The sequence below is a fragment of the Gigantopelta aegis genome, chromosome 15 (assembly GCF_016097555.1).
Source record: "Gigantopelta aegis isolate Gae_Host chromosome 15, Gae_host_genome, whole genome shotgun sequence".
NCBI lineage: Eukaryota > Metazoa > Mollusca > Gastropoda > Neomphalida > Peltospiridae > Gigantopelta > Gigantopelta aegis.
In genome coordinates, this window is record NC_054713.1 from 12900807 (window position 1) to 12971387 (window position 70581).

The window sequence follows — 70581 nt, forward strand, 5'->3', positions numbered from 1 at the left end:
TGGTGAGCGAAAATGCATTTTTAAAAATAGAAAATTCGCTTGGAGCAGTTTTGTGTCAACTTCCAACCCCAACCCCAATCGCAACCCCAATCGCAAACCCCAACCCCAACCCCAACCCCATCTGCAAAGACGCCTGACTAATTTTCTCTTTTCTTTTCTTTTCTTTTTAGTTATTTGCACACCAAACTTGGCTCTACACAAAACTGGAAAACAAAATTCACTGTGGATTCCGATATTGGACATGAGCTTGGCACTCGATGGACGTCACGGAACTTCTTTCGGCGCAGGGGACTGTATGGTAACCATTGGTAACCAACGAAATAAATACGACCAAGTGGGCCCAGGTTGACCTTGAGATGTCCTACTCTATAAAACACCGTCAGGATCCTAAACAGAGGCGATGGTTTGTTTTATTGCGCCGCGCTACCATTTATTGTGTCGTGACTTCTTAATATAGTCCTGTGGGCGAGACGTAGCCCAGCCGTAAAGCGCTCGCTAGATGCGCGGTCAGTTCTCACAATTTTCTATCAAATATCCATCGTGCAAAAACCATTACATGTGTACATATTTAACTGATGGTACTTGAAGTAATAATAAACTTTTGATTTTTAAGATTTTTAAGTTTAGGATCAGTAGCAGAAAACTAAAACAATCTGTTCTGTTATGCCTAAAGTATTTAATTAAATCTTACACTGCAAAACAAACTTTGCAGTCTCTTTAGAATAATCAACAATGAAAAGAAAACGAATATTTGTATAACACACATTTTAAATTGGGTGTTAAACATCTACGTTGTAACAAAATAAAACAGCCTTCATAATTTGACTTTAATAATTTGACGTCAATAATTTCATATATGCTTAGTATAAACAGAAAATGCGTCCTACATACATATTACATCTTATAAAACAGTTAACCCACTAGTATAAACAGAAGAAGAAGAAGTTTTTTGTTTAATGACACCACTAGAACACATTGATTAATTAATCATCAACTATTGGATGTCAAACATTTGGTAATTCTAACAGAGGAAACCCGCTATATTTGTTCTAATGCAGCAAGGGATCTGTTATATGCACCATCCCACAGACAGGATAGCACATACCACGGCATTTGATATACCAGTGGTGGTGCAGTGGCTGTATTAATATAAGCAGATTAATAAAGAAATAATCAAATATAAAGTCTAATAGGATAAATCAATGAAGAAAATACAATTTTATTCTGCCATGGTCCTAAAAACAATGTGTTTTTCCGGAAACATGGAGAATAACACTATGTTCGACCGGTGTCACGGGGATTCTATAATTCCCGTAACTGAATAAAACACGATTATCAAAATATCTCTCCTAACTGTATATCTATTAGATCTCTCTGTAACAGGCGGTTAAACCCTAGTATGGCTCGTCTCTAGGTATGATCAGAGATACGATCTTATATAAAGTATATATTATTATAGCACGTTTAGCTCACTAGAAACACAACAAAACACAATACACTTTGGAATCTGTATTATCCTACGCTGACAAATGTTCAGCCGTAGTAGTTAATTAATAACAGCAATAATAACAACCCAGAACTGATCACTTAATTAGTTAATCTCTAGATGTCTAGTTACACAATATGCGAATCACTTCACCGTTACACAACACCCACGCGTGTGATAATTGAGAAACGCTTCCAGGAGAAGTTAATTAATAAAGGAATTACAACACCATTCCTAACTGGTTAATTTTTAATTAACCCTTACTACTCGTTCAGTAACGTGTGATAATTTAGGAACGCTTCCAGGGGAACTTAATTAATAAAGGAATTACAGCTCTATTCCTAACGGGTTGATTTTTAATTAACCCTTATTTACTCTTTCAGTAATCTTGTAACACAGAATTAATACTGGTACCTATCACAATAAAGACAATAACCTACAGTTTACCTAGGTCCGCTAGGATGACTGGCAACGCTTTATATTACCAAATACTCATATAATGTTAGCACAAAAAGTCTACGATTTACTTCGTCAGATGACCGAAGACACTGTCTAAAGAATATTGGTATAATACAGTATCAAAATATTTAAAGTCACATCAATCACATCAAGGTTATACACAGAGCAGAAATAAAAATATTTACCAAAGTCCAACGGACTACGTTCCCTGGGAGCCTTCCTATTCTGGTTCTCCTCGATATCTCTAAAACTAGCTATTTATTATAAAAGTCAGAATTCGCCTGGGGGTACAAGGCGGTACCTCCCCCTATCATCTGATATTTCACCTCTCCCAGAGTCGGTATAATTTCTCTGATCGTCAGACTTACTGACGCCATCGTCGCCAAATCACGGTTGTAAAAACCGCACTCGCAGAGGTATTACGTAACTACTCGCCACATGGCCTCCACAGCTGGACTAAGTGCATATTGGAATGCCCGATCGCGCGAAGTATTACGTAACAAGTTGCCCATCTGGGCTTAAGTGCAATTAAACTGCACACGGCCCTCTAACACAATTAAAATCGCCACAGGCGAAAACAAATTAAGAGCATGTACCGTCACACACCCCCACCTCAAAAAGGATATTTCCTCTACTCTAGGAATAGGGAAATATACTACATTAAAACAAAAAGGTGCGTTAACCGACGCATACGGGCATTTATAACACATGTAATAATAAGGTGACTACCAGTAATCACACTGAGTCTCTGAGTCCCTGGTATACAAATAAAATATATAAAAACAAAACAGAAATCAAGAATGTCAACACATTATCATAACGTTCAACTTCGGGACAGGGCATTGGATGTGCCCTTGATATGTTCAATGGTAATTGGGTATTCTTGCAGAAGACGACTCCATCTCAAAACTCTCTGGTTGGAGGCTTTCATTAGGATGGTCCAGTCCGTCTTCGTCTTCTTGGAACAGCACAGCTCCAGCACCCACGTCACTGGCACCCACAGCTAGCTTGAACGGCATTCGGTAGTCTGGTGCTGCCATCACGGGAGACGAGTAGCGCCTCTGCTTGAGACGGTTGAATGACTTCTCGCATTCACCTGACCAATGGAACTTCGTTTCCTTCTTTTTCAGCGTCGCACGCTTTCCCGGTTTTCTCCGATAGGCATGCGGTCGAATCGGTGTAGCGTTGGGTTCCAAGCGCACATCTTGGCTTAAGGTATTGGTAACCGTTGGAAGGTTCTGACAAATGGAAACATTGTCTTGTTTCAACGTAGTCAACTTTGCTCGCTGAGGGTTCAAGTCTGCTAGAATCTGGCTGTTGGCCAATTTCCTCTCTGCAGTCTTGACGTCATCACAGGAAATTGAGTGTCTCTCAATTTGGACCGGTCTCTCTGGAACTATCGGCAGTCTGTCAAAATAACCTTTTAGCAAATCGATGTGACAATACCTACTTTTCCTAACCCTATCAGGAGTGTTTATTACATACCCTGTCTCATTAACCCGTTTGTGCACAACATAGGGACCGAAATACCTGTTCTGTAATGAGCCCCGTTTAATGGGAAGGTACAGCAGCACTTTATCCCCTGGTTTAAATTCCCGACTCTTAGCCTTCCTATCAAACTCTGATTTTATTTTGCTCTGAGCATGGCTCAGTTGGTTCCTAGCCTTCCTATCAAATACTGATTTTATTTTGCTCTCAGCCGGCTCAACCTCCTAGCCTTCCTATCTCTAACTCTCTTATTCATTAATACTCCCTTGTCCACAGTTAACAAGGTAGTGCGAGCTGCCAACAAATTTGGATCAGCCCCCTGCTCTTGAACTAACTCTTGTCTATTACAAGGTGAATCCCCTCTATCAAACACAACTGGTTCAATTCCCCTCTGCGGGAGATTAACAGGTTCCACCACATTTAATTCGTCAGTTGACTTATCTACCAAGTTACTGATAACCTCATCCATTCCAATTTCATGGCTCACACACGTATCAGACAAATCACAAATATCCTCTGGGTCTCGTGCTAACCTACTGGCCATATCCCTAGTCATTACACACGCAGGATATTTAATCTCATCAACCTCACACTCTTCTATTGGTAAAGGGCTGTCTTTAATTAACAATTGGTCACATGTCGGCTGACAACACTGACTAGTCAAATCATTTCCCAACAAAACTCCTATGTTTTCAACGGGAAAGTCCTTCACAACCCCCATAATGACTGGTCCCGTCACAAACTTCGAACACAAGAAAACCTTATGTAACCTGACAACCATTTTTTCTCCAGTAACCGAGCTTAAAGCCAAACTATGTCCTGTATCTGAATTTTCAATACCAGCTAAACACTTTTGCGTTATCAGACTCTGACTACACCCGGTATCTCTATAGATTGATATTGCCTTAGGACACAACTCTTGTTTCACATCACAAACCATACCAGTGGACACATACGGGTTTACTTTCTCTGCCATGGGACTAACCATTAACTCTCTCGCTAACGGAGCTGACCTCACTAAACCGACCACTTGCGCATTATCGCGTTTCCTTTTAAAACAGTCCCCGATAAGATGGTTATCCTTTTTACAGTAACTGCAATGTGGACGAAAAGTTCGTGCATTGGCTGATAATGCAGGTCTATCCTTACTTTGCCCACCAGGTGCATTCCTTGCCTGACTAGCTGACCAACTAGATGACTCTCCCCGATAGTTACTTTCCCGGGAAAAACCTGGCTGAAATTTCTTCTTATCACCCTGTTGTAAAGAGCTACCCGGTACTGCCTGAGCTTTGTGTATTAACACGTAATCATCTGCCACTATACCTGCCTCCTCTATCTTTTTGACATCACGATCCTCTAAATGAATACGTAAGCTATCTGGTAATCCATTTTAAATGTCCTGTAAGATCAACAACTCCCGTAACTCGGTATATGACTCTACCTGATGAGAAACAACCCATTTATCAAACATCCCTGCCTTCTTAGCCACAAACTCACTATAAGACTGACCCTGCGTTTTTCTCAACTCGCTATACCCTAAACGATAATCCTCAGGACGTAATTCATACGCCCTCAACACTGCCGCCTTAACTAGGTCGTACTGACTTGCTCGCTCATCACTCATTGAATTATAAGCTACACTAGCCTTCATCTTAAACTTAGACACGGCTAACAATGTCCACTTAGACTGCGGCCAATTTAGCTGCTTAGCGGCCCGTTCAAAAAGTTGGAAAAACATATCTACCTCCTGGTCATCAAATACAGGCACTGATCTATAAGCCTCCGACATGTTAAACCCATTTCCGGCTTCTCGTCTGACTTCTTCAGTATTCAACTTTAACTCATGTTCCACTTTTAATTTTTCTAACTGGAATTCTCTATCCCTATCTCTCTCTTCTCTCTCTCTCTCTCTCTCTCTCTCTCTCTCTATCCCTCTCTCTATCTTCTCTATCCCTCTCTCTATCTTCTCTATCCCTCTCTCTATCTAATGCACGTTCTTCTCTTTCGTACTCAAGCTTTTTAAAAGCTAATTGTTGTTCCACACTTAACTCATTTATTTCTATCTCTGGAACAATCTCACTGTCTTCCATAACAGGACTATCACCAAAAACTTCCTGGATAATAATTGTCCTTATATCTCCTAAGGTTTTAGCTGATGTTAAATCAATTTCTCGCTCACCCGCGATTTCAACTAACTCGGCCTTACGTGCTCGCTTAATCTCCACTACACTGAGCGTAGGCCTATCCAGCAAATTCTTATCCATGTTTAGATATGACGCACTTATTATTAATTAATTTTCTAGTGAACAACGTGCTACTTCGAGTAAATTTGTAAAAATAATTTATAAAGCCCCCATTTACAAACAATACTTTTTTAAATATGCATGTCCCGTTTCAGATCCCGGACGAGCGCCCAATTTTCTACTCCTGTCACGGGGATTCTATAATTCCCGTAACTGAATAAAACACGATTATCAAAATATCTCTCCTAACTGTATATCTATTAGATCTCTCTGTAACAGGCGGTTAAACCCTAGTATGGCTCGTCTCTAGGTATGATCAGAGATACGATCTTATATAAAGTATATATTATTATAGCACGTTTAGCTCACTAGAAACACAACAAAACACAATACACTTTGGAATCTGTATTATCCTACGCTGACAAATGTTCAGCCGTAGTAGTTAATTAATAACAGCAATAATAACAACCCAGAACTGATCACTTAATTAGTTAATCTCTAGATGTCTAGTTACACAATATGCGAATTACTTCACCGTTACACAACACCCACGCGTGTGATAATTGAGAAACGCTTCCAGGAGAAGTTAATTAATAAAGGAATTACAACACCATTCCTAACTGGTTAATTTTTAATTAACCCTTACTACTCGTTCAGTAACGTGTGATAATTTAGGAACGCTTCCAGGGGAACTTAATTAATAAAGGAATTACAGCTCTATTCCTAACGGGTTAATTTTTAATTAACCCTTAACTACTCTTTCAATAATCTTGTAACACAGAATTAATACTGGTACCTATCACAATAAAGACAATAACCTACAGTTTACCTAGGTCCGCTAGGATGACTGGCAACGCTTTATATTACCAAATACTCATATAATGTTAGCACAAAAAGTCTACGATTTACTTCGTCAGATGACCGAAGACACTGTCTAAAGAATATTGGTATAATACAGTATCAAAATATTTAAAGTCACATCAATCACATCAAGGTTATACACAGAGCAGAAATAAAAATATTTACCAAAGTCCAACGGACTACGTTCCCTGGGAGGCTTCCTATTCTGGTTCTCCTCGATATCTCTAAAACTAGCTATTTATTATAAAATCAGAATTCGCCTGGGGGTACAAGGCGGTACCTCCCCCTATCATCTGATATTTCACCTCTCCCAGAGTCGGTATAATTTCTCTGATCGTCAGACTTACTGACGCCATCGTCGCCAAATCACGGTTGTAAAAACCGCACTCGCAGAGGTATTACGTAACTACTCGCCACATGGCCTCCACAGCTGGACTAAGTGCATATTGGAATGCCCGATCGCGCGAAGTATTACGTAACAAGTTGCCCATCTGGGCTTAAGTGCAATTAAACTGCACACGGCCCTCTAACACAATTAAAATCGCCACAGGCGAAAACAAATTAAGAGCATGTACCGTCACAACCGGTCTACTTTACTATTTTTAACTTCATGTTTACTCTTTTAACTTACATATTAACAAAATAAATTGGGGAAAAAAATTACGGTCAGCCCTTCTTTGTAGATAGGATCGGTTTCCTGAAACACATTTGTCTTATGCCTTAATGGGCACACCACATTCTTCGCTATCAACAGGTTATTTGTATGTCTCGAAAAACATTTCTTCTTCAAATTGTATATTAGGGGCCGCGGAACAGGTGAGGGCCGATAGGGCTATGTTCCTCCTCCGCCTTTTCCTGTTGCTGCCCTGAAAAGGCTGGTGATGCCATAGACCCTATTTTGACATCTGAAATTTAAAATTATCCTGGGTGAGCATGCCAATGAACCCCCCACTAACAGGTTCGGGCCCTCATATATATATATATATACGGGCCCTATACATAATAAAACACAGTTTGTTCTTTCTAAAACACTTTCTCTAGTTTTGTCAAATTATTGATTAAAGAAAGAAACAAACAAATAAAGAAAGAAAGAAAGAAAGAAAAAACAAGATTAAAAAAAAATCTATAACAAACCTGATCAGTGAGGGATATGACGAGGTACTCTGCAAACCCACCAAAACCCCCTCCCTCACCAAAAAACAACAACAAAAAAACGGTGAACAAAGCACACAAATAAACAAATGTCCACATAACACACCGAGAATGGATGTTTCATATAGCTAGAGAAAAAAAAAGAAGTGTTTTCGCTAAACTAGCTGAATAACAGCAAACACTTTTTTATATATGTATCTGACTTAACAGTCGTTCCTGCTGGCGCACTACGACTGGTATGCTAAAGGCCGTGGTATGTGTTATTCCGTCTGTGGGATGGTGCATGTCACGGGGATCCTATAATACCCGTAACTGAATAAAACACGATTATCCAAATATCTCTTCTATCTGTATATCTATTAGATCTCTCTGTATCTGGCACTCCAATACCCGAGTGGCTCGGCTCTAGGTCTATTCATAGATAAAATCTGATATAAATAAATAAAATATATATATATATATATATATATATATATATATATATATATATATATATATATATATATATATATATATATATATATATATATATAGCACGTTTAGTTCACTAGAAAACACAACAAAACACAATACACTTTGGAATCTGTATTAACACTACGCTGACAAATGTACTTGCCGCAGTACAACAAATATAAAACAACCCAGAACTAATCACTTAATTAGTTAATTTCTAGGTGTCTAGTTTACACAATATTCTAATAACTTCACCGTGACACAACACCCACACGTGTTATAATTGAAAAACGCTTCCAGGGGAACTTAATTAATAAAGGAATTACAACTCTATTCCTAACAGGTTAATTTTTAATTAACCCTTAACTACTCATTCAGTAACCTTGTAATACAGAATTAATACTGGTACATATCCCAATAAAGACAATAACATACAGTTTACCTAGGTCCTCTAGGATGACTGGCTAAGCTTTAATAATTTTAGAACAGTGAAGCCTACAATTTACTTCGTCAGATTACCGGAAACACTGTCTAAATAATATTGGTATAATACAGTATTAAAATATTTAAAGTCACATCAATCACATCAAGGTTATGCAACAGAGCAGAAAAATATATTTACCAGTCCAGACGGACAAACGTTCCCCGGGAGCCTTCCTATGTTTCTCCCCGATATCTCTAAAATCCTATCTATTTATTCAAAAAATCTGAGAGACAGCGAATATCGCCTGGGGGAAAATCGCGGTACTACCCCTATCATGTGATATTTCCACAGCGACCAAGACGGCATATTTCCTTAGTTGGTCAGACTAGCTGTCGCCAAGTTCGCCAGAAACCATGGTCGTAAAACCGCACTATCGGAGGTATTACGTAACTACTGGCCACATGGCCTCCACATCTGGTCTAAGTGTGTATTAGGGGGTACGGTCGCGCGGAGGTATTACGTAACCAAGTGCCCACCTGGTCTAAGTGCATACTGGAAACGCAGCTCTACCATCGTCGCGCGGGGGTATTACCTAACCAAGCTGCACATGGCCCTCTAAAACAATTAACATCGCCACAGGCGAAAAGATAAGAGCATGTTCCGTCACAGTGCATATAAAAGATCCCGATAATTAATAAATCAGTGTGCTCTAGTGGTGTCATTAAACTTTACTAATGCTCCAGTGCATCATCATTAATCGTATTTGCATCTTATATCTGTGCGTTGTCGGTGTTGTTAGGTGACTTGTCAATGGAAACGTAGCGGGTTTCTTCTCTATAACTACTAGTATATGTCAAAATTACAAATTGTTTGACATCCAATAGCTGATGATTAATAAACTTTGTTGAAGTAAGATTAGCTCTGAAACTACATATAGTTCCGACTGATCAACACTGAAAGGTAGTGTATTCCAAAATATGTGATTGCTGCTTGTCTCACAATGCAACCATTTTGCGGCAGTCTGCCACGATATTTGTTTAGCCATTACACATTGGCAAACTTTTGTTAATGTATATTGATTTGACACGTGCAAGCTTTTGCGTCTCGTAGGCTATTTAAATTGGTAACGTAATGCAGTGGAAACCATTCAAAGATAAATGGCTTTTTCAAAAGATGAATAATAAAGTTACTTTCAACAAAACGTGTTCAATTTATGCTTTGAATAACATTTTTATTTAGCAAAAATTAGTTGGTTTTTATATATATTTTTTATATTTAGGTACGACTGTTGATACTTTTATGCATTCCACTTTAGTAGTAGTTTTGAAAGTAAATTATTGTATGTGTTTTTATTTACCTGTATATAACAACCACCTGTCCATAACAGCCACTTTCTCCAGACATATAGACAGATAAATATATAGATAAAGTCTGTTTTGTTTCACGATACCACTAGAACACATTGATTTATTAATTATCGACTATTAGATGTGAAATAACTTGGTAATTTGACATATAATCTTAGAGAGAAAACTCGCTAAATTTGTCCATTAATAGAAAAGGATCTGTTATATGCACCGTCCCACAGAGAGAACATACCACGACCTTTGATGTACCAGTCGTGGAAAGAGAATTAACCCAATGGGTCCACTGGCGAGGGTTGATCTTAGACCTACCGCACATCAGGCGAGCGCTTTATCACTGGGCTATGTACCGCGCAGATAGATAGATGGATGGATGGAAGGATGGATGGATGGATGCATGGATGGATGGATGGATGGATGGATGGATGGATGGATGGATGGATGGATGGATGGATGGATGTATGGATGGATGTATGGATGGATGCATGGATAGATAGATGGATGGAAGGATGGATGTATGGATGGATGCATGGATGGATGGATGGATGGATGTATGGATGGATGCATGGCTGGATACATTTATACATATACACATACACAGCACACAATACACAAACACACACAATCATATTTACACACACACACACACACACACACACACACACACACACCAGGGACACACGCGCATCCACGCATGCACACACACACGCACACACAAACCACACACACACACGCAAATATACACAAACCACACACACATACACAATCGCATGCAATACGCGCGCACACACACACATACACACACACATACACACACGAAAACAATCACAGCAACAGTTAACAACAACATCATTCTTCTTGTTGACTGCCAAATTAAGGTGACGACTACCACAGCAGCTTTAGACAGATCCACTTTCAGACGACACCTAATCACCAGCTATTTGTCACAAACAAAATTCTAGGCCTAATAAAATGTCCGTTATTCCAGAACGAACCGAAATCTGTTTTCCAGGTACGTTAAGTCAGCTTTAAGATTTGTTTTACTGCATTAACCCCTACGCGTCCAGATAAAATGCTATCTATGTATGTACTATTTTTCACCTACACATTAATATAAAATATCGAAACTGGGCCATGTACCGCGCAGATAGATGGATGGATGGAAGGATGGATGTATGGATGGATGCATAGCTGGATACATTTATACATATGCACATACACAGCACACAATACACAAACACACACAATCATATTTACACACACACACACACACAAAATATCGAAATGCATTTTACTACATTAACCTCTACACGTCCAGATAAAATGCTATCTATGTATGTACTATTGTTCACCTACACATTAATATAAAATATGGAAATGCATTTTACTACATTAACCTCTACACGTCCAGATAAAATGCTATCTATGTATGTACTATTTTTCACCTACACATTAATATAAAATATCGAAATGCATTTTACTACATTAACCTCTACACGTCCAAATAAAATGCTATGTATGTACTCTTTTCACCAATAACGTAGTATGTTAATACAAAATATCGAAATAATAATAATATATTGAAAACATAGAACTTATTGACGGCCTTTCTGTTTGTATGACGAATGATTTGTTTTCCGTAAACACATTTTTCTTCCATCCCGACTGGTCTTTTATTCTATTTTTTCTTCTCTTTTTTTTTCAGCTAGACCATAAAAAATAAACTATTAATAGCTACTTAGTTTCTAATGACAGTTATGTTAATGTGGTCTTTTCGAAAGTATTAACCTTTTATCTGTTATTCACTACAGATCAACAGAAGAAATCTGATTATTAAGTACTTTGATATAAAATTACAGTCGTATGGAAACCAATGTCTGACAATAGCAATACGACATATTATGTGAAAGATGGCAGCTCCGTGTACTTTAGTATTAAAGGGACATTCCTGAGTTTGCTGCGATTTTTAAGATTTTATCGACATAGGCTACTCTTCTTTACGACAGGCAGCAAGGGATCTTTTATTTGCGCTTCCCACAGGCAGGATAGCACAAACCATGGCCTTTGTTGAACCAGTTATGGATCACTGGTCGGTACAAGTGGTTTACACCTACCCATTGAGCCTTGCGGAGCACTCACTCAGGGTTTGGAGTCGGTATCTGGATTAAAAATCCCATGCCTCGACTGGGATCCGAACCCAGTACCTACCAGCCTGTAGACCGATGGCCTGCCACGACGCCACCGAGGCCGGTATATTGAAACTATTTCACAGTTGTCTGTGTCACACGTGCAAATGCAATTTGATGCAGTTTTATCCGTGTGTGTTAGGGCTGTACTGGTATCGAAATGTACTAAAACTCAGTGACATAGTTGTATTTTTTTAGGGATGGAAAGAAAGAAAGAAATGTTTTATTTAACGACGCACTCAACACATTTTATTTACGGTTATATGGCGTCAGACATATGGAAAAAAGAAATGTTTTATTTAACGACGCACTCAACACATTTTATTTACGGTTATATGGCGTCAGACATATGGTTAAGGACCACACAGATTTTGAGAGGAAACCCGTTGTCGCCACTACATGGGCTACTCTTTCCGATTAGCAGCAAGGGATCTTTTATTTGCGCTTCCCACAAGCAGGACAGCACAAACCAAGGCCTTTGTTGAACCAGTTATGGATCACTGGTCGGTGCAAGTGGTTTACACCTACCCATTGAGCCTTGCGGAGCACTCACTCAGGGTTTGGAGTCGGTATCTGGATTAAACATTTCATGCCTCGACTGGGATCCGAACCCAGTACCTACCAGCCTGTAGACCTCAGACATATGGTTAAGGACCACGCAGAGTTTGAGAGGAAACCCGCTGTCGCCACTACATGGGCTACTCTTTCCGATTAGCAGCAAGATATATTTTAACTTTGAAGACCAGAATGGAATTGTTTTGTTTGTTTCGTTAAACTGAATACATTTTCTGTGCGTTTTAATTTGGACAATCAAGAAGATGTTAACTGCAGGAAAAATATTGTTGGAGAGGCAGTTACGCTATTGATTACCGTGAACACGGCTTAGAACACGTGTTGATGCAAAATACAGGTATACAACAGCTGGACAGGTGCACCACAACGGGGGAAAATTCGTCTACATTCCCCCAATATGGATACCTAAAGACTTTAGTCAAGCGTTGGAAGGATTTTAAAGACAATGCGTTGGAACCGAACATCGCAAGTGTGAACGTGACGAAATGTGTTAGCAACAGTCGCGCCGTCATACGCTTCTCCGAATGAACACGTGCTCATCAAATATAAGAGAAACAATGGACATACCTTCCGGATTTCAATGTAAGATATGACAATAAAAGTTGATTGTATTATTCATCATTTTTGTTTATTTTTTGTTTTGTTTTAAATAAGGGTGTAGTTAAATGAAAAGTGTAGATGTAGCATGATACACCTACACTTTTAACAAAAGAAACCATGACGAGACCGGAAGTGGGGTATAAATATGTCTGTGTGAGTGTGTGTCTGTCTCTGTCTCATGTGTGTGTGTGTGTGTGTGTGTGTGTGTGTGTGTGTGTGTGTGTGTGTGTCGCTGTGCGCGCGCTTTAAACAAGCCAGGGGTAAAATATCCGCCAGCACCCCTAACAATATTTGTTAGAATTAATGTAAGTTCAGGGTTAGGGTTAGGGTTAGTTATTTACAATACCTTTTTAAACATTTTGTTCTATAAAAGCAAAATAATTTTTATATTTCGTAATCCAGTATTACTACATTTTGCCTTGAAAAAATGTGACATTTTGACTATTCTGTGTAAAATCTCCTCCACAAGGGTGCACTTGTTGGTGCTTTTGGTAGAAATATAGCACAGAAGACACAATGAGGTATTATGGAACTAAAGGTTCGTTTTATTCCTTAGACGCTTGGTTCATTCCGCCAAAATACAACCTATGAGATTTATAAGTATTAAAATGCAGTCTCACTTGTTGATCCACTGCGTGGCCGAGTGGTTACAGTGCTCGGTTACAGTACAATGAAGATGACTGATGGAGAATGGATTTTCTTGCAATATCAAAGAGGGGAGAGCAAAATGTACTGTGATAATTTCGAAGATAGAAAATGGAATACAACTATGGAGCGGAGGACACATGATTTGGAGTCTCTGGAGAGGATAGGAAATTTAAAGGGACATTCCTGAGTTTGCTGCATTGTAAGATGTTTCAGACTAATAAAATATGATTAAACTTACATATTAAATATATTTTCTTGTTTAGAATATCGGTGTATGTGTATTCAATGTGCACCTGGTCGTTTTAATATTTGTAAGAAGTCCAAACTGGATTTTGTCTGCAAATAATTTCGCACGTACGAAAACAAATATTTTAGGAAATAAAATGAAATTTAGAACGATTTTATGCAGAAAAATATATTTGATATATAATTACAATCGTTAAAACGTCTCTGTTAGTCGATAACATCTTAAATATTGCAACAAACTCAGGAATCTACAATTGAAGCGGTCTCCACTTTTGAGGACAGTGAGCATGAGCAATATTCTGAAGATAATAACATGAATGCGAACCAGTCTAGTGATGAGCATAGTGAAAACCATTCTGATGAGACATCTACGTCGGAGGATAAAAGCGACGTAAGTTGGATTCTAAATAGCTTTCCTATCTTGAAGATAACATGTCAAAGCCATATCAGCATATCCGTACGAGCATTAGACAAGTCACGCCTGAAGTATATGAAATTGCAATCTAATTAAAATTAGCTCCACTATTACATGTGGATCTAACAGCAGCCCGTTTGAGTTCATGTCCAGTTGACCTTTTATTCGACCAATCAAAACCTTACTTGCAAAATAATACCAGTGATTTGAAAATAATTTGAAAACATTCGGGATTATGCCGAGGGTAATACGAAATGATTCGGGTGAATTACGAAGTATGCCGGAAACTAATTGCAATGTAAAATTTTATATAAAATTCGCTTCAAGACGAAAGATTCCCAGTCTGGAGCTCCACGCGGTAAGACGTGTTTGTTTCGCTTGTGCACACTGCACGTGCTTTCGTGTGCTTGACTTGGGGTCCTTCATTTCGTTGTTTTTGTCAGCGAAATGAAGTTTTCTTCTGGGACGTATGCGGCCATTGGAACTGATTGAACGCTGGAACGCTTCTCGTTTCGACAGCCTGCACCACCAGGTTGGATTCTTTTTTAGCGAGATTCCTTGCCTCCACGTCACTTCTCCGTCTGACTGTCGACTTGGGTTTTTTTCGTGACTCGTATGACGGCCATTCTGCAGAACGCCACGGTTGTTTGCGTTTAGTCTCTACATGTCCGAACCTGTCCTAGCAGCACTGGAAGATTGACCGCCCCACTCTAAGAAGAAATAGGAAGCGGGGTCAGCCCCTACTACTCTTTTTCTAGACTTTACCTTGCTTTATAGTGATACCATCTCGTATCCTCCGGAGTCGGGCCCGTCCGCACCACTATACCAACCCATGACGACTGGACTATACCCTAGTCTAATACTCTCTCTCGTCCGGCTTCTGAAGATCTGTATTTCAGCACAGCACTACACCTTCAACGTCTATCGACTGTCAATCTAGGGGTTTTCTTGACGGGATGCAACCCATCTCGTCCCTTTATGCTGTGCACCCAAACGGCCTTAACGAGACCACTCGCGTGGAAATATCGATCGGACTTTAAACTTTTAGATCTGCGTTCAAAATTTTATGTCGAAGTTACTTCTTTCTTTTTTTTAAATATTATTAAATAGTCCGATCCTCTCTTCTTTCTCTTATTTAATTTTGGACTGTCCTTCTAAAATGCTCCAAATTATATAAATATTCGGCCGAGCAGTCAATTCTTTTTTATTTTTGGCTTGTAACCTTTTTATTTTTTTAATTTATTCTATTAACTTTTTACTAATTGCTATTTTCAAAATTCTGCCCATTTTCAACTCCTCAACCCCTCCATCCCGAGTCAGGCCACCGATCTTATCGGAGGTCGGACTCGGGATGGGCATGTTCGAAACCCTAGTGGTATATGGGCACGTTAAACTAGTTATCATCATCAAGACGAAAAAAAAATCGTGATGGTATAGCCATGATATCTGTTTATTCTAGTATACAATCCAGCGTTTATTACTGCACTTTTCCACCTGTTTTTTCAATGTTGAAATAGACCAACAAGTTCGCCTATTGCATAAATAGTCTCGGCCGATATTTTTAGAATGTGTATGCTCCCGAATAACACTATAATAGGCGAAGTGTTTTTGGTCGATATTTATAGATGAAATGTCACATGGACATGAGAGTCCACGCAATGCTGTTAGATCTACTGGATGGACCCAGTAGCGCTAATTTTAATCAGATTGTGTTTAAAGAAGTCAACGTTATCCTGATCATCCTTTGCAGGGTAAATCCGATACACTCCTTCAAAAGTTATTGAAGAGGAAAGACATATTTTGGGAACGCTCATGCACTCCATTCTATTGCTTTGCAATTGTGAAACGTTTATTTGGCTGATTTAAGTTGAGTCTTTTTAAAGACTTAACATATAACTAATCGCTGTTGTAGGGTTTGGTATCACTAGGCTTGTTGTATTTATTTGTGTGGTGGTTTGTGAATCACCATTGTTTTCGATTTCGCATTCGTGTTGTCGATGGGCGGGACGTAGCGCAGTGGTTAAAGCGCCCGCCTGATGCGCGGTCGGTTTGGGATCGATCCCCGTTGGTGGGCTCATTGGGCTATTTTTAATTCTAGCCAGTGCACCACAACTGGTATATCAATGGCCGTGATATGTACTACCCTGTCTGTGGGATGGTGCATATAAAAAATCCCTTGCTGCTAATCGAAAAGAGTAGCCCATGAAGTGGCGACAGCGGGTTTCCTCTCTCATATATGTGTGATCCAAAACCATATGTCTGACGCCATATAACTGTAAATAAAATGTGTTGAGTGTGTCGTTAAATAACACATTTCTTTCTTTCTTTCTTTCGTGTTGTCGAACCAGGAGACCTGTTATGGGATCGCCCAAGCAGTCAGCTAATTTGCTGTAACCTGTGTTTTTTGTTGTTCTGTGTGGAAATTCTACATAGTATATTTTTGTTTACAGAATTGTTATATTGTTATGTAAAACTAAACCATATCACAAAAGAACGCCAAACCGACCCTCAGTCCTACCCCATCCCAAAGAAACGATAGTCTCGCGGAACTTTATTCTGCCCACGAAAGCTCAATGAGCTCAGTGAATATGCGCATTCAGACACATATATACAGACAATGTATTCACTTTAAAGGTCATATGCCCATACTACAGTCAGAAACTGATATATAGTTTTGCGCATATGTGTAGCTAACAGTCAAGTACTGTCAAGTATATTATTAAATAAACTTAGCAATACATGAAGAATAAGGTTTTGTGAGGCCATTAAAAAATCTGAAGCAATATCATCTGGCCCTGGTGATTTGTTATTTGCTAAACCTTGTACATAACTTAGTATTATTTACAGTATATCCATTGTAAATATTTGTATTAATGGACAATTCATTCCTAAAAAGAAAGGAAGAGAAGTGCTCAATTCTTTCTTTAGAATTATATTGTGATATATTGGAATAATGTTTTCCTTGTTTAATCAATTTCCAAAAGAGTTTGGGGTTGGTTTTTTACATTTGTAAAAGTTGTTGTTTGTTTAATAAAATAGGCACTTCTTTTTCTATTAAAAGTATTTTAAAATTCTGTTCTCAGTATTAAAAAACACAGACATCTAAACCATGATCTCTATAAGCGCGTAATGCTTCATATTTTCTAAAAACAACAACAAAAAACTCAACAACAACAAAACAACAACAACAACAACACAACAAAACAACAACAAAAAACAAAACAAAAAACAAATAGAATAAGAAACTCGGTATCAGTTATTTTCAAATGTATGTTCCTCGGGACATAAATGTGATAATAAATTCTAACTCATTTATTATGCTCTATATATACATTTACCTGGATACATGGCATATTTATTTCTTCACAAATAGTCAAATAATTGTTTTAGTAACTTTACATACATTATATATAATCAGCTGCCCCAACCCACAAAAAAGAAAGTCAATTCTACTGAATATGGAATTGGCTAAAAGATATGGGGACTAATTGTAATATATCACTCTCATTCTATACGGATATTTGCAATATTCAGTGTAAATTGTAGGCATGCAGGTCAAATATTGTTAAAAGAGCAACAGATTCAAAAAGTGAAATGTTATCAGGATAAAGTTTATAATGGGAAAACATCTACTACAACAGGCAATGTTTATAAGAAATAAAAGAAGGTATAAAGTTTATAAGGAACCCCCCCCCCCCCCACCAAAACCGTGCAGTGTTCATAAAAAGGTAAAATAACGTAACACAATTAAATGAGGTAATGTTATAACGTAATGCTGTTAAGAAATAACATGATTAGAAACAACATGGTTTATAAAACAACGTATTTCTGATAAAGAATAAAATAGTAAAATAACGTTTAGCCTATAAGAAATAATATACTCATGATATTAATGTGCTGATGACGGGTGCCACCAGAGTGGCAATATATGCTCAATTTCCATGAACACCTGATATCATCACTGGTTTTACAGTGATTCACGAGTCCATGTCATTACAGCTATATATATATTATATTCCATTGAGCTCTATCCTGTGCAATATTGGTTTTCTAAGTTAGTCTGTGAGTTACAGTCCTCATACAGATCGTGCAGGAAGGATTGGAGCTGTCTGTCGCGGATTTGGTGGGGAGTGGCTGTCCTCCTAGGAACACGAACTTGACAGTAGATCATGGAAGCAATCATGACTTTGCCTAGAATGTCCTTACGACAATTTTGATCACGGAATATGGTTGTGTCATTCGGATACTAGTAAAATAATGTAATGTTTATTTAAAAAATACAATTTACCCCTCGACAACAGCATCATCATCATCATCAGCCACACCTGTCTAGATCTGCCAATTGATTCCATGCTTGTGACCACAACAGTGCAGGTTCCAACTGATACAACTATCACCAACTTCTTTTTATACTAGATATGGCCACATGTAACACTTCTAAAAAAATAACTATAATATATTACTATATATATTATTATTATATATGACGTAATATACAGCTTGTGCGTGTTTATACAGTCGAACCTGGTCTAACGGTCACCTGTACATAACAGTCACCTGCCTATAACGGCCACTATAAATCCCCCCAATGCATTTCCTTCACTATTTTCCACCCAAAATCACAGGTTGAACTTGCTATAGCGGTCACAAGATGATCGTCGTAAAGACGTTTTCTGCTTTATGTTTTGACCCTGGTTATGTCTTTACTTTTTCAATCATCTTAAAAATTATAAATTAAATGTGTTTATATGGCCATGTCATGTAAAAGCTTTGGGTTTATTTCCTGTCAAAGTAAAGTTCTATTGTAATTCTCTGATCGTAGCTGAAAAACAAACGGACACTCAGTAACTTCCGTGACAGGCAGTTACTGGTGTGGTAATTCGATTGGTTCTCACTGAATAGTAGACGACTTCCCATTGGCGGTACATAATGTAATCTGTATGTATGGTCACTCTATTGAGTCTCGAGAAACTAAACAAATGAGGTATTATGTTAGGTGTTTCATTGTTTCTAGCCAGTCATGATTGGTAAATAAACATGAATTGCTGAAGGCGGCGGTCATTGCAGATGTCCCGTGTTAGTGATTATTTAAGCGACTCCTGACCTTATTCAGCTGTAATTAACGGGCACTGAAGGATTAGCGGTGACATAAAACAAACAAATGAGTCAAACATGCCACATGGGTAATAACCTTCAATTACACAACATATCTTCTGCAAGTCAATGTTAGCGTTTGCGAAATATATCAATGAATACGTTTGCATGCAAAATACCACCGAAAAATCGTACTGCTTTAACGTTAGAACAGAGAATTGACGTTATTAACACATCTGAGAAAGGCAATTTAAGTGCGCGAAAGATTGCCGATCATTTTGGTGTAGGACGTTTTCAGATTAAGTCTATTTTAAAAAGGAAAGCTGATGTTCTGGCCGATTTTGACAATAATGTTTCAGCCGAAAGAAAAAGGCAGAAGAAAGCAACAGGCAAGGATGATATAAATAAGCTAGTGTGGGAATGGTTTAAAAATGCGACATCTTTGTTTATGACAGTTGTGATATTTTTTAATATATGGGTTCTAATTTTGAACTTGTATATAAGGGTCACCTCTCTATAACGGCCACTTTTGTCAGGTCCCTTGGGTGGCCGTTACATACAGGTTTGACTGTATATATATATATATATATATATATATATATATATATATATATATATATATATATATATATATATATATACCGTTACACCTTTTGTTACTACTTAAACGTTTCACGCTATGATCGATCATCAGGTAACGTGTAACTGCTCTGTCGTTACGCCATGAAGCAGTGACGTCACAACAGGTGCAGTGGGTACGGGATATTCTTTTTCGGCTTAGCTTAGGTGGCTGTGTTAATCCATGTGGGTGGGTGTTGGCATTTAGATATACGTTCATTTCTCTTGTTCAGAGAGTTGGTCACTATAGCTTTCAGTACTTCCAGCTTTTCCTCAATGCATAGATTGCACTGCCCCGTGTTTCTCTTGAAGGTGTTCCCTTTCCTTATTACGCCCCACGTTATTGTGGACTTAGCGTTTTTTTCTTTTTAGTTCCCAAATGTATTTCGACAGCTCTGTTTCCTTTTCGTACTTGTTGTGCGTGAAGGACTTCTTGTGGTTGGCATACCTTTCTTTGAAGGATCCCCTGTGAGGCCTATGTATGTCTTGCTTGGTGTGTTAGTGGTATGCACTGCAGCTTCATATATAACTGATTTAGTGAGGCAGTTTCCCTCAAGTGGGCAATCGTCCTTAGTTCTGCAGTTGCATTTGTTCTCTGTTTGCTTGTTGCTGTCTTCGGCGATGATTTTTGCATGTCCTTCATACAGCTGTAGCTTACTTTGACGTTGTTCCTGTTCAGGAGTTTTTGGTCGGGAAGTGCTTCTATATTAGCTGCAGGAATGTTTTCCCGACTTTTGACTTTACGTTCCTGCTGTATGGCGGGTTGAACCATGTTATGTTCCTAGATTTGTTCTTCTTTTCGGTGCTTGCTCCTGTTTTCATTTCTGATTGATAGAATGCTATCCTCTCTGTATAGTTGCTTGCTTCTAAAGATTTGGTTTAAGCCCAACAAGCTCACATATCTCGGTGCCGTCATATCCGCCCATGGTTACATCAAATGCGTTTGGAGAGTCTCTCTTCACACATGGTTTGCAACTATGGTCGAACAGGAGCGATTTTCTAGAATGCATGATGGTTCTGTATTCAACATCTGTGACAGTAGTGTGTTGATTTGCCCACTTTAGTGCTTTCTTGAGAAGGTTTTCTGATATCGATGGGTAGTAGTCCACTATGTCGAAAACTAGGAAAGTTAAGGTTTGCTTTCCCTGTAAGTTGTTGAACCATTCCAGAACGTGTTGGGTGCTTCTCCACTGGATAACTGGGAGCAGTTGTCTCAAGTCGTTGTTGATACGCTCCAGCATCAGTTTGTTTACCTTTCCCACTTCACTTTTCGATGGATTGATTAGTCTGCAGGATAGTTTGTCTTCGAAATCATCTTTGTGGTCCTTCAGTGTTATGAAAGCTGCCTTCGCCGCCATTTTATCTATGCGGTCGGTTATGTCTAGAGCTTTCGTGACGCTATAACATTCTTGGTCTATTTTTGAAATGATAGCAGAGTCCGCATGCTTTTACTTCTTTGTAATATTTTCTGAGAGCAACTTCTTGTAGTTGCGTCTGTCCATCTTATATAGGTTTCTGGTTTTGTCTGCAGCTACATATAACTGCTCTGAAGCGTTGATTTTTCGGATATCATTGCTCAAGGTTGCTTGGAATCTGTTGTTGACCGGTCTGTATTGTATGCATTCGATCATGCTAAACATATCTGCCTCGAACCTAGATAGCCCTTCTACCTTGGGTGGCGTCTTTCTAGACTTCAGGCCGTACTTGCTAGAAGTATGTTCATTACGTTTGTCCTCATTTTAGTCTTTGCTATCGTTGTTTTTGTCGAAGAAGAAGGCTTTCCACCGTATTCTTTTAATGACACTTTCCACCTTTTCTATGAGCCTCTTTAGGTATTCATTCCATGTTGGAATAGGAATGTTCTTAGTAGAATAGCCCAGCACTACGGTGTTCATGGTAAGGTTTGTAGCCAGTACTGGAGATAAAGTGCTCGACTAGAACTAGGAGCTACAGTAATACAATACAGTATTCTTCCTGGTGTGGCTGGTATAGTGCTCTACCTCTTGGGGAGCCAGTACAAATATATATACCGTTACACCTTTTGTTACTACTTAAAGTTTCACGCTATGAGCGATCATCAGGTAACGTGTAACTGCCCTGTCGTTACGTCATGAAGCAGTGACATCACAACAGGTGCAGTGGGTACGGGCTATTCTTTTACAGCTTAGCTTAGATGGCTGTGTTAATCCATGTGGGTGGATGTCGGCATTTGGATATAAGTTCATTTCTCTTGTTCAGGCACACCAGGAAGTATACTGTATTATATATATATATATATATATATATATATATATATATATATATATATATATATATATATATATATATATATATTGTGTGAGAACCCGGGATTACGATATTACCAGTAAATTATTTTGATAAATTAGTAAGCTATAATTTAAGTCCGTTTTGTTTTAGCGCCAACGTACATCGATGTCTATATTTTTTTACAGTTAGCAGCGCAATTCTTTGCGCCCGGACAATAAAACAAAGCCTTATTTCTTGTATAACATTTATATACATAATCATTAGTGTTTATATTATCAGTAGTCACAGATAACTTACCTTGCCAAGTGTTAGTAAGTTGTTAAATTAGCATTTTTATCCAGCGACAAATGTAAAAGATCGAAGCCACGCTTTTGTACGAACTTCGTTCTTGATTTTTGAGAGTTACTTCCGGGTATCTGTCACTGCTATTTTTGACGTCTATTACGCTGTGTAGTTTAGGTAAATATTAGTTATTTAAGATATTACTAATGCAACTTTTATCTGATATGGAACTTATATTTATTGGTATATATAGGCTTAATTGTATTTATTTGGTTCTCATTATAGCATAGTAATTAAGGTGTAAAGGCTTGTAAGGCCTAATGACGTTATTCAATAGTAGATGACGTCATTGGTTTTCCAACCCGCACTGCGGAATTTACAAATCCTGTAATGCAGAATTGTACCCTGCACTGCTGGATTTTACCCCGCTCTGCGGAATGCATAATTTTGCAGTGCTGGATATTAACCAGTATTGCTGGATTTTGGCGGGGGTATAAATACGGATCCCGCAATGATTTGTCAGTTTCGGTCAATCATTCACCCCGATAGGTGGGTTGGGTTTATTAATAGAATACACGGGTTTTACATTGTGAATATTATTGGGATAACTTGTAGAGACCAGACTCAAAACCTTAATGATTAGATAATTAATAAAGATTAAAGGGTATTATTTTTGCTATTTATTATCAATAGAATTTAGGGAGATAGACAGCACCCATTACACAGAAAAGGTGTATGCCCCGGGTGTTGTGGTTTTTATGTGAGATAGTTTAATGCATATTACATCGAGGGTAATAGAGATAGAGAGATGCCTATGCAGTGGGAATAGGTCTGTGTACCCAAACAAAGTACTTGAAGTGTATACTTTTGCAGTTATTGACGTTCTTGGTCCAAAATTTAGACTGTATGTATTATAACGTTGGGGACTTAGTATATTAGGAATAATTATTATAGTGCAACTTACCTGTCCCAGGTGAATAAAACTCAGCCGTTTAAGGTAATTTAAGAATTGTGGTATGTTTCATAGCCTGAAAGTAACCTAGTCATATTTATGTAATTATTCATGTGAATTTTATTACTAAATGAATCAGTGAACATACAGTTCAACTGCGTATTTGATTTGAGGTTATTGTTAAATAAATATTGTTCAATTTTAATCTTGTTGGTAATCTTTTGCCTTCATAGTTAGTAGTTATGGCCATTTACAAAGACACCCTCTAATCGAGGGTCGTCACAATATATATATATATATATATATATATATATATATATATATATATATATATATATATATATATGTTATTACCAGTGTTTTTCGGTATAGTCAATATCATATATTAGGAATAAACATTGTATTATGCGAGCCTCTGGTGAGCATAATAAATTATCTTTATTCCTAATATGTGATATTGACGATACCGAAATACACGAGGGTAATACTCTTTTTATCATATAATCTCAAGCTTAATATAACGTGTTTTTGTAAACTGTACACGCAGCTTAATTCCAGTCAGCCATTACGCGATATTCAAATGACGTAAGAATATGTGGCGCGGTGTATTTTTGAATGGAAATGATGTCAAACTCGAATGACGACATTTTGGATGTCCTTACATCAAAATAAACTAGGGCCTAACGTTTTTTGTTTTCTGAACGCTGGACAGCTTTCAGTGTAAAATTGCTATTGAAATGTTTTTATTTGATGACTATGAGTGCATGCGTCAATTATGGAGTGTCACCCATGTGCGTTGCTTAAATGTCAATAAACCTAGTGCCGTGACCTCCATTAATTTACATCTAATTTGCAAAGTTATCAAATTGTTAAAGTATATGATCTGAAAAATATCACATACTTTGATTGCAATGAAAATGTAAGACATTATATGATAAATATATATATATATATATATATATATATATATATATATATATATATATATATATATAGTCAAACCTGTATATAACGGCCACCCTAGGGACCTGACAAAAGTGGCCGTTATAGATAGGTGACCCTTATATACAAGATCAAAATTAGAACCCATATATTAAAGAATATCACAACTGTCATAAAAAAAAGATGTCGCATTTTTAAACCATTCCCAGACTAGCTTGTTTATGTCATCCTTACCTGTTGCTTTCTTCTGCCTTTTTCTTTCGACTGAACATTATTGTCAAAATCGGTCAGAACATCAGCTTTCCTTGTTAAAATAGACTTAATCTGAAAACGTCCTACACCAAAATGATCGGCGATCTTTCGCACACTTAAATTGCCTTCTCAGATTTGTTAATAACGTCAATTCTCTGTTCTAACGTTAAAACAGTACAATTTTTCGGTTGCATTTTGCATGCAAACGTATTCGTTGATATATTTCGCAAACGCTAACATTGACTTGCAGAAGATATTTTGTGTAATTGAAGGTTATTACCCATGTGGCATGTTTGACTCATTTGTCTGTTTTATGTCACCGCTAATCCTTCAGTGGAGCATGCCCGTTAATTACAGCTGAATAAGGTCAGGAGTCGCTTAAATAATCACTAACACGGGACATCTGCAATGACCGCCGCCTTCAGCAATTCATGTTTATTTACCAATCATGACTGGCTAGAAACAATGAAACACCTAACATAATACCTCATTTGTTTAGTTTCTCGAGACTCAATAGAGTGACCATACATACAGATTACATTATGTACAGCCAATGGGAAGTCGTCTACTATTCAGTGAGGATGCTGAGTACCAATCGAATTACCCCACCAGTAACTGCGTGTCACGGAAGTTACCGAGTGTCTGTTTGTTTTTCAATTACGATCAGAGAATTACAATGGAATTTTACTTTCACAGAAAATAAACCCAAAGCTTTTATATGACATGGCCATATAAACACTTTTACTTTATAATTTTTAAGATGATTGAAAAAGTAAAGACATAACCAGGGTCAAAACATAAAGCAAAAAACGTCTTTACGACGATCATCTTGTGACCGTTATAGCAAGTTCAACCTGTGAATTTTGGTGGAAAATAGTGACCGATGGCCGTTTATGGCAGATAGTCGAGATAGTTGAGGTGTGTGTGTACCTAGGACAGCGTGCTTGAACTTTAATTGGATGTAAACACGAAAATAAATTGAAATGTATGAAAACTCTAGCTGCTACATAATATTTATCTTACGAGTGTTTGAGTGTGATCGTAACGAGAGAAGGCGAGATGGATTCGTTTTCACAGTGCCACACGAATGGCCATTATATTATATATTATTTATCTTACGATCACATCTTAAAAATTGCAGCAAACTCAGGAATGTCCCTTTAAATTTAAATTTTCTAAAACACTTTGATTTCTATACAGACTTTTAAAATATACTTTACCTTGATTTCTGTCTTTTATTATACCTCCCCCCCCCCCCCCCCCCAACACACACACAGCTCCTGTGGTTTTACATAATTATATACATATTTTCATATACTTATCTTTTGTGACACCCAATAGCCGATGTGTACTTTTATGCTGGGGTGTCGTTAAACATTCATTCATCCATTCATTCATTCATTCAGGTCACCTCATGACATTGATGCCCACGTTACTCATGCTTGGACTTGGACCATGACCTGCCGTGAAGGGCACAAGTTCCTGGGCTAGCACCTGGTCGCGGTATGCAGCAGCATTGAGGTTGCCGTGGATGCCGTGGATGACAGGAAGTCGAGAACAGCCATTTCCACACAAAGCACTCCAAACCATTATGCCTCCGCCTTCGAATCTGTCAACTTCATTAACATAACACTGAGCATGGCGTTCACCACTTCGTGTCCAAAGCATCTGCCTGCCATCAGCAAATCGCAGTGTGAATCTTGATTCGTCGCTAAACACGACTCTATTCCATTCTCTCTGAATCCATCGCAAGTGCTGCTGTGCCCACAGTTGCCGAGGACGTCGTTGTAATTGTGTCAAAATGGGTCCAACATATGGGCGCCGTGCGTGGAGGTGAGCACTTTGCAGCTGATTTCGAATCGTTTGCAGACACCCGACTTCTGACGTCTGAAAAGTTCATTCTTGGTCGCTGTACACATCATGAAACGGTTGCGGAGGTAACATAACACGATATAACGGTCATCTCCCTGTGACGTCATACGTGGTGTAGCAGGTTGTACTCGTGTCCGCAGATCATAAACTGCCCGTCAACTGCAACTAAACACCCTTGCAACGTCGGCTACTGACGTTCCCGAGTGCATCATGCCAACAGCGCAAAGAGAGAGAGAGAGAGAGAGAGAGAGAGAGAGAGAGAGAGAGAGAGAGAGAGAGAGAGAGAGAGAGAGAGAGAGAGAGAGAGAGAGAGAGAGAGAGAGTTGGTTGTGTGTGTTTATTCTTAAGAACCAAAATATTTATTACCTTTTAACATCACCATCACCTTCATCGTCGAGAACACGAGTCTGCTCTTTTCTTGACGACCACTACTCAAGGCAGTTCAGCTTCCAAATGATGCAAGTTTCACCAAGTTGCTTTCAAGTTAAAAAGACGGCCATTTGCCAAGCTCTTACTTATTAAATTATTTATTATCAGAAATTTATTCTTTTGATCATATAATCGCGGGCCTTTTAAAATCTATAGTATCCATTTCGTTTTATCGTTTTAAATACGTCCTTAACAGAAAGATATTCATTATTTACGTCATACACTTTACGCTTAGGCCAAACAAAAACAAAAGTTGATCTCTGGTCAGACCAAAGTTCCAAAACTGACGCGGCGATGCAGCTTTTTCATTTTCAAAGCATGGATTGCACAAAAAAGGTGGGTATATTTGATATCAAAATAAGGGGCATATTTAAATTGAAATCAAAAGACACATCCTAGTTCATGAGCGATGACACATTGGCTCCAAATGCAGTTTGTTAGTAATAGCAAGAATAGCCCGGCAAAAATCGACGTCATACCGCGGGAAATTAAAAAACAACATCCCCCCCAAAAAAACAAAAAAAACAACAACAAACAATCAAACAACAACAACAAAACCCCCACAAAACATCGACGCGCGAGGGGCAAACTCGACGCGCGAGCTCACCTTATAGAAAATCGATGTCTAACAATGGCAATATATGTATATGCCTATAGGCCCCAAATTGTAACTTAAGGTGGCCAATATCCATATGGTAATGGAAAGTTAGTCTCCATACTTTGATTTTAATAATTCCATATTCAGTAGGCAACTTTACTCAAAACTCATCTTCTTCTTCCAGTACAGATGCTTTTTCATCTGTCAGAAATAAAGCTTAAAAGCAGATAATTGTTTTTTTCTTTGAAAATGCTAAAGTATACAACAGACCTTTCTCTACGGAGGAACTGCAGGACGCTCTTCGTAGAGTCCGTGATACTTCAGTAGGACCAAATGAAATTCATTATCAATTATTAAATCATTTACCTGAATCATCTTTGATGGGTTTTTGAAATATGTTTTAAAACCTTCTGGATTTCTATCGACGCTCCTTCTGATTGCGGCAAAGCAATTATAATTTCTATTACCAAGCCTGGGAAGGATCCAACAAATCCTACTAGTTATCGTCCTATCGCCTTGACAAGTTGCATTTATAAAACTATGGAACGAATGATAAATCGTATACTTGTCTGGTATCTTGAATCCCACAAATTACTTACTAACGTGCAATGTGGGTTCAGATCTAGACGAAGCACGGTTGATCATCTTGTTAGATTTGAAAAGTTTTTTTGTTTTTGTTGAAAGCTTTCATCCACAATCTGCATTTTGTTTCAGTGTTTTTTTGGTCAAGCCAGTCCTGAGAGAGTAGCTGTCGCCCTATATGCAGTGCAGGAAGGAAGAAATAGTCTTGTGTCGTGCTCATATCGGTCATACTTACTTGACCTATTCATTTGTTATCAAGAAGGATCCTCCACCTCGGTGTGAGCACTGTCAGTTTACTCTCATGGTACGCCATATTTTGGTGGAGTGTAATGATCAGAGGGAAACTAGAAAAGTATCTATGGTCGAAGAAATGTGATGGAATCATTTCGATTCCATCCAGAACCTTTATTACAATTTCTTCGTGATACTGAATTTTATTATACATTTTAATTTTATGTATCTGTGATATTTGTACTTTTTGCAGTTCTTTACACTGTTTTTATTTCACTTCTGCATTTTCATACTGATATTGAACACCACTTAATGGTTTGCATTTACCATAGTTTGATATCCAATAACTGATGTATTTGTCATGCCGGGATGTCATTCAACATTCATTCATTCATTCATTCATTCATTCATTCATTCGTTCATTCATTCATGCATTTGTTAGTACAGTGAAACCTGTCTAAACAAGACCCTGAATAAACCGGAATCTTGTCAAAACCGGCCATGGACAAAATCTCCTGACACAATCACTTCAGATTTTCTACAGATCGTCCAATATGAGTATCATTGAACGTAACCTACAGCTTTGAACAAACTTAATTGATAGGAAATTGACAATGTTTTTTGGTAACATGCTTTTTCGGAGATAACCATTGGTTAGATTCCACGTATTGAAACAGATGTAAGTGTTTTGGAAATCAGACAACTGTATTTTTTTGTGTCATGTAGTGGTGTTGTCCACGACTCATGTTTTGTCCCCAGCATGAGTTGTGTCTTATGTAAATGAGAGAAAAGTAATGTTGACTTTACGGTATCAAAAAATGTGTTATGTAGTATTTCATTACCGTATCGATTTTCAACACTGAACGTTCAGCTAAATGTCACCATATTGAACTATCACTTGATGATCCACTTACAATCATTAAAAATATATAAGCAAACATTAAGATATCTTAAAAACGTATCAAACTCGGTTTCGCTCGCTTGATACATTTTAAGACAACTCGTGAGATAAATGGTATCTAACGGCCACTCAAGTATTATTCTCTATGTAGTTAGCTGTCTGATATAAACAACATGTAGTTAGGCGTCGTGTAACTATAAACTATTAAAGGGACATATACATATTTAAAATATTTTCTTGTTTAGAATATCAGTGTCTATATATTCAGTGTGTTTCTGGTCATCTTAATATTTGTAAGAAACCCAAACTGGATTTTCTCTTCAAATAATTTCATAGTGTGAAAAAATTATATTTTAGGAAATAAAATGAAATTGAACATACTACAAATATTAGAACGATCAGAAACACATTCAATATACAGCCATTAATATTTTATGCAGAAAAATATATTTGATATGTAATTACAATCGTTAAAAAGTCTGTTAGTCGAAAACATCTTAAAAATTGCAGCAAGCTCAGGAATAAAATAAGGGAAAAATAAAAATGTAAAATGTAAAAGTAAGTATATAGAAATAAATGTATAATTAATATTTAATTAATAATAATAGTGAAGAGGGAATTAATTATTTAAAGGGACATTCCTGAGTTTGCTGCAATTGTTAAAGGGACATACCCTAGTTTTTAAACACTAATGCATATTTTTGACTATTATAGCCGATTTTGATAACTGAAATCATACTTTACTTAGATTTTATGGTTTTATTTATCAATTTCTGTACATTCGAAATGTTTTTGGTCATCCTGGTGTTTTTAATATCACAAAATGCATTTCTCATATTTTTAAAAACGCACGATAAATAACGGTTATGGAGTCGAGTTTTAGTCTATTTTTAGAGGGTATTTCACCATTTCAAAGTCACAGACTCATGTCTCACTCAATTGTAACTTTATCCAAATGCCCCTCCCCCTGGGTTGTTATGTTGTGTGGCCGACGGGCCGCTTGCCCCTCCCCCTGGGTTGTTATATTGTGTGGCCGACGGGCCGCTTGCCCCTCCCCCTGGGTTGTTATATTGTGTGGCCGACGGGCCGCTTGCCCCTCCCCTGGGTTGTTATGTTGTGTGGCCGACGGGCCGCTTGCCCCTCCCCCTGGGTTGTTATGTTGTGTGGCCGACGGGCCGCTTGCCCCTCCCCCTGGGTTGTTATATTGTGTGGCCGACGGGCCGCTTGCACCTCCCCCTCTTTTGTCATTCACTCTTCACTCAATTACGACAGGTCAATGGGAGCGCGGCCGTTATATACGTGTATAGTAGTCCGAAGGGATGGAGTAAGTTTGGTTAAAGGGATGCTAAAGCAAGGCTTTTGGACTGGTATGCATATTCAGCGATATATAATGCACATTATTGTTTAATATCAACAAGTATAATCTTATAGTTAATTAATAAAACGGTTAATTGTGACGGTTATTATATATTACGAGTAGTATCAGGGCCTACCGGGTGCCATGACCTACTTTCCCTGGCCTTGACCTTGATGACGTCACGGACTACTGTGCCGTGTGCAACGTCCTACTGACCCGACCCTGACCTACTTACACCGGCCCCTGACCTACTTAGAGTGGCACGAAAGAGTATAAAAAGGCTAGATACGGTTTCATTGTCATTCGCTCGCCGAAAACGATCAGATCTACGTTCAATCCAGAGATGGCCTGTTCCACAAGTGATGAAGCGAGATGTCGTCTAGAACTTGGAACTAACGTCTACGTGGTGGCCAAGTTATGGAAAGGGGACACTGCTATTCACATAAGGAAATTTGACAGTGACAAGGGGAAAACTTTCCCCACCAAGCGAGGTATTGTCCTTAGTCTTAAACAGTGGATCGAACTGTGTGGATGTAAAAGCCAAATTGACGAAACAATTTCAGCATTAAACCCAGGGGAAAGACGAAAAATTGTTCAGACACCTTGGTGCCAACGTCCAAGTCAGCGTCGACAAGAACTTTGCTGGGGTGGACCTGCGTCAGTGGTGGTGGTGTGATGAAACTAAATCCGTGAAACCTTCGAAGAAGGGAATATTCCTTTCTCTACAACAATGGGAGAAACTGAAAGGCTGTTTCACAGTCATGTGTGACTTTGTACCAGAGCTGAACTCGATTGTGCCCTGCGCCATGCAAGACGACCATCAAAACCAGATGGGATTTCTTCAGTGTAACTTCTGCAACCCTAACGAGTGTCACCAGTGGTGAACGAGTTTTGTTTTGGATGAACTCGAAGGTATAAAAGAATGGATTTATGGTTTACACTTCATTTGCTTTGTGACTGTGCTAGAGAACAGACGTGTTTTATGATTCTGACATTCTTGTGTCTTGTTGCACTCTATCTGGAACGAAGAAGATGGCATCGGGATATTCGAGCAGTGTTAGTAGCAGCAGCAGTAGCGACGAGGACGACATCTTGGTCTGCAAATGTTCAGAAAGACATACAATCAAAAGAGTGGCTACCAAACCAGAAGAACATTTCATGGATCAAACGGATGCTGCCTGTGACAATATGGATGAAGATGGTGAAATCAAAGAAGCCGTGGATCAAACAGATGCCGCCCGTGACACAGACGCTGCCTGGGATGAAGAAGACTGCTGTTCGAGACGTTACCTGTTCTGCCATCGTCCCGAAATGCGCCACGTCTACACACGGATGCAGACATTTGGGTGGTGGCCCATACAGTTACGCCAGAAACCGAGGGAGCTCGCCAAGGCCGGTTTCTTCTACACAGGGGATCACGATGCCGTCGTCTGTTACTGTTGTGGACTACGCGCCTACCGATGGCAGAGAATGGACGACCCAGTGATGGAACATTACAGACTGTCCCCGAGATGTCCCTATGTGAATAACGTGTTCAGACATTAACTGTTTCAAACACGCGTGAGACACTTGAATGTTTTTGACATAACTGTATGTTTTGTCATATATTTTATGTACTACATTTTTGTTGTTTAGTAATAAAATTTTGTGTTGTATCCTTCTGTTATTTATAAATAGCATGACTTTAAAACCTGTAGGCCAGTTGAGAACCATGTCTCGGTGGGAAAGGTACCTAGAGTCTATTTACTACGATGTAAAACATCCTGGGAGTTATGCAGGTCCTAGTAAACTGTATCAAGCTGTTAAAGCAGAGGGTAAATTTAAAATTCCTCTGACACGTATTAAGTCATGGTTGAAAGGTCAAGAGACCTATACCATGACACATCAAGTGAGGCGAAAGTTTCCACGTAATACCTATGTTGTGGAAGGGTTAGACAGTCACTGGCAATCCGATCTAATGGATATGGTCAGTTTGGCTAAATACAATGACGGGGTGAGATACCTCATGGTGATCATTGACCTGTTCTCCAGGTACTTGTGGGTGCTACCACTCAAGTCGAAAACGGGGAACGACGTGGTAGAGACTTTGACAGAATTCTGGAAATTAGAGTCCAGAAAACCCAAACTGTTTCAGTCCGATTCAGGGTCAGAATACAAGAACCATAAGGTCAAAGCATTGTTGAAGTCGCATGGCATAACGCAGCTGTTTGCTCTAAATGAAACCAAAGCAAGTTATGCCGAACGGGTCATTAAAACCATCAAAATGCGTCTCTATCGCTACATGTTAAAAAACTTTACTTACAAGTACATGGATGTTCTAGAGAAAGTCGTCTATAGCTATAACCACACCAAGCATCGAATGTTAGGTCAAACACCAGCCAGTGTCAACCAAACGAACGAAGGAGAGGTCCGTCTGTCTCAGTACCTGATCAAACCTAAAAAGGCAATCCACAAAAAGAAGTTTACATTTAACATAGGTGATAAAGTACGAGTCAGTCATCTTCGGGGCACCTTTGATCGGGAATACCAAGAGAAATGGTCTGGCGAAATATTTACCATTGAGAAAAGGTACTGGTCTCAAGGTAAAGACTTGTACAAATTAAAGGACTGGGGTGGTGATGCCATCGAAGGGACATTCTATGCAGCTGAACTTCAAAAGGTGACTGAGAATCCTGATCAACTGTACCGTATCCAAGACATTGTGAAAAGGAGAACTCGTAACAAACAGAAAGAAGTGTTGGTCAAATGGCTTCACTGGCCTAAGAAGTACAATTCGTGGATTCAAGAAGCAGACGTTGTTCGATATCAGACAGTATAAAAGACCTCAGCACATGTTTGACTTTTCATTATCATGGAAGAAATTGTAGAGACACAACCTCTGTCAAGAAGTCATTCGGGTGATACCTGGACATTTTTTGGTAAACGTGTGGCCAAATCGGAAACGGTATTTTTCTCTCAAATCATCATCATATACGTGGTGGTGATTACGTGTATCATCAACTTATCTCTTCATCAAGGTAATTCTAACTTGTGGACAGCACTACTCAGCAGTAGCTTGGGTTATTTGCTGCTGCCAAATCCCAAGATCAAAACGAATAAGCACCATGGATAAGTACATTACCATTCGAAGTACAGACAGCACGTCTTACTTTCCCGACAACACACACTGGTCTTTTAGAGTCAATCTATATGACAGACTACATCTCGGAAAAAAGTGGGTGGTAGCAGCCACCGAAATCACCATTCAGAACTGGGAAGTTTCGAGAAAATCAGACAGCCATGACATTTACGTGTGTTCCAACATCTGCTACAGCTCACACGTTGGAGAAAGAAAGGAGCCCTTGCTGAGACGCATCTGTTTGATGGGGAATAAAAAGGAAAGATCTTTTGTGTTTCCAAACTATCATTACGTACCCCTGAGACTGGAAGATGTGCAGATCGTGGACATCTATATACAGGACGCAGATGGCAATCCAGCCTCATTTATCACGGGACCAGTGACGGTGACACTGCACGTAAAGCCGCAGCCTTTTTGGTTTTGAAACATGGCTGAATACGTTCTAAAACATTACAATTATTTAAAACTGATGACGAATATTCACGATTACCATATGACTCTGGGATTACTGAATGATATGAATGAAGAACAAATGTTGGCCTTGGTGGAGATCGTTCAAGGGTTGCTGGACGGACGTATTCACGTCGGAGCAGGACAGAAACGTCGATTTTTACAGTCTAACAATGAATATCTGAACATGATGAAAATGCTCGTATCACCTGCCGTGATGAATAGAACTAGAAAACGTATATTGAAACAAAACACCCCTTTGTTAGCCTTCATTTTGGACGACAGTCACCTGGATCAGATGAAAGCAAAAACCGTATGGTCAGTGGTCACGGATAGCTGGAGATATGCAGGATCTCTATAAATAGGATGTCTGTCAAAAACCATCATCATTTGAGATAGAACCTTCAGAGGAGCAACATGTCAGACCAGTACAAGCTGTACGTTCCCGACGTGGACAAATGGACCCGTTTCTACAAACTGCAGGCACAAGGCAAACTTCAACCTCACTTCGAAATTCAACGTGGTGGGCAAAGTCAGATCATGTACAGCGTGGATCGATGTCTAGAACTCTACGATCCTACGTGGAAAAAAGAAAAAGAAGAACAGAACAAACCCCCGGCACCCAGTGTTGTCATGGTCTCCCCAACGCAGCAGGTGGTAGAGCAAGCTAAGGCCGAACAGAAACGTCTTCTGAAAAGTATAAAAGGGAAAGCAACAGAGCAACCAGTCAGTTCGTCAAGAAAGCGCAAAGGAGACACAAAGAGCAGAAGCAATCAGAAAAAGCAGAAGACAGATCGCTTTAGTAAAAAGAAGTAAGATGGCTTCCTATATGAATAAAGCTGAAGTAGAGGCCCATGCCGAAGAATTCTCTATCTTTGAACGTTCACGTACGTTCACTTCTGTGGAAAAAATATATTATGAGGTCACGAGACCCACATCCCAGATCACCACAGAAAACAGTCCTGTGGAGTTTAACGTTTATGGACAAGGCATCGATTACATCGACCTGAAACGTACCAAACTACACGTGAAAGCCAAAATCATCAAAGCCGATGGCAGCATCTTGACAAAAGATGAAAAGGTGGGACCCGTCAATCTATGGCTCCAGAGTTTGTGGTCTCAAGTGGATCTGACACTCAATGGAAAACTCATCACTACCTCGACCAATCTGTATCCATACAAGAGCTATCTTAAAGTGTTGTTGAATGGCACGTCCACAGCCAAGGAATCGTCTCTGCAATCCCAACTGTACTACAAAGACACAGCAGCCGGAAACACTTTGGACGAAGTGGATCCAATAATGGGCATCAATTCGGGACTTGCTGACAGAGGTGCTTTATGTGAAACCAGTCACACCGTGGATATGGAAGGACCGCTGTACGAAGACTTTTTCGACATCAAACGTTATCTCATCAATGGCGTCAATCTACAGATCAAACTGTTTCGGACCAGGCCTTCCTTCCATCTGATGGCAGGAGAAGATAATCCTGATTACAAAGTCAAGATCGAAGACGTATACCTCAGAATCTGCAAAGTGCGACCCAATACGGCCATCATCACAGCCCACGCCAAGGCGTTGCAGGATACTGAAGCCAAGTATCCTTTCACAAGGAGCGACATCAAAGTGGCCTCTATACCCAAGGGACAACTGAGTTTCACCTGGGATCACCTGTTTCAAAATAAATGTCCCAACAAAGTCGTGGTGGCACTGGTCTCTGCCGAAGCAGTGAATGGCAGTTACACCAAAAATCCATTCAATTTTGCCATGTACGATCTGGACACGATTGCCTTGTACGTGAATGGTGAATCCTTACCGGCTCAACCTCTGCACGTAGGCAATAATCAGTACATCTCGGCCTACAACAGTCTGTTCGAAGGAAGAGAATCCATAGGACTGGACGTGTCTAGAGAGGATTTTAGAAGTGGATATGCTCTGTATCAATTCACCTTGGAACCTTACCACTTGAAGGACGGATACCTGGATCTTATAAAAAGGGGTAATCTTCGACTGGACTTACAGTTTAAAAAAGCCTTACCAGAAACGGTCAACTGTTTGATCTACTCGGAAGACAACCTTCTGCTTCAAATCGACGGAGCCAGGAACATCTTGTATGCAGAACCATGAACACCTTACAGTTGGAATGTGCTCTGAACGCCGATCCGGTCACAAGACATGTCAGAGTCTATGCTGCAGATGAACTTCCACAACACCGACTGACTCGTTTTCCACGAGGATTCATTGTGAACACAGAACCCTCGACCATGAAAGGACAACACTGGGTGGCCTTATGGTTAGACAGTGCTAACCATGGAGAATTCTTTGACAGTTTTGGAAAGCCTCCAGAATATTACCAGAGACAATTTCGAGCCTTTCTGCAGAGAAACAGTGTATGCACCTACTACAACGACAGGGTGCTTCAAGACGCCAACAGCAACTCGTGTGGACTTTTTGCTTTGTTTTACGTTGCTATGAAATCGACGGGATCCTCGCTCAGAGACATTCAAAATTATTTTTGTTCAGCTATTATAGTCAACGAAGCTATCGTGTATCAGTTTGCCTTAACATATTTTAATCATTGTACATTATAGTTTTTGCCCTTAAGGCCTCTCGGTGTAACCCAATGTGTGTGTCCATTGCATGTGTAGTTGTCTCTAGAGAGACCAGAGATTGTAATTAGAAATAAATGAAAAACAACCCAAAATTTCGCTAGCCCACACAAGTCCCGCTCGAATCGATGGACGGTTGGGAGGTATGGCACTGTGTTCTGTTTTTACTACAACACAACATCAACATAACAACATTTTTCAAATCATTTATTTGCTCCCGTTTCAAACCAGTGGAGATAAGGGTTAAGGAGCAGACCTCTATTCCACTTTACAATGATTTCCATTTAAATGTTTTCTTTCTCCTAATTTTCTTGAGCTTTCGTTGTGGTATTGCCGGTGGGCGCTTCTGTCTCTGTAGGGTTGGTTCCATCTTTATTGATTTCTCTGGGTTCAGCATCTTCTTTGGGTCCATTGTCTTCTTCTTCACATCGGCCAAGGGTTTGGACACAATGGGAGGTGTTTGCCCTTTTCCATCTTGACCCTCTTCATGTCTTGGGACATCCATCACTTGTCCTTTTAATAGGCGTATATATTTTTCTTCAGGCACCAGAATGTTTTTGTCACGTGTTGCATTATACTGTCTTTAACAAGGGTGCTATACTCTGTAGCACGAGTACGATGATATCAGCTCGTAACACTTTTTCTTCTTCTTGACAGAAACCGTCTTGTCACCCAACACACGTAATACTTTTTTGTGTTTCTTCAACTTTTCAAATGCCTGTTTGGAGAGTGGAACGTCACTGTGCAATATGTTGGCAATAATGAAGGTCAGGGTTTTCAGTTGATCCTTGGTTATATGTTTCAACAGCAGACTTTTCTGTTTTGTCGATTTACCAGACAGCAAGAACTGCAAGAACATCAGGTTCTCCTTGATGACTTGAGACATTTTGACGATGCTTTGAAAATACAGTGCTATTTATACTCTCGGGACGTAGACGATGGAGTCTTCATTGGGAAATATCCGAGTTCTCAGTCTTAATTTGTCATCGGCGTTGGGCGACATATCCACCACCAAATAGTTAAAAGTGGTCTTCATGGCATCGCTGTACGCTTCTACCAAAACACCCGCATGGCCAGGAAACAACTGACGACCCAGCGTCATGATCTGTGATGTATCTCTCACATTTTTAAAGAGGACAAGATACCAGGTGTTGAGAGCAATGGTTCTGGCAGACTTTCCCTGTCCATAGAGGTTTTGGGTAATGAATACGACGCTCAGTCTTCTGTGATGACATCCTTGTGTAAACAGTAGCTCTATGTCTTTGTGCTCTAGTACGTGATTCATCAAGTCATCCAAAATGATAAGTCCATGTTGTCCATCGGCAAATTCTTCTATTTCTGTCTGCGTGGGTAACCCCGAATGAAACATTAGGTTAGCTATAGACTTTTCCATCTCGTCGTAAAGTGTCTGGTACACGCCATAGCAATACATGATTTTCTTTGGAGGGTCTTTGACGTACATGCCATTCAGGTTCTTCAGAAGTCTGTATACCCACTGAGTCTTACCAGCACCCGTTGGGCCTGATACACACATACTCGAGCAAGGTTCAAATGGTGCCAAACTCTGTGTTTCCCACCAAGGACGTGTGGGATCCACCACTGCTTCGGGACTCCACGAAATGGCACTCTTGGGTAACGTGGGTTTTACTGCTTCGAATGTCTCCTTTGTCAACCATGATACTCTGTTTTCCAAATGGTGTACTTGAGACAGATGGTTAGGAAGTCTCAACAAATTCTTGGCCAGGCATCCAGGAACGGGACAATCTTTTCTGACACGACCCATAGCGACAAATGTATCTATTAAACTAAACTACTTTGCAAATCACAACTATTTTTATAGAGTGGCCCTGTGTGGCCCTGACGTGGCCCTGTGTGGCCCTGTGTGGCCCTGAGTGTGGCCCTGATGTGGCCCTGATGTGGCCCTGGCCCTGAGTGGCCCTGATGTGGCCCTACGTGGCCCTGTGGCCCTGATGTGGCCCTGTGGCCCTGTGTGCCCTGAGTGGTGTGGCCCTGATGTGGCCCTGTGTGGCCCTGTGGCCCTGTGTGGCCCTGATGTGTGGCCCTGTGTGGCCCTGTGGCCCTGATGTGGCCCTGTGTGGCCCTGATGTGGCCCTGATGTGGCCCTGATGTGGCCCTGTGGCCCTGATGTGGCCCTGTGGCCCTGTGTGGCCCTGTGTGGCCCTGATGTGGCCCTGAGTGTGGCCCTGTGTGGCCCTGTGTGGCCCTGATGTGGCCCTGAGTGTGGCCCTGTGTGGCCCTGTGTGGCCCTGATGTGGCCCTGATGTGGCCCTGATGTGGCCCTGTGTGGCCCTGAGTGGCCCTGATGTGGCCCTGTGTGGCCCTGTGTGGCCCTGAGTGGCCCTGTGTGGCCCTGAGTGGCCCTGTGGCCCTGATGTGGCCCTGTGTGGCCCTGTGTGGCCCTGTGTGCCCTGTGTGGCCCTGATGTGGCCCTGAGTGGCCCTGTGTGGCCCTCTAACATATAAATGTGTCCTATGATATTTCTCTCCTGTTTGCCAGAGATATAAAAGTCCCTGTTGCCCCTTGTTCACCACGTGGAGGTCGGAGAGATTCAAACAAGATATACCAAATTTGATGTTTTTATGGAGAATGTAGTGGAGGGAAAATACCAAGTTTGATGTTTCATACCGAGTTTGATTTTGGGGAACAAGTTTGATGAACTATACCTATGATTTTTTTTTTTTTTAATCCAAAACATTAATTTGCAGCTTCCTCTTAAACACAACTTGTTTGTGTCCAAGAGGTGAGTGGAGAGTGGGATAATGCATGGAGAATTTAGATTACTTATACACAAATTTTGAATCGCTGGCCTAAAATAACGGAGTATTGACTCCATAAATCACAAATGTATCGGACTATTTAAGAAAAAAAAAATACAAAAGTGAATTTGAACTGCACTCAAACAAAGTCCGAAAAAAAAAAAAAAGTTACCGTGTGGAGACTGATACCAAGTTTGATTTTGGGAGATAAATACCAAGTTTGATGTTACATACTAAATTTGATTGGCGGAAAAATACCAAGTTTGATGTTTCATACCGAATTTGATGATTCAACTTTAATAGCCATAAGGAAGAGTGTCCAAATTGTCTTGAATGACACGCTTGGTGTACACTATCTTGTACCTTTTCTCTTCAACTTTGTTGTAAATTTTTCTCTTCCTTTTTTCTCGTGAAATTTTGGATGGGTTCGTCACGGTCAGGGTAGCATCTCTGGTGGGTGACAAGACTATCTCGCGGATAGCTTCAAAGTTGATGAGCTGTGCATTGGCATAGTTTAAGGAAAAACCTCGCACCTTGCACACTTCTGAGCCTTTATTGGTTCTGTAGCCATAATTTTTTGGACCACCAGAAACAAATTCGGTGATAAACTGACCATCCAATTCGTCAGTCAGTTCTTCGAGATAATCTCCCAGAGGGGGCTGATAGTCTCCAAGTCTTGCCACGAAAATGACCGAGTCCGTGTCGTAATACAACACATTTTCACCCAGCTGTTCCAACACACTGTACAACTTCAATCTTGCCCATGAAGTGGTAAACGTTGCCAGAAAAACATTGGTTTTTAAATCTTCTGGGATGAAGGTGGACTTGTGTTGATATTCAAGCTGCAAAATGGTTTCTGTCAACACGTGGAAATCGATGATGTCTTTGGTGGGATCTGCCAACATCTGGAAGAAAACGTCTGCATTGTTTTCGTGGATGAAGGCAGACTGCTTCATATTCAGACGTTGACCATACTTCCCCCAGAAACTGTTCAGACACAGTTTAGCCAGCGAACGAAGTCCCGGATTCTTTGTGATTTTGTTTCGGTCCAGCTGTACGCCCTCTTTGTCTCTGTACTGGCTAATATATGTGTCTTTGTCTTCCTCAGTGATACACCATTCGGGCCATCCACTGGCTTCTTGTTTTAGCTTGAGAAAGGTGTTTATGTACTCGGCAAAGAGACCGCCGTCACGTGTTGTTGGATTGTACTGTGTTGTTTCAGGCCAATGGTAGACCTCGTAGACTCTGATGACTTGGTACCCCTTTTCCAGGGCTTTAAGAATTTCTGGTATGCACCAGGTTCCAATGATGTTCCTCTCTTCATCCGAATGATGGCATGGTGTTTGTAGTTCCTGATCCGAACAGGTTCTGCACAAAGGAAATTTGAGTTTTCCATTGGAACGGTAAGGCAGAACAGGATGGTACAGTTTTCTAGGAGGGGCAACTTTCACCTTAGCGATTCCAAAGTATTGATGCAGTGGCTTGAAATCCTTGTGTATGATTTCAGGATGTCCCACGGGATACTGACAATATTTGTTGACCCAAGGGTATAGAGACGTGAAATCCACGTACTTGACTTCTTCTCGTTCCTTGACTTTGTAGTGTAACGTGCTGGCATTCGTTCTTCCTCCAAAGAATGAATCTCTGGGATTTAGTCGGTCTTGAAGATCTAACGAGTTCACAAACTGTGACAGTTCTCGGTTGGATTTCAGAAGATGGTTAAACTCGTGTTCCCAGATTTCGATGACTTTGTATCCTTTCACTTTCAGTTCTTCTCTCTTTCTACAGGTTAGGGCATACAGTTCTTCAATGGATTGATTGGTTCTAGGATGGATGGTGTTAGAACGCTCGTGTGGGAAGCAGTGTCAACAGCCGTGCCACAAGCAGTCATGGAATTCAAAGGCCGTGTTCGTCTTAGCACAGAAACCATCCAGTCGGTAATGAGTTCCTGGTACCTGATGTTCCCCTCCATTGAGTGCATGCTGTATCTGGTACTTGTTCTGATTTCGGTGTTGAACCCATTCCAACCACTGGATGGACACTCTGCTGAACTGATCTTTTTGGATGTACCCCTCACTTGGAACTTGAGCAATGGGACTGGGTACAGTTTCAGACTCGAAGATGGTCATCCCACGATCTCTCAACTCTTCTTCCGTCAGCCATAAATCAGGTTTCACCTTGATGGATCCATCCTCATTGACCGTCATCCAGTCTGTGATTTTCTGGGTGTCTGTAAGTTTGACATGCTGATGTTTCTTGAGAAATTTGCTTTGAAAGATGCCCATACATACCGAGGCAATGGTGATGTACTGGGCAAACGGATCGATGCCATTGATGTAGGTGACAGCTTTGGTATCGAGGTCTATCTGTTTTTCACCAGTGGCTTCCAGCATCAGAGCTTGAAATTTTAAGCAGGCTTCTCTGAGAACAGCGACGTCAGAGACACAGTATTCCCTCATCTCTTTCTGAAAGTCGAACATTCCCTGTTGTTCAGTATGCCACTTAAGAAATGTTGATCTCTCCTTGGATCCCATGTAATTGGCACCATACATGTTAGGTTCGGGAAACGGTCCACGATAATTCTGGTTTCCTAGGGTGTTAAAATAATGGGGAAAGTATCCCTTCTTCAGTTCCGTCAAACCAAATGCCTTGGGAAAAGCAGCCAGCTTCATGGGGAGAAAATTCAAGCTGTCAATAATCCTGATGTTAAGTCCTCTCTCCACTTGCAGGTACATGATTTTTGATCCATTGTAAATGATTTTTTGTGGATACATCGACTGGTCAATCATGTATTCCAGAAGAAAGTAGGCATCGTAGGCCTTGTTATTATGGGCGATAGCCGTGACATCTTTGTGGTCGTCTTGGAACAGCCATTGGCAAAACCGAATGTGGGCTCCGTCGCCTCGAAAGATGACTTGTCGAAATCCACAGGTCTGCTCACATGGTTCCTTCAGGTAATTCTTCTTCTTGTCTCGTTTGTTACAGCATGGACACCTTGACCCGCATGCATGACATTTGGATGTTTCTGTGACTGGTTCGTGTTTGCACACTTCACAGGCCGTCTGTGCCACCAGGTAGTTTGGCACGTGTTGTTGTTTGCCACACCACGATTGCTGGCAATGTTGACACCGAGACTGATGACTGCAGTTGTCTCCTGCACAGGTTAGGCAGACTCCACTAGGCAGGTAACCTTCCTGGCATTGAAGTAATTCATCCTGGCGGCATTCGAAATCGTAAAAAATGAATTTTGTGTGGACCTCAATGTGTTCTTTGGGAGGCTGGTAGCAAAGATGACCTTGGTCCACATAGTTGTTACAGCAGGGGCATTTCCATTCCCCGCAGGTGTGGAGTTTAGGATCCCTCTCGCTTCTGTCGAGCATTTTTTTGCAGATGGTACATTTCCAAAAACTCTCACACTTGGAGGGGATGGTGCGTCCTTTCTTGTCTTGCTTTTGTTGCTTGTGACGTTGAAAGCATTCCGGCGATCGACAGGTCACGTGACAGTGACGACACGACATCTGGACTTCGGTTTCGGGACAGTTCTGGCTATGACACACGATGCAGGTTAATGAGCAGGAATGATTTTTCTTGTCGTTGTATGGTTTCAAACAATGTTGACAAAAGTAGGACGCCGAAAAAAATCCAGTGATCTTCACAATGGCGTGAAAATGGGGTGTTGGCTGCTCCACAAAATATAGAAAGAGTCTGGGTGCCTGTGACATCTGGTCGCCCACTCGCAGGAATTTATTACCCAGTTCGGCACTGATCACGAGGATTTGGCATCCCAAGACTTGTTCAAAGGCAGGAATGTCATTCAAACTGCATGGACGATCGGTGGGTACTCCTGCCAGTTCACACAGTTTCAGAGCCAGTTTTTTCTGTTCTCCTCGATTCCTCTTCCTTACATTGTCATAAAATGATATTGGACATTTCTTGTGATGCATGATCAAGTCGATGAGCGGTGTCTTGGGGTAAGGACCACCCACGAGGTCTTGCCAATCTTTGCTCGAGATGCAGTTCAGTTTGGCCCAGGCAACACCGATCGCACGGGACATGCACAGGTCATCGTCGTTCACGATTTCCACCAGTGACTGCTTTATGTGCACCGAGTTGTTTGGGCCTGTCAGAACAGTTAGGTTGGTGGCTGATCTTCCGCCTCTCGGGATTTGTATGGTACCGACTTGAATGCTGAAAGATGTGTCCAGTGGTAAATCTTCGTTGCTCTGGAGTACTTTCTCGATGTGTCCCAAGATGACGTCAGCATTCAGTTCGGATAGCGGTTGTAGGGGTACGACGATCGGTGAATTCAGGGCATCGTGATGGACGATCACACGTCCAAGGTCGCTGCCTTGTAGATCGATGGTGGCTTCTTTGAGAACGTCTTCAAACATGGCATGCAGATCGTGGTGTAAATCTTTGAGTTTTTTCCCTTTCCACTGCTCGTCAAACTTTATGTCGTAGGTCGTGTCGACTGCCGATGTTTTCTTGTGCGTCCTCGTACCTTTCTTTGTAAACGCGTAGGGAGTAGATGGTGTTTCAGTGGTTACTGGAGCGGTAGCAGCAGCAACAGGACCGATCCCTCCCACTTGATTGATGGTACGCTGGCGTTTCAATGGCGGCTCTGACGATGTAGATGGTAGTGGCGGTGGTGGCGACGATGGTCTCTGTGCACACTGTAGTCTATGCTTCATTAGATCGGGCATTCTTCTGAACGTGGCATTGCAAAACGAACATGGCAGACCTTTTCCCTGTTTAACGTCGTCGGCTTCTTCAGAGGTAACCATAGGTTCTTCTGGTTGCCATTCCCCGTCGTCAATACAAATTCTGGCCAGTTCGTCATAGGATGGATTCCAATGTTCGTCACACAGTTTGATCAATTCCTCGTATTCCTCAGGTGTTAAGGGAGACCATAAGTCTTCGACCTCGGGGGCAGGAGGAGTCTCCAACGCAGTGGCTTCTTCTGATTGTTCCATCTCCATCGCAGCGGCTTCTTCTGATTGTTTAATTTCCTGACATAGTAGCTCTACGAGTTTTAAATTCACGTATTCGTCGTTTTCCAGCCCATATTGCTTAGCCCAGGCAAGCAAGTCGTCGCTGCTCGTGAAAGAATCCACCGTGGCGTTGATGGCAAAGCGATCCATCTAAAAAAAAAAAAAAAAATACAGGCCTATGGGAGAGGGGGGTACTTTTAGGTCAGTAGTGAGGGGCATTATTGAGCAAAGACCCCCAGGAATTATTTTTGTAACATTTAAAAATAACCCATTGGCACCCCTACTGGCTCGTAGTGTGCAGAGATACGTTTTTAGATTAGGTCAAAGGTTTTGTCATACATCAGACCTAGTGTTTTGCATAAAATAGTACATTATACGTTCATGCTATAAACAAAATGTATGATTGGCGAAAAACAGGTAGCTGTCAGATATACATGTTTATTTGTGTGACGAGCAATTCCTTAGACATTTCAGATCACAAGGTTAATATTTATATACGTGCTTATTTACATTGTCACCTTAACTATACGTGTGTGTGAACTTTACGTCATCGACATCAGTAATAATAATTTTAAATAGTTCATATATTATACCTTAAAAACACTAGTCTTGAGTATATATTTTAAATTGATATTTTAAATTATTAATATTGCTCGTCATTCTTTTATTTCAATATCACAATCTACTGAATGTAAAACATTTTTTTTTTATATGAACACTATGAAAGGGGATTGTTTCAATGAACTGTTACAAAGTATAACATGTGACACGCTTAGCACTGATAGCAGTCAGAGACGGATCCCTGGGGTGTGCAACCTGAGGGGTGCTGTCGAAGTACTGTCTTTTTTGGGGGGGGGGGAGAGGCCCTGGTCACAGGGACCATGGTTTACTCGAATTTATTATAATATTGTAGGGTATCACAGGAAGTTTGTATTTTATTTATAAATAATTTGTCCCCTCCCAGTTGCTGCTTGGAAAGTGTAATTTTTTAAACCCTCAGAAGAACCACTGCAGTCACCTACCCGGTACTCGGGGCTTTTTAAAACCCTCAGAAGAACACTGATATGTAAGTATGTCTACTAAAACACACACTACCTTACTATTCTTTTAAAACGTGCATTTTTTTGTTACAACAGATCAATTAAGAAATTAATATCCATGACAATGATATTTGTCACAGAGTTTCAGAATTAATTGACATTATATATGGTTGAGGGGATTTCACTATATACTAATGTCTAGAAATATTTACTGCTTTGATTCTTTTTTGGCAAAATTACAGTTAGGTAAATCATGTACAATTTATCATTTTAAAATCAGTATTGTTTTGTTCCAGTACAAATTATTTTTACATCAAAGTGGGTTCACTTTAAAAATCCCACCACTACAATGTCTAGACATGATTTTATCATATTGATTCAAATGGTATTAAAGTTTGACCTGGAGGGTTTACTGGACCGGTGGGGTAAGATTTTGTTATATAGCTACTATCGTCTAGTTGATTTTTAAAAATTTTTACACCATGTTTTATGTTCCACACGGCGCAATGTTCGGTTATTGATACAATATACACGGCTTTCATTAATGGAGTAGGAATTTAGTCTCTCACTATACCACTACAATGTCTAGACATGATTTTATAACATATTGATTAAAATGGTATTAAAGTGAGAATCGTGCAATTATTACATATATATTAATCTGACATTAAGGAGGAGGAAGTGGGTGAGGGGATGGTCTCTCACTATACCACTACAATGTCTAGACATGATTTTATAACATATTGATTAAAATGGTATTAAAGTGAGAATCGTGCAATTATTACATATATATTAATCTGACATTAAGGAGGAGGAAGTGGGTGAGGGGATGTTCTCTCACTATACCACTACAATGTCTAGACATGATTTTATAACATATTGATTAAAATGGTATTAAAGTGAGAATCATTCATATATATTAATCTGACATTAAGGAGGAGGAAGTGGGTGAGGGGATGTTCTCTTTCTATACCACTACAATGTCTAGACATGATTTTATAACATATTGATTAAAATGGTATTAAAGTGAGAATCGTGCAATTATTACATATATATTAATCTGACATTAAGGAGGAGGAAGTGGGTGAGGGGATGTTCTCTCTATATACCACTACAATGTCTAGACATTATTTTATTGATTAAAATGGCATTAAAGTGAGAATCGTGTAATTTTTACATATATATTAAGCTGAAATTTTCAGGAATATTAACTTTTATGAGTGCATCAAATTTGAAAAACAATATTTTTTTCCATGTTCAAGAAAGGATAATTTGATTTTACAAATTCAAAAAAAAAAAAACTGGACAATTTTATTTAAAAAATCCCAGGTTTATGGGTAAATGTCAATGACAATAATCTGGACACATTCGCATATATTTGTTATTAACAATTCGACTGAACCAGCCTTTACGTGACCTACGATTCGCCCGCTATCCTGTCAACGCCAGGTGTATTATTTGTGTCGACAAGGTCAACGCTCTAGATTAAACAAATTTTTTTTTTCAGGAAATAAGTGTATTTATGATTTAAAAATATTTAGCGGATGAGCATTTGTAATTGGGTTGTAATGTCCCGTACTACAATATGTCGATAACACAACCGTGTTACAAGCCAAGCGCAGATCCCGGGTGGGGGGAGTGGTGGGATGACGCTGACAGTCATTGCTCGCACTATCATTTTGGCTGCGGTCATTATCCCATGTTTATATGTTAAATTTAAATTATTTTGTTGAAGTATTCAACCGACACGTAAACGGTGTTGTCTGATCAGTATCGAATACCATTTTAGCATGGGACCCTGGTAAGTCGAGGTACTTAATAATTGTATTAATATATTTTAAAACTGCTTTGTAAATTTATTATAATTATTAGTCAAATAATTTTTTTAATTGTTACTTGAACCAACAATGCAGAAAAATCTACATATTTGATGTAATCAAAAGTACACACGTGCTTACAATCGGTCTACCCCCGCCCACTAAACTAAAAAACACGAGTCGTGTTATTTACTATGTTCAAGAATAGAAGCGCAAAACGTTATAAAAACAAAGTATATAGCTGCAATTTGCTTGGTTGAATTTATATCTTAAAGAAATCAATAAAAAAAGAACTGTTTTTATGAAAAACATTATTGATTTAGCGGTCAGCAGATTGCTACATGGTGTTTAAAAAATATTGCTTGCAAGATAAGGTGGGACAAACTTCTTTTTTGTTTTTTAAATAGGTTTGATTATTTCTAATTGTATTGATCTACATCTTAGTTTACGTTTTCAAATTTTAGCGCCCTTATTTGCTTGCATGAAAAAACGATTGACGTGTGACCTCACATTTTTACTGACGTCACTCACTAATGCGTAAAAATAAACATGCACATGCAGACGACACTTCGATAGATATTTTGGGCATGATCGCCATAAATTACGAAAACTACAAATGTTTTAATTGTCATACGGGTCATGTGTTTTTGACCTATTTTGGTTCCTGTGTAGAAAAACTAATTTTTAAGGTAAAATGTAACAAATAATTGGATATACTTAAAATTTCTTAGCTATTTGACTGTCTACACATCTTACTGTGAGACTTAGAACGTAAACAAACGGTAGGTGGTGTATTACTTTAAAAAGAGGTGAAATCCTAAATGACACGACTTAATAGAGACAACGACTCAACAGGGGTGAGAGTATAACACGTTTTCTGTCTATAATGTTTGAATGACGTCAGTCTTTGAATGACGTTGCATACAAGAACAACTGCTTCCGTTTTTAGAAGGCAGGAAACTTTCAATGTAAAATTGTTATTTATTTCACCGTGTTTGAAGAAAGAACGATTTTCAAAAAGTACCATTTGTTAAAACGTTATATTTGTCCACCACTGCAAACACATAGATCTTCAAACTAAATCAGTATAAGAAAATTAACTTACTATTTTCAGATGAAGTCTTGATCCAGTCGATTTCTAACAGTGACAAAATCTCTCAAAATTATCCAAATGAATCTTCTTTCTTCTAACAATGACGAAATATCTCAAACGAATCTCCTAACAATGACGTAGTAGATGTGATCGAATAACAATCGTTTTCGGCGAGCGAATGACAATTAAACCGTATCTAGCCTTTTTATACTCTTTCGTGCCAGTCTAAGTAGGTCAGGGGCCGGTCTAAGTAGGTCAGGGTCGGGTCAGTAGGACGTTGCACACGGCACAGTAGGCCAGTCTAAGTAGGTCAAGGTCAGTCTAAGTAGGTCAGGGCCGGGTCAGTAGGACGTTGCACACGGCACAGTAGTCCATGACGTCATCAAGGTCAAGGCCAGTCTAAGTAGGTCAGGGTCAGTAGGACGAGGTCACGGCACAAGGCCGTGACGTCATCAAGGTCAAGGTCACGGAAAGTAGGTTATGGCACCCGGTAGGCCCTGATACTACTATTACGGGCGCAGCCATTTTGTATCATCCCAGTGAATACGCCCTTTGGCGAGCCGGTGGTTACGTCATACTTAATGTGTCACGTCAGGAAGTAGTCTTAGAATTGAAGAAACAAAACGTACCTGATTTTTGCGGATGCATCACAATGTTCTGTAATAATATCCACCCTAGTAAGCCAACAATATAAAGTATATATTATTTTTCAATACAAAATAAACCACCACTGTCAAAGTGTCGAAATAACTGTATAATGTTTTGTCCATACATTAACCCACGTACTGAAATAATAATGGAAGTGTTTTCTTAGTTAGTTGGTCCTTTCTTTCCGTGGCCTACACATGTGATTCCTGACTAACAGGTGTATATTTGCATGGTATCCAGTCGGTACCATCTAGTCAGGGTAATTGATTACCACTGTCTAGATACACATACAAAAATACTTGCCAGGTTTTTTTTTTTAAGATAACGGTATTGTGGGATAACCTGTCGCCCCTACAGTGTTAACGGACATTATCAGCCGTCCTTTTTTATTACTGTAAATAATTCTGTCAAACCCTTCATTAAGTAGACTTTCCCATCTAAAATAAAAAAATTGACCAATTACGTAGTTCCAAAGAAAAGCAAATTATCACTTGGGTATCGTGAGTGGTCGTACTCTACCAATAGGCCTAATACTATGCATGTTTTCTTTGGGGTTTTCTTAACAGACAAAAATACTATATAACTTCATTTCATTCTGTTGATGCAAATTGAAATATATTTAGTTAAATAATTTATTATACTATCAAGTCATTTACGTCGTTTTGCAAGTCTGGTTGATTAAAGCGAAGCGCCTTGTAAATTACTGTTTTTGTCACTTCGCCCCGAGCTATAGTACCAGACGCAACGAAAACGAAACAAAATGGCTGCCCCCAGTTAGCAGGAATAATCACGTTTTTTTAATTAACTCTAAAATTACGCGTTTTGACTTAACATGTCCCGTGCACTACATGTATAGCTATTTACGGACTAATATTTTTGTAAATCTTTATATAAATGATTGTATATAGACTATTTTTTCTCCCAATAAATGTGAGTTTGGGTGTGCAGGTGGTTGTGCGACAGATTGGTTTGGTGATGGGGGAAGGGCCATCTAGCAGTGGCTCCTCTTCTTCCCCCGACTGTAGCTCTTTTAATTTTTTATCATTAATAAATATTATATTTTAGATGTTTGGTTACAGCATGCTCTTTCAATATTTTTTTTACTATGTTTATTATACATATTTTTAATTTATCTAGTTTTCTATTAAATGTATCGACTCAAAACTATATGGAAAGGTCTTTTATTTCAGAAAAAAAAAATGTATATTTAACAATAATAAAAAAAATAAAATATTGAGGGGTCACCGGAACAGGAGCGGACAACGGTTTAGAAGGTGGCGGGGTGTGTGGGTGGAGGCGGGCAATAAGGGGCCTAAAAATATATAATTAAATATTTATATTAAATTGTTTTTATTTGGACCGCCCGTCTATTATTGGCGTTTATTTGTAATATTAGGAATCAGCTCTCATATGCATACTGTTTGGACATCCCATCTAAATTAAGCATTCCATTTTAGTATAAAGTCGAAATTATCCCTATTAAGTGTCCGATGCTCAGCCACTGGCCCTGCCAGAGACTGGACGTGAAATGGACGTGCCTTAACCTGAACTACTTTTGTATATAGGGCGGGACGTAACTCGGTGGTAAAGCGCTCGCCTGATGCGCGATCGATCTCTGATCGATCCCCGTCGGTGGGCCCATTGGGCCATTTGTCGTTCCAGCCAGTGCTCCATAACTCGCGTAACAAAGGCCGTGGTATGTACTATCCTGTCAGCACATATAAAAGATCCCTTGCTGCTAATCAAAAAGAGTAGTCCATGAAGTGGCGACAGCGGGTTTTCTCTCTCAATATATATGTGTGGTCCTAGCCTTAACCATATGTCCTACGTCATACAACCATAAATAGAATGTGTTGAGTGCGTCGTTAAAGAAAACATTTCCTTCCTTTCTTCCTTCCCCTTTTGGATATAAGCTACCTTGAATCCGTAGCATCAATGAAACATCTTTGAACACACTACCTTTCAGTGTTTATGAGTAGGATGTTGTATGTGTAAGTTCGGTGGTAATCGTACTTCAACCAAGGGGGCGAGACGTAGCATCTATGTTTAATTCAGGCAAAAACCTACCTCAATTACAAACCCACAAATGGGAGACCGAACGGCTATGGGAACGAACTTGTGTATCTTACTACGCTATTCTACCAGAGGTATAACAGGCGCGAATACAATAGTTTTAATAGGGTGGAGGGATGGGGGTAGGTAAGTAATCCCCGCCCCCAGAAATATATATATAGAAAAAAAGTATATTTGCCTGAGCAGGGGTCGATTTTGGATGCATTTTTGACAATGTTCACATCCATACAAACCACACCCAAGCGAGGGTTGGCGGATATCACACATATATTTATGGAAACTTTGCTCATCAAACTTTACAATAATCCTCATTTGAATAAAGGTTTAGCTATTAATTTTTGTGTGTGTTGTTTTACAAAATCAGGTTCTTTGAAAATTACCCCAACTGGTCGCGCCCCTCATTTTTCACAAGAGAAATCGGAGCATGAATACCGAATCTCATTACAACCAAACAGTTTACACTCCTGACGAAAAATCAACCATTAACCATAACAAAATTCTTCGTATTACAAATAATAAGCTTTGAAACATCGATCGATGCAAAAACCACAAGCGAACTATTGTCGCCATAGGGTACACATGGGAGCTAACTGTATACTGCTACTTATACACTTAAGAGACAGTCCACAGCAAGAACATTGTCACATACTCATGTCAAATTTGACTGATACGATCATAAATAACGACATTATGCCAGTATTAAAGAAATAATTCCATGAATATTTCGCCTATGCGTTTCTGTTTTTTTGACAGAGTATATATACATACATTGATTTCAGTTAGTGTCGTCATGGTATTTGTAATTCAAAACAAACTCGGGTGATAGAACTTTGCCATTGTTAGACATCGATTTTCTACAAATGTAAAGCGTATTATGTAAATGATGAATATATACTCTTTAAAAAAGATGGCGAACCTAAAATATGAATGTTATTTTCAACTATTAGACCGAACATACGTTTTGACCACAGACATCCTAGTAAAGAATCTTCAGGTCTGTTTATCAACACACCGAAACACATTCATAGTTTGCACGTGCATCACGCAGTTGCCCGGTACACGTGCGTGGGTTGTCATTATCGAGTCTGACAATTTTCAGTTAGGTCGAATAATCACTGTGGAACATAATTTCTGTCGATCTTTGTTATTCTGTTGATCATACAATTGTTATTGTTTTGTTTTTATTCATTTTTATTGTTTGAATTTGAGATTTAATGATAAAAAACGTCAACTTTCAAATTTCATTTTTGACCCCAATCGTCCTTCAAGATCTTTGGTGGTCATATAACCTACTGTAACACTGAACTACCGGTTGTAATGTTTGCCCAATTAATTCACTATCATCATATAACCATTCCCTACAGCTAATATACCTTACAATTTTGGCAATTGTAAATTCTTATTAGAGTTCCCCTATTCTTTTTTTAAAGAGTATAGTTCCTTTTAGGAATAATTGACAACGATGCAATGTAACGGACAATATAGCTTTAAACAGTTCCTCGGCTAACACCATCAACATAATCAATATCTGATCATATATATTTTTGTGCTAAATGGAAAGACACAACATGATGAAGTGATAAAGGAAACAAAACATATTTGCTTAACAAGTAACCATGTTTTGTTCCTTAGAACGAGTTGGTGACAATTGCATCATTTGGAAGTCTAGGGTCTAGAGAAGTAGTCGTCATGAAAACAGCAGACTCGTGTTCTCGATGATGAAGGTGATGGTGATGTCGAAAGGTAATATATATTGTGTTGCTAAATCACACACACACACACACACACATATATATATATATATATATATATATATATATATATATATATATATATATATATATATATATATATATATATAAAACACACTGACGGAAAAACACGAGTGCATGTTTTCTTTCAATGGTAAATATTTCAAATGGTTTATTGATGATTATTTATTTATTTGGATTGTTATGTCATGTCTTCATTACTGAATACATTTTAATAAGTTTTTTTTTATTATCATAGAAAGAGATGGATAACGTTGAAATGTGGTTACTCTATACCATTTTCCGACTCAAATCAATAGCGTGTGTACCCTGAGGAAGAGAAGACAAACCCTCGCAACATGCAGCCTCACATTATCCTGCTGCAACGTAAGGTTACGCGCATCGACAATCTAATTAAAATGAGCTCCACTGGTTAATTACTATTACCTGTGGATCTAACAGCACCCCGTTGGAGCTCATGTCCAGTTGACATTTCATTCGGCCAATCAAAACCTTACTTGCAAAATTATGCCAGTGATTTGAAAGAATTGGAAAACATTCGGGATTATGTCGACGGTATACGAAATGATTCGGGTGACTTACCAAATATGCCGGAAACTAATTTCAATATAATATTTTATATAAAATTCGTTTCAAGACGAAAAAACAACAACAACGTGATGGTATAGCCATAAAGTCAGGTAATAGTAATTACAATCCAGAGTTTATTTCTGCACTATTTGCCCTGTTTTTTAATAGCATAAATAGTCTCGCCCGATATTTTCAGAATTGGTATGTTCCCGAATAACGCTATAAAAGGCGAAGTGTAATTGGTCGATATTTAAATTGTTATTTATAGATGAAATGTCACCTGGGCATGGGAATCCACGCAATGCTGTTAGATCTACTGGTAGACCAGTAGCGTTAATTTTAATCAGATTGGCGCATGGATAAGTGACCTGATTCCGATATCTTACGGCTATAAGATTGCCCTGAAGGAAATGTTTTATTTAACGACGCACTCAACACATTTTATTTACGGTTATATGGCGTCGGACATATGGTTAAGATAAGATTGCCCTGGATAACCACGAGAGGTGTTTTCACGCTATGCGAAATTACCCCCAAAACGATAACAGACCCTCCCCCAAATCTGTCGTTTTCCTTAGCGTACGAATCCGAATATCGCTCACCTCGATGTCGATAGACACGTTGTCGTCCATCTGACCTTTAAAGCGAGAATCGCGTCTCGTCACTGAATAACACACGTCTCCAGTGGGCCAAGTGAAACAGATTTGGTGCATGTGCACGTAGCCATTGCAATCGACGTTGTCTCGCCAGGGTTTAAGTTGTGGATCAACGTACGGACATCATGGCCTCAAGTTGAACACCCGCAACCGATTCCTATCCGTTTGAGAACACATTGGGCGACCATGAGTGCTTACAACCTGTCACGGCGTCTCCGTAGCCGTCTGAAGTCTGTTACGGAGGTGTTTGAGACGTATGCTTCTGTAACGCGCGGATGTTCGCTCCTGGGACAGTTAGCTAACTTTCCTGTAACTTTGAGACGCCAAACTAATTAGAGAAACACCCCTACGGTAGGCTACCCCTATCAACTTGTAACATTCGCAGCATTTAGCTTTTAAATTGTGTTGAAATGAAATGAAATGTTGTGCACTGGATGTGTACTGTTCAAAACTTCGATTTGGTATGGTGTTCACGTTTGTAGCACGTGGCAGTAGCCCAGATTTACGCTTTCTTGACAGATCGGTATAAAAGCATGCAGTTTCGCACGTCCGCACGGTTGACCCGATTGCAATCCAAGATTCCTTAGACAGTACAATGAGGTCAGGGGCGTAGGCTGGGGGGTCGGTGGGTTCAGACCCCCCCCCCCCCCCTCCTCCTCCCACGCCGCTGAAGCAAATGGTCCGCTTTAAGAAATAAAACATACAGGTTTATACATATGGAGTTTCTGGGGGTGCAAAAACAAAATAGAAAAAGGGTTCACTTGTTCATATTCGAACCCCCACCCCAGGTCCAGATCACGCTACGCAAATGGAGGTAGCTATATATCAAATGTTACTACATTTGGTATACCGATAAAAAAAGAGAGTTATATTACCAAAACTGAACTTGTGTTTGTCTTTTTCGTCAGTATATAGAGGATAATAAACGAGTTTCCAGTTATTATCAAACTTATGTCCCGAGTGAAATACTTCTCAGTTGTCACGAGCTTTAGTAAGTGGCAAATGAACATTATTTCACGAGGGACATAAATTTGATAATAACTGGTACCGAGTTTGTTATTCCATTTATTACCTGAGCTATTTTTTCGTCAAAAAGATAATTTTCAAAAACAAGAGTTTTCTTTATCCTGGTACAGAATCTATAATCAATTGCATTAAAATTACATTTTGTTATACACACCAAAAACAGACAGCCGTAAACGCAAACTCTTTAAACTACATAATGTCATTGTCTGTGTTTGCCAAATCGTGATGATGTCATATTTAGTACCGAAAAGGTCATTTGTTTGTAAGTGTCAAATCATTCAATAGTATTGTTCGTTAGACCAATGCATGATAATTTCTCAGTTATTTTCCCCGTTTGCCTGCTGGGGTAATAAATATATATTGACGATACCCCCCCTCCCCCCCCCCCCCCCTCTCTCTCTCTCTCTCTCTCTCTCTCTCTCTCTCTCTCTCTCTCTCTCTCTCTCTCTATATATATATATATATATATTACTTCACATGTTATATTATTATTTATTATTATAGTAAATTATAATGATACTTTTTTTTTAGTGCTACACATGGCCATTTCTTGTATGTAAAAAGAAGTTGGTGATAGTTGTATCATCTGGAACCTGCACTGTAGTGGTGAACAACATGGAATCAAGAGGCAGATCTATACAGGTGTGGCTGATGATGATGCTGTTGTCGAGGGGTAAAATTGTATTTTTCTTTTATAAACATTACACTATTTTACTAGTATCTGAATGACAAAACAAGGCAGAGTTAGGATGTCTTGGACAAAGTCGTGATTTCTTCCATTATCCACTATCAATTGTTGGATTCGTCAGGAGTATTTTTTAATATCGAAAATATCAACCGAGTCTATGCTAATCGGTATTTGTCGAGGCTCGATTAACTAGACCATTAAATAGCCCAATGGGCCCACCAACAGGGATCGATCCCAAACTGACCGCGCATCAATTGAGTGCTTTACCAGTGGGCTACGTCCCGCCCCCAAGTTGTAAATAAGATTTATTCGGCTCTACATGTTGCATGTTTATATTTATATAGTATTGTTAGGTATGGTATTACGCGCGTGTGTGTATGTGCATGTGTGTGTGTACGTGCGTGCATTTGTGTGTTGTTTCGATTTACCCCGGCGCTTGTGCAGCGGTGAATAGGGGTTTGGGGGTCGAAATCCTATCCTGCTTCAAATAAATTGTCTGGTGTGTGTGTGTGTGTGTGTGTGTGTGTGTGTGTGTGTGTGTGTGTGTGTGTGTGCGTGGGGGTGGGGGGTCCCCAATGAATTTCTCAGGGGGAGCATGACACTCTCCGCTTAAAACTTTCCAGCTCTTCAGTCTAGACCCCACCCTGTACAATGTCCTGTTGACGCGCCTGCCAACCTATCGTTCGTGACTTAGTTCAAGAGATGCACTCCTTTCTTTCATTGTTTTCCTTTTTTTTCAGCTGCCTGTATGCCTAATCTAGCTCTATACAAACCTGGGAAGTCAAGCTCAAAATGGATGCCCAATACTGGCGTAAATTTGGCACTTGATGGCCTTTTGGGAACTAGGCATGAAATATACAGGGAATGCTCGTTAAGCAACTAAGTAGACCTTACCAAGTGGCTTCAAGTCGACCTTGAGATGTTCTTCTTTATAGACACCGTCAGGATCCTCAACAGAGGCGATGATGGTTTGTTTTAATTCCAGTCTGATATCTATATAGAATAATTGTGGTTACCGTCTTATGATATCGGCTTTTATCCTGCCTATGATAGAAAGATTTGCCTCGCGGCCTTCGCCATTTGACCCGAGCAGAATAAAGCCAGTTATTTTATTTATCCTGCAATCCACATAAAACGTAAAATTAATGACAGTCTTTCAGTATATGATTTGCGGAATTACTTTGAAATGTCGCAGTAACATATGCAGCTATGAGGCAACTGAGAAGGGAACTACCTTGACGGCGATCATTGTTGATTTTCTTAATTTAGTAAATAAAAAGAGTTGTAGTCTTGCTGGGTTTTCTAGGAAGTTTTTGTGGGTTTTTTTTTTCGGACCTTGGCAACAGACCTTATATGTATATACATACATACATACATACATACATACATAATCGAATGGCAGTCAAAACGTTCTTCGCTATTAGCACCTAGTTCTACGTTCGTCTTGACTGTCTCTCATTTTTGTATACTCTTTTATTAATTTATTACCCATAGACCAACCAATTTTATGGTATATGTTTATGCAGCCAGCCTCCCCCCCCTCTCCCCCCCCCTCTCTCTCTCTCTCTCTCTCTCTCTCTCTCTCTCTCTCTCTCTCTCTCTCTCTCTCTCTCTCTCTCTCTCTCTCATTCCTGTTTAACTGTTGCATATTCTTTCAATTCTCGACAGGAGTGATCGATAGACTAGCCAACTTTACGGTATATGTTTATGAAGAAGACCCAACTGCATTTTCTGCTGCAAACAGGAAGTTGTGTAAGCATTATCCAGGAACTGTGGGTTCTGGTCAGTGGGTGGAGTTGTCCTGTGAAAGTCACGTGATCGGAAGATATGTCAGAGTCAGCAAATACAACACAGACGTATCTAGTCTACTACAGATCTGTGAACTGGAGGTGTACGGCAAGAGAGCCACAGGTAAATCCGAGTACCAGTTTGAGGTTTCGCACCACTATTGGTTTTTACACTTCAGAGCATACAAACATTAGATTGTGTAGCAACTAAACCGGATTAAAATCCTCACCGTTAAACGTTGTATCTTAGAAGAAAATAATATCCCATGTGATATTATTCTATAAATAAATAAATACATAATAAATAAAAGGCTCTATTCCGTATATAAATTAAAAAAATTATTATTATCATTTATTATTAATATGCTTTAATCAGAATTGATTGGACTGTCATGTAATGCAGTTTTGAAAGGGAGCCCACAAATATGGTTAAAAACAGGGCTGATAAACTTAATTAGTATCTTCTTCGGACTCTCCCAAATCCTTCAGATCAATATATAAAACAATTACATAAAATACTCTTTTCTATTTGTTATGGACAGAAGCCCGACAGAATTGATTGAATTATAATTTACCGACCTATTAAAGAAGGTGGCCTGGCTATGATTAATGTGGCAAATTTTGCTAAATCTTTGAAAGATTACGTGGGTTAGAAAATTAATCAGTTCAAATCAAAACAATTTGATATGGAAACAGTTGCTTCTGTCTGGGTGTCCCATATTGGAACAAATGGATTTATTTGGAAATGGGTTTATTCCTAAAATACTAAAAAGTTTGACTAATCCTTTCTAGAAAAACTGTTTAGAAGCACATGTTGAGTTTTCAGAAAAAGTTTCCAATAGATCCTTATCATGAATTTATAACTGAACCGTTATTTCATAATGATAACAACAGAATTGCCAACATGTTTGTATTTTGGAAACATTGGATAGATGATGTCTTTTTGCAAATGTGTGATTTAATGAACAGAGGTAGAACATTTATGTCCCATGAACAATTATCCAATTATGTGTAAAATCGCTCTTTCTTTCGTCGAATTTTTGGCATCATATCTTCAAGCCAAATCAAAATCAGTTTGGTACCAATATTGATTGGAATAAAGTCTTCTTATTACATTATAGAACCACTCCTGAAACCAAACTGAGGTGGTTTCTGTTTAGACTATTACACAGGATTCTAACTGCAAAGAGGTGTATCTATAAAATAAACACAGCAGACAGCGATCAATGACGTAGCCAGCATGAGGCAAACGAGGCGCGTGCCTCCTCTGGAATTTCCCCCGATTTATTTTATTTTCCCCATGACTCTGATATTTATTTTACATGTCTGGGTTTGCCTCGCCGTTTTTTCCTCTGGATAGATTCACCTTTTGTAGATTGACAACTGAACCTTTAAATTATTTGTTTAGGGAATGCAATATTGTGAACATGTTTTTCGATGCAATTTATAAAATGGGTCAAAACTAACTGCCTCCATATTGAAACTTTCAAATTAAGTGCAGAACTAATACTATTTGGTCTTTGAAACAACCCACTGACACAGATGTTGGATTGAATTTTTTACTTCACTTTTTTTTAAATGTTTATTTATAAATGTAAAGGAAAAATATTTTCCAAATATCGAACATTTAAAAAAAAAGAATTATATACATAATATCAAATTGAAAAATGTGGAAGAGCTGATTTTTTGTTTGTTTAAAATATCAAAATATGCAGCCCTTTTCCCCCAAGATAAAGAAGGAAATGTTTTATTTAACGACGCACTCACCACATTTTATCTACGGTTATATGGCGTCAGTCATATGGTTAAGGACCACACAGATATTGAGAGAGGAAACCCTCTGTCGCCACTTCATGGGCTACTCTTTTCGATTAGCAGCAAGGGATCTTATATATGCACCATCCCACAGACAGTGTAGTACATACCACGACCTTTGATATACCAGTAGTGGTGCACTGGCAGAACACTCAGTAGCCACATCGTTAAGAAGTGGTAGTATTAGAAGTAGTTGAAGTACTAGTAGTACTACTAGTAGTAGTAGTAGTAGTAGTAGAAGAAGTAGTAGTACTAGCAGCAGCAGTAGTTGTAGAACTAGTAGTTGTTTTTCTGTTTTCAGCTATTCAACTCAGAAGTTCATCCTAGTCGAGGATATCGAACCCAGTGTTATCAGAACACTCAGTAGTAATATTCCACTGTTCTCTTCTATTTACAGGTGTTCAATTCAGACGTTCACCCAACTCGAGGATATCGAACCCAGTGTTATCAGAACACTCAGTAGTAATATTCCACTGTTCTCTTCTATTTACAGCTGTTCAATTCAGACGTTCACCCAACTCGAGGATATCGAACCCAATGTTATCAGAACACTCTGTAGCCACATCGATAAGATGTCTGCGTTTATGTTACGCTGAATCACTCTGCTATGGCGCCAACTTCAAACAGTCGACTGGTAACACCACCCCCAATTGTCAACTGGTTTCTAACAATCTGACCAATACGATTGAAGAAGATGGAACTGGTTGGGACGCATATGTGGTCGACTCTGCAGGATCGCGAAACGGCCCAAAATGTTTGGGGTAGACTTACGAACGGTCAGCCGATTACTGAATATAAATACTTATAATATATGTTCACAGTGGCATATGTTGTTAGTGCCAACGAGAACTCGTTCTATTAGCAATCTTCATTTGTAGTTGGGAAATTCAGCGGCAGTTGGCATCTGTGTAGTGAGATATAGGCTGTTGTATGTGTTACTTAACCTTCTGACTACTGCAGGCGAGATATCTCGCCCGACGTCACGTCAGTCGATATACTGTACACTGTATACAGTGCATTCCCCAATTCATATTTCCCGTCGTTTTGCACACGACACTCACCGGAAACGGAAATATAATTTAAAAAAAAGATGTTTTTTCAAAATGGTGGTTTTTGTTTTGATTTTTTCAATTGAAAATACCTTGAAATTTTGAGTTCAAAAAGTGGTTTTCAGCAAATATTTTCGCTTGACAACAATAATTTTCAGGGATCGATAGCTGATTGTAACAGCTAATTTCATAATAAATTTGATCGTTTTACCAACAACGAAAATTACCAAATATTGCAATATGAATCGTAGTTCGGGTTTTTAAAAAAATTCTGGTCAGAAAACCACTGTTATTGGGAATAATGGACATAAATACTGGACAGCTGGCCACAAATGCCCGTAAGTAAACGCAACTTTTTCGATTTTTTGCCTAATTTTAATCATCATTAGCCGATCTAAAATAATAAAAATTACAAAAAAAAGACATGAAAATAATACTTACCGATTCATATATGAACTTTATTTCATGTATTTATGAAACATTTAAGTGAATGTATGTGAGTAAAAATTATAAACTTGTACCCACTCAACGTGGTTTTTGTTAAAAATTCATCCAGTAGTCTAAAGGTTAAAGTCACAGCGGCAGTTGGCATCTGTGTAGTGATATATAGGCTGTTGTATTGTAAGTGTTACTTAAAGTCACTGATCCTAGGGTTTTTTTCGCTATAATAGCCATTTTTATAATTGAAATATACTACTTGCTACTAGCACATCCGACGATCGAAGGATAGAAGGAAGGAAAATGTTTTATTTAACGACGCACTCAACACATTTTATTTACGATTATATGGCGTCGAACATATGGTAAGGAACACAGACGTTGAGAAAGAAACCCGCTGTCGCCACTTCGTGGGCTAGTCTTTTCGATTAGCAGCAAGGGATCTTTTATGTGCACCATCCTACAGACAGGATAGCGCATGCCACGGCCGTTGATATACAAGTCGTGGTGCACTGGCTGGAGCGAGAAGTAGCCCAATGGGCCCACTGACGGTCGACAATCGAATGACTGATGTGGAGAAACCCAACCTTTATATACCTATCGACGGTTGAAATCACACACGTTGAAACATGTCCAGACTTGTTAATACATGTACGAAGTCGCAGACCATTTATTTATCAACAAACTGTGACGCCACAACATAGATGCGTTTTTATAGGCTGATACTATATTGGCTGGACCGCATTCGCAAGACAAGTTCTAATCTAGTGTTTGCACATACTGCGTTATATAATAAATCACGATCTGTTGGGGTATCAATATATTCTCTTACTATACTATACACTATTAGGGTGGGCAATATCACAAGGGGAAACAAAGACAATTGAAGGAAGGGTTCTATTTTTAGCTTGGCGAAAACCCAATCTATTTTTAGCGCCATTAATTTTTCCTTTGCTAATCCAATGGGCGAAAATGCGCCAGAAACGGTAGTTTTACTACTACTGAAGGCCTTATTACGTTACTTTATTACAAAATCTTAGATCGGCACCTGAAGAAATATACTTAAAGAATGAAGACTCGGGTCGATCCCTTTCGGTGGGACCATTGGGCTATATTTCTTTCTAGTCAGTGCACCACGACTGGTAAATCAAAGGCCGTGATATGTGCTCTCCTGTCTGTTTGATGGTGCATATAAAATATCTCTTGCTACCAAAGACACACCGTATATCCGTAAATAAAATATGTTGAGTGCGTCGTTAAATAAAACATTTCCTTCCTTCCTTCCTTCCGTCCTTTGTTATTGTAAGGTAGTGATATCAGGGCCCCAACCCTGACACTACCAAATTTGTTTCTGCGGTTAATAAACTTTTTTTTAAAAATAAAATAAAACCAATTCTGAACGCGAGACGTAACTGACAGCCATTCTTGTATTGGGTGGGCCACACTCGGTTGAAGATACTGACTTTTGTTTGTTGTGGTTGTTGTTGTTGTTGGTTGTTACCAATACCAAACGCCATTCATTCTGTATTTGAATGTGGAATATAAATATTGTTAAAAACCCAAGAAGGAATTTGTAACTATATATATTTCCCCGATAGTTTTTAAAACGAGAACATATACAGCCATCCTATGCATACACTATATATTTAAAGTGGTCGCTATATAAACAGTTGGTTGTTATATAAATAGAGAGACTAGATGTAATCCGTGTTAGGCAGACTATATAGGCCCAACAGGGTGTATTCCACCAAATCAAATCCCATAGACAACCATAGTAACATATGTGGCTAAAACTCGTACCTAGAGCGTATCAATTGGCATATACAGCACATATATAAATACTACCACCCATCACCCTTGAAGTGAATCAGAAAAAACATTAGGGGTGAAGATGCTCATTTCAGAAATAACGGGTAGCGTCTGAGACTACCCTAGTTCCTCAAAAAATTTGAGTACGTTTTTTTTTTTTACAGGTACCCCATACATGTTTCAAGCACAAGGCAAGTTGACACAGTGGTACTAACTAAATGAAATAAAATTGAATATATTTTTTTCGCTCAGATGAAACTTTTTTTGTTACAACCAACACACTCACATTTGTCATCAATCACAGGACCAATCAAAAGTGTACCTCGAACTTTGACACAGCCGGAAGTTATTTGGTTTAGTGCTACCTATACGTCCGCCGTATACGTATCCACTTCTGTGATAAGCATTCCGAGCTATGCCTTCGATGAGAAAAGGCGTATCGCTCTGCTCTCTCGAGATGCACCCCCCCCCCCCCCCCCCCGTCGCCCCCACCAACACCACCACCACCACCTGGGAGGACTTATTGCAAGCTACGGCTGTTTGTTGGAGTACCGCGTCGCTTACATTGGGTCACGGGCAACCGTGACTTTAGTATATGGCGACGCAGTAACGAACACGACACGGAGGAAGGGAAGAGGAAGGAGGAAGAGGAAACCTGCACCAGGGACGGCTCAAGGGGGACCTAAACTGGCGGCTGAAACGCCAGCGGCGGTCCTGTCTGCGTCACCGCCCCCATCCCCGGGACCCGGGTATTTGGAGGTGCTGATTGAGCAAAGTTTCTAAGGGGTTCGGGGGTATGCTCCGCCGTAAACGTTTCAAAAATAGTTGTCCTGAAATGCATTTACCTGTCTTTTACAAGTAAAATTCATCTATGCCTTAAGATTTTCTACCAATAATATTTTGTATTAAGAATTATTGGGGACTAGAGACTACTTCCAGGATGTTCTGAAAAGTTGGTAACTTATTTATTATTTAACTAATTCGCCCTTCTTCGCAAAGAAGATTTCAAAGGGACATTCCTGAGTTTGCTGCATTGTAAGATGTTTCCGACTAATAAACTATTTCTACGATTAAGCTTACATATTAAATATATTTTGTGGTTTAGTATATTAGCCCAAACTCGATTTTGTCTTCAAATAATATCGTACGTACTTTTTTTTTTTTTTTTTTGACATAACATGAAATTTAACCTAGTACAAATATTAGAACGATCAGAAACACATTTAATATACAGTCACTAATATATTATGCAGAAAAATATATTTGACATGTAATTACAATCGTTAAAAAGTCTTTGTTAGTCGATAGCATCTTGAAACGTGCAGCAAACTCAGGAATGTCCCTTTAAGGTTGATTTGTGGAACGGCTGTAGCGTTTACGTGTGCCAGCCACAAACCTGGCCGTACGTCACTGCATTTAATCGTAGCTACGATTCTTTTCGTGGAACAGGGACCCATGGCAGACAGTCGAGATAGCTGAGGTGTGTGTGTGTGTGTGTGTGTGCCCAGGACAGCGTGCTTGAACCTTAATTGGATGTAAGCACGAAAATAAATTGAAATGTATGAAAACTCTAGCTGCTACATACCATTTATCTTAAGAGTGTTTGAGTGTGATCGTAACGAGAGAAGGCGAGATGGATTCGTTTTTACAATGCCACACGAATGGCCGTTATATTATATATTATGTATCTTACGACCAGCCTCGGTGGCGTCGTGGTAGGCCATCGGTCTACAGGCTGGTAGGTACTGGGTTCGGATCCCAGTCGAGGCATGGGATTTTTAATCCAGATACCGACTCCAAACCATGAGTGAGTGCTCCGCAAGGCTCAATGGGTAGGTGTAAACCACTTGCACCGACCAGTGATCCATAACTGGTTCAACAAAGGCCATGGTTTGTGCTATCCTGCCTGTGGGAAGCGCAAATAAAAGATCCCTTGCTGCTAATCGGAAGAGTAGCCCATGTAGTGGCGACAGCGGGTTTCCTTTCAAAATATGCGTGGTCCTTAACTATATGTCTGACGCCATATAACCGCAAATAAAATGTGTTGAGTGCGTCGTTAAATAAAACATTTCTTTCTTTCTTTATCTTACGAGTGTTTCAGTGTGAACGCAACGAGAGAAGCCGAGATGGGTTCGTTTTCACAGTGCCACACGAATGGCCGTTATATTATATATTATTTATCTTACGAGATTTTTCAAAGAGAATGCGAGTCACTTATGTTTCAAAACGACTATTGTGGTATATCCTCAATATCGTGGTTGTTTAGAAATCTAAACATCTTTTCCAGCAAAAACAATGTACGACATCTGCTGTTGGGGTAATCATGATTTTATATTAAAGGCACTTCATTGGTGGAGGTTGGGGTGGGGGGTGGTGGAGCGTCGGTGAGCCCATTGAGCTATTTCTCGTTATAGCCAGTGCACCATGACTGGTATAACAAATGTCGTGGTATGTGCTATCCTGTCTGTGAGCTTTTGCTACTAATGGGAAAATGTAACGGGTTTTCTCACTAACACTCTATGTCAAAATTTACCAAATGTTTGACATCCAATAACCAATGATTAATAAATCAATGTGCTCTAGCGGTGTCGTTAAACGAAACACTCTCTAACTTTTCATTGAGGTGCCATCCACAATGTCTGTGAGTCGTGTTGTGGGAAGAGAGGTAAATATAAATGGTGTTAAGAGAAAAAAGTGTTATGGGGGAGGGGGAGGGGAGCATGGTAATATGGCCCCTCTGGCCATGCTAGTGGCGCTTGTGTGTGCGCACTTAACTTGTACGCCATAAGCAGCAATCAATTTCGGTAGTGTTAATTTCAGTTCCGTAGCCGATATGGCTTTGAAATTTTAATAATTAATTAATGCGGGGTAGATCAATCAGATGTCTTTATATAGATAACCAACATATGTGGGATATCGCTATATGATACACCAAAATATCACACTGTTGTCTCCAACAGATGTGTAAGAATATATTATTTCATCAAAAGAAAAGAAAAGATTACGGAACCTGGTTTTTTTTAAAAACAAAAACTCAGATGTTTAAGCATTGCCAAATATAAGTATAACATTAAGACACAAACACAGACACACAAAGAGAGAGAGAGAGAGAGAGAGAGAGAGAGAGAGAGAGAGAGAGAGAGAGAGAGAGAGAGAGAGAGAGAGAGAGAGAGAGAGAGAGACGCATACACACATACACAAACACACACACACAGACATACATGCACACACACACAGACACACACACACACAGTAAAGTTTGTTTTATTTAACGACGCCACTTGAGCACATTGCTTTTTTATCTTATCATCGGCTATTGGACGTCAAACATATGGTCATTCTGACACTGGTGTTTTTTTTAGAGGAAACCCGCTGTCGACACATATGCTATCTTTTACGACAGGCAGCATGGGATCTTTTATTTGCGCTTCCCACAGGCAGGATAATTATGGATCACTGGTCGGTGCAAGTGGTTTACACCTACCCATTGAGAGAGAGAGAGAGAGAGAGAGAGAGAGAGAGAGAGAGAGAGAGAGAGAGAGACAGACAGACAGACAGACAGACAGACACACCACACATATACACGTACTCAGACACATACACATAAATACACACACACACACACACACACACACGGAGAGACAGACAGACTGAGACAGAGAGACACTGACAGACTAGAAAAAAGAGAGGAAGAAAGAAAGAAAGTGAAAAAAAAGAAAGAAAGAAAGAAAGAAAGAAGGAAAGGAAAGTAACGCAATTTGGATCACCATGTCAACAATATGTTTTGTGTGTGTAATGAACAGAATAACACTGATGTACGTTTGTTCCCAACAATTTGTGGTAGGATGGTGTAAATGTCGCAGTAACGGTCGTTTTAACGAGGTCTGACTGTAATACTGTATATGTTAAAACAATAAATGTAGGAAAAATATTTTTCAGAAAAAAACCGCATTAACATTCGGTAGGCCTATTTGTTTTTGTCTTCGGGCGATGTTCGGGATATCGTTATGTACAGCCCGAACATGAAAAATGCAATTTTGTTTCTAAAAAAAAATTTTCCTACATTTATTTTTTAAACATATATAAATGCATCGTGTTGAGGTGTATTTGTGCCAAATATGAACAATGTACACCTCGGCATTAACATTCAGACTTTGTTTTTGTCACCGGGCGACGTTCGGGCTCCGGGCTGCAAATAGGCTGAACAGGGGCAATACAGGCTTGGAACAGACTCTTGAACAACAGTTTTGGTGCCATTCCCATCGACCATCTTAGATAATTGTCGTAATCCCCAGGTGTGAAGTGGTCACTGCAAATCGAATCCCATCTTGACGGTCCTTTCCTATACGCACGTGTTCGGTTTAAGAACTGCTTCCGTACAAACAATGCCTTTTTGTCTTTCGGAAAAATATGCAAACTTCTTTTGCCTTTAACTGCAGCTTTTGTACATCCATACACTGAACAATGGTTCACCATGTTTCACATTTGAAAGATATATTCAAAATAATATTCCAAACATACAATTCAATTCAATAGAATAACATTTTCGCGTTTTAAAAATACACGTGTTCCACTTCCATGTAAAATGACCGAAAGGCGAATCATGCATTCATGTTATGCCGGCTAGCATATATATGTAAAAGGTACACACAGATACCAAACAATAGTGAATTACGTTTTTGATGAATGTATACCTTTAAATATTTCACTAATGTAACATACAATCACAATCATGCACAATTATACACAACGGTTTTGGAGACGAGCACTAATTTATTTTCGAGGATAATTCTCCGTTTCGACACCACACATTCCATTTCACTCTCTGGGCCGGACTTAGCTCAGTGGTACAGCGCAGTTGATGCAGGATCGATTCCTATTGGTGGGCCCACTGGGCTATTTCTCGTTCCAGCCAGTGCTCCACAATGCGTGTAACATAGGCCGTGGTATGTACTATCCTGTCTGTGGGACGGTGTTCATAAAGGATCCCTTGCTGCTAATCGAAAAGAGTAGCCCATGAAGTGGCGAGAGTGGGTTTCCTCTTTCAGTATCTATGTGGTCCGTATCCATATGTCGGACGCCATATAACCGTAAATAAAATATAATAAGCGCGTCGTTAATTAAAACATTTCCTTCTTTCACTCTTTTGTAAGTTAAATAAATATACAGAACTTCACTTACTTTGTTTTTGCTTCCTGTCACGGGGGTTCTATAATACCCGTAACTGAATAAAACACGATTGTCCAAATATCTCTCCTAACTGTATATCTATTAGATCTCTCTGTAACGGGCAGTTCAAAACCGCTTTGGCTCGTCTAGGTATGATCAGAGATACGATCTTATATAAAGTATATATTATTATAGCACGTTCAGTTCACTAGAAAACACAACAAAAACACAATACACTTTGGAAACTGTTTTAACCTACGCTGACAAATGTACTGCCGCAGTGGTTAATTAATAACAACAATAATAACAACCCAGAACTGATCACTTAATTAGTTAATCTCTAGGTGTCTGGTTTGCACAATATGCTAATCACGTCACCGTGACACAACACCCACACGTGTGATAATTGAGAAACGCTAACACACACACGTGTGATAATGGAGAAACGCTTCCAGGGGAACTTAATTAATAAAGGAATTACAACACTATTCCTAACTGGGTAATTTTTAATTAACCCTTACTACTCGTTCAGTAACCTTGTAATACAGAATTAATACTGGTACCTATCACAATAAAGACAATAACCTACAGTTTACCTAGGTCCTCTAGGATGACTGGCTAAGCTTTATATTACCAAATACTCGTATAATGTTAGAACAAAAGTCTACGATTTACTTCGTCAGATGACCGAAGACACTGTCTAAAGAATATTGGTATGATACAGTATTAAAATATTTAAAAGTCACATCAATCACATCAAGGTTATACAACAGAGCAGAAATAATATATTTACCAAAGTCCAAACGGACAACATTCCCCCGGGATACCTTCCTATGGTTCTCCTAGATATCTCTAAACCCTAGCTATTTATTCAAAACTCTCAGAGACAGCGAATATCGCCTGGGGGTACAACGCGGTACCTCACCTATCATCTGATATTCCACCTCTCCCAGAGTCGGTATATTTTTCTCTGATCGTCAGACTGGCTGTCGCCATCGTCGCCAAATCACGGTTGTAAAAACCGCACTCGCGGAGGTATTACGTAACTACTCGCCACATGGCCTCCGCACCTGGCTGGGTGTGTTTTAGAAGTACAGCTCGAGGACCGTCGCGCAGAGGTATTACGTAACAAAGTGTCCACCTGGGCTTAAGTGCTTATTGGACTGCACACGGCCCTCTAACACAATTTATATCGCCAGAGGCGAAAACAAAATTAAGAGCATGTTCCGTCACACTTCCTATTTATTGCACGAGTTTATTTTGCGAAAGAATATATACCACGAGACCGCGTTCCTTCTTTTTTCAGTGTGTATACTACCAAATCAAATCCCATAGACGACAATAGTAACATATGTGGCTAAAACTCCTACCTGCAGCGTATCAATCGACATAAACGCCACGGATATAAATACTACCACCCCTCACACTTGAAATGAATCAGAAAAAAATTGGGGGTCAAGCTGCTCGTTTCTGAGATAACGGGTAGCGTCTATGACTACCCTAGTTCTGCACAAAATTCAAGTACTTTTTTTTTACAGGTACCCCATACATGTTTCAAGCACAAGGCTACTTGATACATTGGTACTAGGTGAAATAAAATTGCATATTTTTTTTACCCAGATGAAACTATTATTTTTACAACCAACACAGGACTTGTGGTGTTCACTTCTCTATCAAAAGTTCGGTGCACCTCGAACTTTGACCCAGCCGGAAGTTATTTGGTTTAGTACTACCTTCACCCTCTTGTAACTTTATCCAAATGTGTAACAGGTTTGTGGATTAACCCAACTTAATGTCCATTTCCACGCGTTAAAACTCGAGACTGTCTTTAAATATGTATGTATGCTATCTATGCCCTCAAAAGATTGTCAGCTCAAATTAGCGTGTTTATACAAAACCACACACAACTATTAATACTAAAGTACACGGAGCTGAATGCTGCCATCTTTTACATATGTCGTATTGCTATTGTCAGACATTGATTTTCATACGACTGTAATTTTATATCAAAGTACTTAATTATCAGATTTCCTTTGTTGATCTGTAATGAATAAAAGATAAAAGGTTAATACTTGCTAAAAGACCACATTACCATAACTGTCATTAGAAACTAAGTAGCTATTAACAGTTTATGTTTATGTTCAAGCTGAAAACAAAAATGAAAAAAAGAAAAGAATAAAAGACCAGTTGGGGTTTAAGAAAAATGTGTTTA

General features: G+C 39.4%; 3 protein-coding genes across 3 annotated transcripts; all 3 read left to right on the top strand.

The window, feature by feature from the left end:
- The first annotated feature begins 32687 nt into the window (after nt 1-32687).
- On the top strand, nt 32688-33794 carry LOC121389665. Its single transcript, XM_041521314.1, has one exon. The coding sequence runs from the start codon at nt 32688-32690 to the stop codon at nt 33792-33794; it is 1107 nt and encodes a 368-aa protein (XP_041377248.1).
- A 1567-nt stretch (nt 33795-35361) lies between these two features.
- On the top strand, nt 35362-36669 carry LOC121389666 (uncharacterized protein F54H12.2-like). Its single transcript, XM_041521315.1, has one exon. It carries the CDS (start codon nt 35362-35364, stop codon nt 36667-36669), a length of 1308 nt encoding a protein of 435 aa, XP_041377249.1.
- Nucleotides 36670-56163: 19494 nt separating this feature from the next.
- On the top strand, nt 56164-60703 carry LOC121389646. The gene is made up of 4 exons (XM_041521290.1): nt 56164-56287; nt 57043-57270; nt 57971-58213; nt 60398-60703. Exons 2-4 carry the CDS (start codon nt 57222-57224, stop codon nt 60667-60669), a joined length of 564 nt encoding a protein of 187 aa, XP_041377224.1. The 5' UTR covers nt 56164-56287; nt 57043-57221; the 3' UTR covers nt 60670-60703.
- The last annotated feature ends 9878 nt before the right edge of the window (nt 60704-70581 follow it).

Bases quoted from the DNA above. Each gene is read 5' to 3' on its own strand.
- LOC121389665 (XM_041521314.1), top strand. From the start codon at position 32,688: ATGTCTCGGTGGGAAAGGTACCTAGAGTCTATTTACTACGATGTAAAA.
- LOC121389666 (XM_041521315.1), top strand. From the start codon at position 35,362: ATGGCTTCCTATATGAATAAAGCTGAAGTAGAGGCCCATGCCGAAGAA.
- LOC121389646 (XM_041521290.1), top strand. From the start codon at position 57,222: ATGTTCTTCTTTATAGACACCGTCAGGATCCTCAACAGAGGCGATGAT. The intron at 57,271-57,970 runs GTTTGTTTTAAT...AATTCTCGACAG, and splicing joins CCTCAACAGAGGCGATGATG to GAGTGATCGATAGACTAGCC. The intron at 58,214-60,397 runs GTAAATCCGAGT...TTCTATTTACAG, and splicing joins GTACGGCAAGAGAGCCACAG to CTGTTCAATTCAGACGTTCA.